Below are 71,408 nucleotides of genomic sequence, written 5' to 3' on the forward strand. Positions count from 1 at the left end.
TTGAATATGTTTGAACCAGTGGTCAGCATCACCAGTCTAAAAAGGATAACAAGGAGGAATCCAGTCTAACATCTCTTGGGAGGGAATTCCACAATATTGGAGCAGACACTACCAACCATGCCTCCGGCTCACCTCACTCGATGACTGGGGGCAGAGCACGTCCAGAATGGTTAGGAGTCAGTGGGCAGCCTTATTCACCATGAATCTGCCTAATCCACTTTGAAAGCCATGCAAGGTGGTGGCGGTCAACCCACCCATGAGGGAAGGTAAGAGAACTGCCTTGGGCAGCAGGATTCACTGGGGCAGCAGATTCAGCCTCCAAGGAATGCAGATATTAGTCCTGATGTAGATCTTCACTCCCCACTTCTTCCCTGGCACAGGGTGGGAGAGGGACACTTGTGGTTTGACTCAGGTGCCAAGATGTCTTTGGGCAAGCCCTGCCATCACTATATTCTGTGGGAGCGAGTCCCATAGGGCAAGGTGCTGCGCGAAGGAGTGGATTTACTGCGGTCTTTTAGTTGTGCATGTGCTGAAGCAAACTGTATATGCACACACATATATATCATAGAATTGGAAGGGATCTCAAGGGTCATCTAGTCCAGGGATCTCAACTAGATCATAAAAGACAGAAGGCAATGATATGCCTTTCCCCACTGCCATGGACTCAAGACTGTTCATAGCCCAGGAACCGAATTGTGGAGCTTAATTAAAAGGCTTGTGATCTAAACAGCATCTACAGTCATACTTCGCGATAAATACGCTTCAGGATAAGTATTTTCGGGTTGCGCTCTGCGGCGACCCGGAAGTAAGGGACCAAGTTTTGCCGCTTGCGCATGCGCAGACGGTCAAAATGACGTCACGTGCATGCGCGGAAGCGGCGAAACGTGACACGCGTAGTCGCGTCTTACGTTCTGTTCAGGATGCAAACAGGGCTCTGGAACGGATCCTGTTCGCATCCCGAGGTACCACTGTACCTCCGAAACAAGTCCCCTTGAACTCAATCAGGCTCACTCTAGGGTCTAGAAGCAAGGCTTTCTGTCGTTTCCTAATTTCCCAAGCAGGAAATTACATACCCTCCAACATTTCACCGATGATAATAGGGACTTTCCATTCCATAATGATATTTATACTATTTATCCCTCCCCCCCCCAATCTTACTGGGTTGCCCCAGCCACTCTGGGCATCTCCCAACATACATAAAAAACATAATAAAACATTACAAAAAAACACAAACACTGATTGCCATCAGTCGTCTGGGGGTCGGATACCTCCATACCCTCCAACATTTCTGCAATGAAAATAGGGACATAAAGCGGGACGTTCCGGGATCCTATCAGAAACCGGGGCGCCTTCTCTAAATCGGGGACGTCCCTGGAAAACGGGGACACTTGGAGGGTCTTCTGGGATTATTTGGAATAATGATCTCCCCCCCCCCCGAGGCCTGCCTGCCTGCCTATGTCTCCCCACCCGCCTCCCGCCCCTAGGTAAAAGCGGGGTAAAAAGAAGAAGCCGCGGAGTCTCGCTTCTGGGCTTTCGAGGCGGGCGGGCGCTTGTGTGGTTGAGGCTCCTCGCACCCCGCACAGCCTCGCCTGAGCTCCTCTCTCCTATTGGCGAGGAGGGAGGGCACCGGGCCGCCTCGCTCCCCCGCTCCCTTGTGCGCAGGCTCGGCTCTCGGCGCAAGATGGCGGCGGCGGATAAACAGAAACATGAGCACGGGCGGGTGAAGATAGGGCACTACATCTTGGGGGACACGCTGGGCGTGGGCACCTTCGGCAAAGTCAAGGGTGAGCGCGGGGCAGGGAGGGCGGAGGCGGCAGCGGAGTGGACCCCCTTCCCGGATCATTTGGGGCCAGGGTGGCGGGGGAAAGGGGCTGTGTCCTTTCCACCCCAAAGGCTGCTGGCGCCTTTTTCTAACGGGGAGAATTTTTTGGGGGGTGGGAGAGGCGATGGTGGGAGGGGGCGTTGCTTAGTAACCTGGGGAGGGGTTGCATCAGTAGTAGCTCCCCCCCCCCAGTTTTGCAAAACGGGACTCTCGTTTTTGGGGGGGTCGGGAGGTAGGGGAAAAGGTAGGTTGATTGCACCTTTCGGTCTTCCAGCTAAATATCAGGATTGGGTGTGAAAAGACCCACCCCCCCAAAAAAAAATCTGCCTGCAAAACCTCCCAGCAACCCATATCTTATGGCTCTGCTAATGCAAGATGGTCTATGTTGCCTATCCGGATGCAAGTTCACTTCTATGGAAGGGAGGGTGTAGGATTGCAAGGCTTAACCCCGCAGGGCAGCCCCAAACCTGTGCATGTTTACTCAGGTGAGAGCTCAGTCAGTTCAGTGAGGCTCTGCTCCCAGAGTTTAGGGTTTGTGTCCTGACAACCTGATCCTTAACAAACTTACTCGCTCAGGACACAAGGTCCCATTGAATTCATTTGGGTTTCTGGGTTGCAGGCAGCCTTGCAGTTGCAATCCACTGCACTTTATAGACGGAAGTAAGCCCAACTGACTCTGATATGACTTACTTCCAAGAAGTGGTATGTTCATTTATGGCTTGGATGACTCACAGGAGTGACAGCTTGTGTTTTTTCCTAATTAGTTGATGTGGAGCAGTTGATGTGTAGTTTTGTGAACTCACCTTGTTATCGGACTTCTTTTCTGTTACTGTCACCTTGCAATCCCTCCTGCTGCTTGCAGCCAGGGCTAAGTTCCTTGTTCTTGCCCTAACCAGTTTCAACCAGTCCAGGGCTGCATGTTGATTTTTTTCTCCTCCCATTCCCCATAAGCAGCTTTTGCTGGGATCTGTCCTGAAAGTGATATGTTAAAATAAGAGTGTTGGTAAATAGGGTCAGGTAGAGAATTGTGCTCTGTCTGGAAAACTTTACAGCAGTAATCAACAGTCTATAAATTCTTTCTAAAAAGAACAGGCTAGTTATGAGTGCTAAAGCCGAGGTGATTGATGTGTATACATGGAATCTCAAGTTCATGGTGTTCTTACTAAAAGCTGGCAAGGGTGGAATTTGTTTCTCTGTTACTTCTTGCCAAAAAAAAAAAATCCCTCTAAAATCACCATTGGAGATATTGCTAATGGGGTCTTGGATCTTACAAGCCTATCTTAATCATGTTTACTTAGATGCAAGTCTCAGGGGTTTCACAAAAGAAATGACTTGGAGGAATAAACAAAACAGATACAGATATCACAGCAATTAACTCAGCATCATAAAATAATTATGCACATTAAAGTAATAAAGACAGGGTAGGTAGTTGTACATTTAAAACTAGCTGAAATAAATAAGGATTTGGTTCATCTTCAGAATCCTAATAGTTTTGTAGCCTGGCAGACTCACTTTGGGAACATAATCTAAAATTATGGTGTTGCCAGAAAGTGTCCGGCCTCATCACCCACTTGTAACAATTAGACAATGATTTGGCCCATGGGATTGTCCTTCAGACTCCTTTGCTCCTTCTTTGCATGCTTCAGTTCCCTCCCTTGCTTCCCGGTTCCTGCTTTTGCATTTCAGCCAAGTGAGCTAGAAGTCATAGTGAGGGTGAGGATCCAGAACATAGGAGTGAGAGTGTGATCCCAAGGAATGGTCCCAACAGCCAGACCATGGTTAGCTGTGCATCAAGCTGATGGATTAACCCAGGCATCACTTTATTTTGATAAAAATTAACTTTGTTGCATCACTTTCCTCTTTCTTCATATTGTGGGTGGAGTGATTTGCTTTCCTCCTCAATGGTGTTTTCAAGTGGAAACATGGAGAGATTCTCCTCCTATAAGGCTAATCAGAGAATGTTTTGTTGTCCCTTGATAGCTTTTCATAACATGTTACCTCTTGAATTTTGACTCTCAAGGTAGCTTTCTGCACTGATTGTTGGCTTGGGCTGGCCCTTATTGAACCTTCCGTTAGGATGATACCTGGAGCAGTGCTCTTCCTGAAGCTCATATGGGGGGGGGGGGAGGAACATTTCCTCAAATATAATGGCCCTGCTAATTTCATGCTCTGAAGGTAATCGGAGCTAGTATCTTGAATTAGTCAGTCAAAGTGTAGGTGATCCAAAGTGGTAAACACCCAGTTCATACATCACTTTAAACCACGGTCAAGCTTAACTACGGCTTAATGCATGCTGGTGTACATAGGAAAAAAATTGCTACCTTTTCATTCCTCCATTGCTCCTGTGCTATCAAGAACTAAGCCATGTCTTGGGTTAATGTATCCAAACCCAGGGTCATGGTTTGTTTGACAGAGACTAACCATGTGCATCGGTTCAGACTTCTAAGCCAAACAGTGGCTTAGCTCTCAGTTGCATGGCAACCATAAGGTTAGCTATATTTAAAAGTGATGTGCTAACAAGAGCAGTGTGCCTTCTTTGCATGATTCCGGCAAGCAATTGGAGGGTAGTATTTTGTATCTGTTTGCACCTTGGCTAGAGAGCACTACCTCTACAGGAATAGATCTAGGAGGTTGCAAGAGCATAAGTGACTGTGGCAAACCATTTTCTTCAGGGACTGGTGGCAGACTATTTGCCAGATGCAACTGAATAAATCTTGCACAATTGCACATTAAAGTTTTGTTTGCATTAGTAAGTAGCTGTGATCTGTTGGCACCTACTATCTGACAAGAAGAGCTTTCCACACAGCAGATGATCACTCTTCATTTGCAGGGACAATGTAGAGGAAGATACTCTTTACTGTTTGTCCAAATGTTCTGTCTTGAAAAAGATAAGGTACAGATACCTTTTCCAACTGCTTGCTAAAATGACTTATTGACCTACTCCGCAGAGGGTTCTGCGTGTATTTGCAAGCAGCGTTAAAAAGCTGTTAATGGATCTTCTTACTGTTGCTAAATTGCACAGAAATATTCAAAACAGTAGTTTGCTCTTTATTATGTTTGGTTTTTGGACTTGACAGTAAACTTTGAACTGGTAGTGTTTTGTCGCTGAGCGCTGACTGGCTTTCTAGGCTGTCTGACAAAGTTCTGTGTCACTTGTTCAGAATGCATTGGCCAAATAAATGGCATTGCCTAATTTGGACCCGTGTACTAGAGTAGAATACTTTGCTAACAGAATAGTAGACATTAAGACTGTATAATGTGTATCAACCAAGTTTAGGAGCTAATGAATTGAGATTTTCTAGAGGACCTTGTAAGGCAATTGCTAAAAGTAATAATTGTGATGGATTAGGTGATTATCGAAGATGAACATAATAAAATCAATGTCCTAACCCAGCTTTCTAATTCAGTACTTGCTGTGTAACTGCAATGTGCTCTAGCTACTCTAGTCAACAAGGCCTTGCAGCTTGAACCTCCCACGTACATTTATGTAGAAATTTGGAGAAGTTTGATGACACTTATTTCCAAGAAGGTGTGCATAGGGTTGCAGACTTCGAATAGTGTTTTGCAACCTATTTTCAGTCTTTTCATGAAGTTACTAAAAGCAGGTATCCATTTGTATTCCGGATATATGCAGGTGGGATTAGTTTGATACCATTAATAAGTCAAATAATTGGCAGACCTGTTTTAAAACAAACAGAGCTGGAACAATGTCTGTAACATGCCCACCTTGTAGCTTTTAAAATTTATTTTAAAGGTGGTATAAGCTGTTAATGCAAACCTCAGTGGAGAAATTATCTCTCTTGCAGCAATTGCTCTGTGGGCAATTCGAAGAAATATATTAAGCATCTGCTGTTTTGCTTACTGCTGTCTGAGACAGGATTTTCAGTCGGATGAATCACTAAATGTACGAATCAAAATGCCAATTTCGAATGCTGTTCCAGCCTCTCTGACTAATACTAGCAGAGCTGAATTGACATAAGAGGGGAGAATGTTGGTGTGGTAATAACTGGGCAAGTTTTTAGTCCTCTTGTGTAAAGGATCACTGAGGGGGCCTTTCCGAAATGTAAGTGTGTGTTGAGGTCACGCATACATGTATGTATTTGTGGAACTTTTTACCCTGTCTTTTCCAGCAGGCTTTCAAGCATTTTTATTTTGGGGCTTGAACAGCTGATGGAATCAGAATCATCATGTGAATATTTGGATAGCATGCGGCAGATGCTTTGTTCTTTTCCTGTGTATCTTCACAGGAAATTGCAGCCCAATTACATCTGGGTGAGGTCTTCCTCCATCTTGCAAAGAAGAAAGCAGTTATCACAAGGAAATAATTTCCTTCCACATTGCACAACCGTTTTAATTCAGGTCTTCCCTAGAATGAGAATTTCACTGTCAACCCAGCCCATGTTAATTAGAGCTTGGCAATTACTTAAGTTCTTTGGCCCCAAACTAAATCTTTAGGAGCATTGAGCACCTTCAGGGAGGTGTTCAGGGAGTTTTTAGTCCTGTTGGGCCTTGCATGACCGTTATATAGCACTACATTTGCTTATAGCCTTAGAAACTTGGATAGAAAATTATTCGCCACATGGCTCCTGGAACCTAGGTTACGGGCGCAAAAACAGAAAGTCTAGTCGCCATTTTGTTCTTTTTACAAGAGTGACTTGCGCTGTGGCAGGGGGATTGGTACTTCACTGTGCTGCAGTGTTCCTACTTTGGAGTTGGACAGGAAGGCTTTTCTCCTCCCATGCCCTCAGTGGCAGCTGTGACAATTTTATTATCGAGTCTCAGTCACCCTACATGGCAGCAAGACTTCTGGAAGTGCTCACATTCTGACAATCCTCCATTGCAAAACGCGCTAGCTAATTTCGAGTGCTGATCATGTTTAGTAGGAGCTGGAGACCTTCAAGAGCTATGTGGTTCGGCAGGAAGGGCCACATTTCAGTGGCAGAACATCTACTTTGCATGCAGAAGGTAGCAGAACGTGGACCCAGCATCTCCAAGTAGGGCTGGGAGAGGCCTCCAGTCTGAAACCCTGGAGAATCTATGCTGATCGCTATAGACAGTATTGAGCTAGCTCAAGCATAGGCAAACTCAGCCCTCCAGATGTTTTGGGACTACAACTCCCATCACCCCTCACCACTGGTCCTCTTAGGTAGGGATGATGGGAGTTGTAGTCCCAATACATCTGGAGGGCCGAGTTTGCCTATGCGTGAGCTTGAATCAGGCATGTCCAAAGTCCGTTTTTGGGGCCTAATCCAGCCCACCAGTTGGTTTAATCCAGCCCCTGCGGCACTTTATTTCCAACTTTGGGGTAAAATCATAAAAAAAGCTCAACAACTTTAATCCTAATCATCAAATCTTGGCTCTCTTTGAAAAAGGTTTGGACACCACTGAGCTAGATGGACAAATAATCTGACTTGCTATGGCAACTTCCTGTGTTTCTAGCAGCCTCAGAACATAACTGGTAATACAGTCTTTCTGTTTTAAAAACAAGATCATCTTCCTCCTGAGTCTATTATTTTCTGTTCTGTACTCCATATTGGAGGTGGCCAGCTTAAAGTCTGCAGGCCATAAAGTGCCTGAAATAACTTTATGAGGCTCCCAGCAGTCCTGCCAAATTTGATTCAAGGTGTGGTTTAAGGTTTTCTCCTCCTTCTCTCTCGCAGAAAAAGGAGCAATGCTCAGTTAAGACAAAGGACAGCAGCAGATCTACTTGGTGAGCAGAGCTTTGGGGAGGGACTTTTGTTCCTTTGCAATCCTGTTGATGATCTCTCAGTAGGGTGTCTGCATTATGTTCCTATGAAGTTACTTCTGGTTGTACCAGTTTTGCTCAAGACCCTTATCATATGCGTGTGGGTTGGCTTGTTTGACCCCTGAGAGTTTGGATGGAAGCTGCCTATCTTTGCTCTGTCCCCTCTGTACTAAAAGCGATTTCAGTTCTCGGAATAATGGTCCACATCCAAGAGGGAAGTGTCATCAGGTTTGGGGAGTCCTGAGATTTGCAGAAGTACATGTCTGGGTTGGGGAAAGGGGCCCTGTATGGTTCGAATGTGCTCAGTGGACATGGATACTGACTAATTATATGGGGCAGGGTGGGGGGGGGAATGGGAGGAAGGGGAATAGAGTGGAATATCCCGGACCGGCATGTTGTGTATGGCAACATTTTGTTGCACATCCCATTTGTCTTCTGTAAAGTGTTTTCCTGGTGGGTAGATACTATCTCCTGCTGGTGCTTTCACACACAGCCTGAACCTGTGCATATTTACCTGGAGGCAAATCCCACATGTGTACATGTGAGTGTAACTTTTTGTAGAAATGTGGAGTCTGTCCTCATCCCAAACTTCCAAACATTGTGAAATAAGCTTAGAACCCACTGGGGCAGAAAAGAAAATAATCTGATTATTTTATTGCCCTGCTAATCCCTCAGCATGTCAGCTTTCGCAGCGGATGAACTGTAGATGTTGTGGAAATAAATGTTTATAGACCTGAAGGTGATGGTCTCTGTTCCATTTGGTGGGAGGCTTGTTCCAGGAGGGTACATGATACTTACCTTTCCTGTTGTATCTCAGTTTCATTGGAACATCCTCCCTAGAGAACTCTACCTTGCCCTTAGGGAAATGACAGAAGCCAATGTGTTTTGCCCGACCTTTGAAATTATTGACATTTTAGCTGCTAGTTTTAGAGTGAGCTGATAGCCTGATGATAATGATCGTTGTTACTGGTTTTATTGTATGTGTTTATAGTCCCTACACTGCCCTGGGCAGTTGCATAACTGGTAAGGTGATCGATAAAATTTAAAAATAATAATAACCTGCTTGAGTTGCTGAAGAACCATAGCTCACATAGAAATCCTGGCTGGCTAATCCATTTTTTCCCCTCCCAAAGGCCTCTTGCTATCATCGTTTATAGCATGCTGTGCTGTATGTTTTATGTTTCATAACAGTGCAAGACCTAGTTTTCTCAAGGCTACTATTTTGACCCGGGACAACGGTACTGCTATGTTTTGTGGTTCTTGAATCATATTCTGCCCACGCTTTGTTATGAGAAACAATACTCATGTTCTAGGATTTCTGTTTTCTCATCTAGTTGTTACGCACAGCTTTTAAACTTTTGTTGAAATTGGGCTTCGTTGTGCAGGCCATGTGCCAGGCTAAACATATTCTCCAGAGCATCATAGAATCGTGGAATTGCAGAGTTGGAAGGGACCACGAGGGTCATCTAGTCAACCCCCTGCAATGCAAAAATCCTTTGCCCAATGTGGGGCTAGAAACCCACAACCGTGAGATGAAGGGTCTTCTGTACCAGCTGAGCCATCCCAGTATCAAATCAGACTTTGTTACTGTGATTTATGTATGGTATGATGAGCTGGGAGTAATGTGAATACAGTATCATGCTAACTTTCCTCCTATGCTTAAACTTGGACACAGTACCTCTGAAAACTGGCTGTCATAATTCAGTCCTCAGAATCTGCAACTCTCTGGTTCAACCCACCTTAATCCAGGTTTAGGCCATTTTAAACCACTTGATTCATGTTTTTAAATAGGTGGTGCCCACGGTGAGCTACTAAAAAAACGCAAAACACCTTCCTGATAAGCAGGCTTCAAAATCTTCCCTGCTTGTCCAAATCTGTTAGACAGCAATCTGAATCCCATTTACCTGGGAGTAAGCCACGGTGAATTCAGTGAGACTGACATCTGAGTGGACATAGTTAGGATTGCAGCCCGTCGGTATACACCAAATGACCAGCACAGGCATTTGAGACCAGGCAGGCTAGTAAAAATAAAAACTAGTAACTTTTTGTGAACTTATTAGGCACGCTAACTAAACTTGCTTCACTTTGATAGTTAGAATTTTGCATCTGAGTATCTTGTGTTCTGATTTTAGAGAAAAGCTGTGTTTTGTGTCCTTGCTTTGTGTGGGAAATAACTTGATGGGATAAGGAAGGAAAGTCTGCTTTGCCTTTTCTTCCTTTCCCACAGAAACCAAGGCAATGCTATGAACTCTTCAAGCTTGCTTTGAACTTTGCAATTCAGTCCCAGAGGTGGAAGCAGCCAACTGTCTGTCGCCAATGAATTTTTCGTCGGGTCCTTTGAACACTTTCTGCTTACCAGAGATTCTTGTTCTCTCTCTTTGTATTAAAAGCATGCAATTTAGCAAATTTAGTTTGGCTGCCTGGCTTTTCTTCAGGTTTTCCAGAAACTGAACAATAAAGCTAAATTGCTTTCTGTTTGAGAAACTGTAAGAAGAAATTGTGAAGGTGAAGAGGGAGGAGATACCAATGATCAAAGAGTGACTAGGCACCAAGAGATGTGTTTTTTCCCCTTCCTTATTAGCAGTTCTCTCCCCCTCCCAATAATATTTTATTAAGGTTTTTTCATAATACAGTACAAGAAAAAGTAACCTAAATAGAAAGATAAAGAGAAAATAAAATGCAGAGTCCTCTTTTAAAGGTCAATCTTAACCCTTGTCTCACATAGAAAGGGGTGAGCTTTCCTTTCTTCTCCCAATCGCCCACCCTGGGAGATCTTCCCTTCTCTGCCCCTCATAAAGGGTCCTTCACCAACCATCCATCACCTTCCTGTGCATATAATCCCAATACAGTGGTGCCTCGCAAGACGAAAAGAATCCATTCTGTGATTCTCTTCGTCTAGCGGTTTTTTCGTCTTGCGAAGCAAGCCCATTGACGGATTAGCAGATTAGCGGCTTTTAGTGGCTTATCTGCTGATCGGATCAGCTGATAAGCGGCTTAGCGGCTTAGCAAAAGGGGGGGGAGGGAAAAAACCAGCAGGAACTCGCAAGACATTGTCGTCTTGCGAAGCAAGCCCATAGGAGATTCGTTTTGCGAAGCACCTCCAAAACGGAAAACTCTTTCATCTAGCGAGTTTTCCGTCTTGCGAGGCATTCGTCTTGCGGGGCACCACTGTAAAACTCCCAGAGTAGAGGACACCAAGAAAAACAAGGGCGGGAGAGAGATGAAGGAATATAAAAAGAATAGAAGCAAAAGGGAAAACAGAAAGAGAGACAAAAAGGACTTCTGATTTTCCATCTGTCAAAGCGTATTAGCAGTTCTGTATAGAAAAAGATATTCCCTTGCAAACGTTTCACAGTCACCCTTGAGAAAAAAGCTGCTTATTGATTTTAAGGCATTCTCTGTTTATCTAAATATTTGGCCATGCTCTGGCAGTTGCAGCTTCATTTACCAGTGCAGATAATCCATGTAGCATATTTTTCATGCGATCACGTCATAACTTCCTCATACATTTTCTCTCTTGGGATAGGGAGGCCAAGTGCAAATGATTTTTTTTTTAATCAGGGGCGTTTGCAGAGGAAATGAGTGACTTATCTCAGGACTTGATAGTAGGTCCTCTAGAGAGTGATCTTGTCTGTAAATTAGGCTGCGCCATACAGCTCCTACGAATAAACTAGAGAGCCCAGCAAGAGATCAAAGTTTGTGGTTGGTTTGCTGCTGTTCATGCTTAAGGGAGAAGCAAAAGGGAAAAATCGGCATTCACAGTAAATGATTGTCCACAGCAAACCAGAGTTTACTGTCCATAGTATACAGTGATGTGCAAATTGGGCATATGAGCTTTGTAGCTCTAAATTTCAGTTAGACAAATGTTTTTAAATCTTGATTGTGATATGCACTGAATTCTAATTGTGGTATACATTTTATGTGAGCCTCTATTATAAGGTGTTGATTAACCTACAAGGCTTTGGGGGGTTTTTGTATTGCAAAAAGGCACACAAAATATACAGTGGTACCTCGGGTTAAGTACTTAATTCGTTCCGGAGGTCCGTACTTAACCTGAAACTGTTCTTAACCTGAAGCACCACTTTAGCTAATGGGGCCTCCTGCTGCTGCCACGCCGCCGGAGCACGATTTCTGTTCTCATCCTGAAGCAAAGTTCTTAACCCGAAGCACTATTTCTGGGTTAGCAGAGTCTGCAACCTGAAGCGTATGTAACCCGAGGTACCACCGTATACCCCTCCATTCCAAACACTTGGATGCGTGCATGTGTTCTCAAATGGGAAAATTGAATCGGTTTTATGTTTGACTTGCTAGCGTTCGTACTCTTTATTAGGGAGGGGCCATAGTACAACCATGGAGCATATGCTGTGCATGCAGAATGTCTCACCTTCAATCCCTAGCATCTTTGGCTAAAAAGGGATCGGGCTGCTCAGCCTCCCAATGTTTTGATGATAGCCTCCATCAGCCCCAGCCAGCATGGTCAAAAGTCAGGGATAATTGGGAGTTTTCATCCAAAACATTTGGAGAATACCATGCTAAGGGTGGCAGAGGCAAGTGTTGATATAAAAAAATCTCTGACTGAGATCCTGGAGGGTTGCTGTCAGTCAGAGAAGGCACATAGCAATCTTACATCAGGTTGTTCAGAATTGATTGTAGCCTTTATTTTCCTATTCTTTTCTAGTAGAATATTTATCAAATAGGTCTTACGATTGAATAGAATCCAGCAATATCTTGGGGTTGGGAGGGAATGCTGCACAGTGGATGTTTTGGGGAGACATCCAACGTGTAGAATAGGTACCGAAAGTTAGGACAACCTTATCTTCCATTGAAATCATCAGGAACCCTATCCCCCGTTTGAAACATTGAATTCAATGGAAAACAAGCGCATCCAAGTACCTTGTTCTGTGTGTCCTTGAAAACCACAGTACTTCAGGTAGAACCTGTTTTTTTCCCTGAGTGTTTGCCAAATGTGGGTAAGCTTTGGAGCATTTGCTTTCCTACATGATACAGGGTTTTATGTAGAGGAAATTTTAATCTGAAAGGCATCAATGCGTCTCTCTCTTTCTCTCTCTCATGCTTGCATACTTATGTCCCTGCTACATTTGCTCCCCAGAACTCCCAGGGCGTGTGTGTGTGTGTGTGTGTGTGTGTGTGTGTATGCAGTAAAACACAACTTTGGGTGTTAATCATTACAGGCAAAGTGCTAAAACCCTAAAAACTATATTAATCATGGGTAATAAGATTTCTCAGAAGTTTCTGGGAATAAAAAGGATTTTCAAAGGGAAAGCAGAGCTAGCTTGATGAATTTATTTAAGAACTTAACACAGCAATGGCGCCACTTGCTGAAAAGACTCTGCTTCCTCACCTTAACTCTCCACACTGAAAGCATATTCTATATAGGCGCTGAATGTATCAACCTGCCTCAGACCATTTTTGCATGTCATGGTAAGCCATAAACCTTAGTTTGCTGTGCACAAACAAATCTTCCTTCCTATTCACTCCAGTAAGAAACAATCCACAATGCCTAGCTTTGCATTTTGCATCTAAATCTTTTGCCACTGGTGACTTTACCAATTGTGGTTCGTTAGAGCAAAACAAACTGTAATCCCTGGTCTGCACATAACACAGTTAGCACAGAGGAGAGAAAAAGTTCCGGTAAGATGGTTCATTACCTCTGCAACATATAATTATGGCTTATTGCGACATGTGAATGAATCTCTCCTTGTAAAAATAAAAAAATTCCTTCCAGTAGCACCTTAAAGACCAACTAAGTTAGTTCTTGGTATGAGCTTTCGTGTGCATGCACACTTCTTCAGATACACTGAAACAGAAGTTGCCAGATCCTTCTATATAGTGAGAAGGTGGGGAGGGGTGTTACTCAGAAGGGTGGTGGGAATGGGAGATAGGCAGACCAACACGGCTACCTATCTACTACTCTCCTTGTAACTCAGCATTGCAGTCTCCTGAGATCTCAGTTGTGGTATCACAGCACCTTCAGGCATCCTCTTGGTCACCTGTCCCTTCAAAAATAAGTAAACTGAAGTTTGGGTTTTTGGTGCATTTTTGAGTTGTTTGTTGGTGGGTTGCCTTCTGTTGGTTTTGGAGTGTGTAGGTTTTGCCATTGTTTGGGGTGTGGGGTGGTGGATTCACAGCATCACCAGTATTGCTTTTGGGAAATGGGTATTTTGTATGCCCACAACAGTATCTTAGATTTCCAAATGTGCCTGAGGCCCCCAAAGTCTGGGGACCCCTCTGATGGGGAGTGGCTCTACTAACTAAGGTATTTTTCATAGTAAATGCCAGGGATTGAACACAGAGCCCTTTTGCATGGAAATCATGTGCTCTTATTACTGGGCCACAACCCTCCAGTGTTGTTGTGATGTGAACGCTTCACAGTTTCCTTCTCATGCTCCATTGCACTTGTTTGCCGCACGAGGCTGTGTCTTAGAGACCCCCTGCGCACACCTGCTGACTCTGTAGCAAAACATATACTGAAGGTAAGCTGAAACCAGGAACAGGCATTAAAACCTCACTGGGAAACCTTGCCTACATATTCCGGGACATAACATAGTTAAACATCTAGATTGTTTGGCTTCCCTCCCTGTGTGAAGATGTGTTAATTGATGGTAAATTATTAACAGAACTACCATCCTAAAAGGGGGGCAGTGTCATCTCTTAATGATCTAAGTGTTTCAAAATGTGCTGGAAGCTTTTTTGTTTCACATAACTCCCGTCTAAGCAAAATAAGTGGTCAAACATTAAATGGAAAAAGCAATAATAGATTTTAATACCTTTGAATAGTGCACGGTTTTCTCTGAGTCATTAAGACCACAGTATCTTTCTCCTTGGTACACTGTGTTTTTCATTTGGCACAGACTTTGGCTTAGCATTATCTACAAACCAAACTATGCCTTAGCACAAGCAAGCAAACAATGGATTTCCAGAGCAAAGATCCTGATTGCTGTGTCTTCCCTTGGTCCTGCTATACTACCCGGGGCTAAACCATGGCTTGGGGTTGTGGTACATCTGAACCCGGGCCTGTGGTTTGCTTGCTGCAGAGAAACCATACAGTTTAACCAAGGTTTGTTACTGGTTTGCCACTCATGGTTTGTCTGCAGCAAGACAAACATCAAATCCTGGTTTGGGCATTAGCTTATGTCAAGCCATAGTTTAGGACTGGGTAGCGCAGCAGGATCAGGACTTAGGGGAGAGCTCGAGTGCTCTGATCTTTGCTCCAAGAACCTGCACGTTGGCACAAGCAAGGAAAGCCATGGTTTGGCTTAGAGTTACATGAGAAGTGGCCAGTGTTCAGCTAGTAATGTGCTTCGTTTAACTACTGTGGATTAAATAACTCCCAGGTTTCTTGAATGGATTTGACCTTTTTAGCATCTACTCCTTTGCTTCCCTTTAACTAAGCTTCACATTTTACAATTCTTTTAAATGTTTCTGTGTTGGGTTTTTCTGGACCGTTTTCCATTTCCCAACTTGTTACTGCCTCCAGACATCTTAACTGTTGTGTTAGTCAGACAGTGCTTTTGATTGGAGCTGGGGGCACTGTTATACAGTGGTTCCTCTCCATTCTCTTCTGCCGTGCCCACAAAGTGGTGGTGGGGGATGAGTGTTCAGACCCCTGGGCTCTCACTTGTGGGGTGCCTCAGGGTTCTGTCCTGTCCCCCATGCTTTTCAACATCTATATGCAGCCGCTGGGAGAGATCATCAGGGGGTTTGGGTTGGGTGTCCATCAATATGCGGATGATACCCTCCTCTACCGCTCTTGCAAATCAGAACCAGTGAAGGCGGTGAATGTCCTGTGTGAGTGTCTGGAGGCAGTTGGAGGATGGATGGCGGCTAACCGATTGCAGTTGAATCCTGACAAGACAGAAGTACTCTTTTGGGGGGACAGGGGGCGGGCAGGTGTGGGAGACTTCCCTTGTCCTGAATGGGGCAACTGTGCAACTATACCGCCTCCAATCACCTCCTTTCACAGCAATGAAATTTACGACCCTCTGCACCTCTCCCATAACAACACAAAACTGTTGCTAGTTTCAACCATAGACTGTCTTGTGACCCTGTTTGCAAGGTACATTCTCTTGCCCTTTTAAAAATTGCTCCTCCGAAACAGTCTTGCGGCCAAGTCTGTGCAAGTTACTGTCCCACAAAAGTCTTTTGTTTTATGATCCCATCTTTTCCCACAGGTGCCTTCTATTTGGTTTTTGGTTTTGTTGTGTTTTTGCATTATCACTCCACCCTCTTGATGTTTACAAAAGCTTCTCTGCTTGATTGATTGGCAGCAATTCTCACTTGCCGGGTCATTTTTCTTCTTCTTTTGTCTGGAAGGCAGTATATAGTAAATAAGCAGAACTGTGTGTGAATGATCAGGAAGTAAGGTGTGTCCTGCTGAATAATTCCTGCAGAAGTAACCAGTGTTGCTTGCCTTTGTTCAGGTGAAGTCATCTGAAAGAAGCCCCCTCCCCCAACCTCTTTTAGGGTAAAGGCACCTGATACAGCATCAATGAAATACAGTGGTACCTCGGGTTACATACGCTTCAGGTTACAGACTCCGCTAACCCAGAAATAGTACCTCAGGTTAAGAACTTTGCTTCAGGATGAGAACAGAAATCGTGCTCCGGCAACACGGCAGCAGCAGGAGGCCCCATTAGCTAAAGTGGTGCTTCAGGTTAAGAACAGTTTCAGGTTAAGAATGGACCTCCGGAACGTATTAAGTACTTAACCCGAGGTACCACTGTAGTCTATGAGAGCCCCTTGATCCCTGGAGTTTTTTGAAGAAATATTTGCCAACCCTGGCTAAACTTTCTTTCTTTCTTTCAGTTGGCAAACACGAGCTGACTGGGCACAAAGTGGCCGTGAAGATCTTGAACAGGCAGAAGATTCGCAGCCTTGATGTGGTGGGGAAAATCCGCAGAGAGATTCAGAACCTGAAGCTTTTCCGGCATCCGCACATAATCAAGCTGTAAGTTCACGGATGTTTCCGTTCAAGAATAATCTCTCTGATGCTGGGTGTTCCTTGAAAAATGGAGCTCTCCCGTTCAATGGGCAAAATGAATGTTGGCAGGTTTTCTGGTGTGATTCTTGTTTCTTCTTTGTGCTATAAACCAGTCATGGCAAGCAACCATTTATAACTCACAGGGAGCCGGAAGGCACTTGGCTAAAACGTCGAGTGAAGGCTTTTTTAGTCGCACAATAACAAGGATGGAAAATAACTCCCTTGGGGAAGTCAGTGGAAACAAGGCTTGAATATGTGTGTGCGGGGGGGGGGTGTATTTTAGTACTAGGTAATGCAGTTGCCCCATGGCAAGCAGTTAAACGTCTACGTATTATGGTGTGTATCGTCTTCTGACTACCTGCTTGTGTTGCAACTGCAGTAGATCTTAGGAGCCAATATCACAATTTTTAATTAAATGTATACCCCCACCTTTCTACAAATGTATACAAGGTGGCTTATGCAAAAATGACACAGTACAAAATAAGACAAAAGTGCAACCAATAAACAAGACAAAGTGCAATCTAAAAAGCAAAACCAGCAAGCAGCAGATCACACCGTAGAAGATCAGGGGCCATAAGACTCTCCTCTTTTCCCTTCCTCTGATTCCAGTTTCTTCCGCAAGCCTTATCCAGGGTTCTCTCTTTACCAGGGTTTGCAACCAAGATCTGAAACAGCTTCCAATGTTAAGAAGGGGTTTCCTTAGCAGTAGCACTCAATGCTGATGTAATGCACCATCACGATTAAGGCAGAGGGAGTCCTGTGAGGTATGGCAAGGGTCAGGGAGATTAATAATAATAATAATAATAATAATAATAATAATAATAATAATAATAAATTTATTATTTATACCCCGCCCATCTGGCTGGGCTTCCCCAGCCACTCTGGGCGGCTTCCAAAAGAATATTAAAATAATACATCAAACATTAAAAGCTTCCCGAAACAGGGCTGCCTTCATATGTCTTCTAAAAGCCTGGTAGTTGTTGTTCTCTTTGACATCTGGTGGGAAGGGCATTCCACAGGGAAGGCGCCACTACCGAGAAGGCCCTCTGCCTGGTTCCCTGTAACTTGGCTTCTCGCAGTGAGGGAACCGCCAGAAGGCCCTCGGTGCTGGACCTCAGTGTCCGGGTAGAACGATGGGGGTGGAGACGCTCCTTCAGAAATACTGGGTTGCATGATCCTGAGTTCCCCTAAAAATCTTGTAACCATGGTTCAAAACACCGGGAGTGGTATATTTGCATTGCTTCTATGTGCCTCATCCTTTTACAACACACAGTCCATCCAAGGTATAACCTAGTTGATCAAGAACCTGCTTTCTCAGAATCTCCTCTCCTTGTTTTGATGCTGTCCCTAGCTGTGGAAGCTTTGGCCATAGTCAAGTCAAGTCAAGTCATACTGCCTCTTGGGTGATGTGTGGTAAAATAGACTTGGTGGTTGAAATGTTTCCCCCAGCTCCAGACAGTAGTACTTCATATTTTCTTTGGTCCAGGATAGTCCAAAGCAGTCCCTGAAGACTTTCAGGAGTCTGGGGCATCAATCAAAGCTACCATGGATTCCCTCCAGGTGCTCTGCATTTTTTACTGACTCAGAAAATCTTGTGATAGCTGCATGTGTAAAGGAAAGGCCTGAGGCAAATCTTTCGCACTCTGAATGTGAAAGTAAGCTCCATTGAACCTGATGAAACTTCACTTCTAGATAAGCACATGTATTATTTGGTTGCTCATCCGTACACACCCTTTAATTGGAAGAGCTGCTCACTTTGTATGGCTCAAGTAAGTGTATACAGTGAGTAAAATAATATATTTTCTTTCTCAGGTACCAAGTTATCAGCACCCCATCTGATATATTCATGGTGATGGAATATGTTTCAGGAGGTGAACTGTTTGATTACATCTGTAAAAATGGAAGGGTAAGTCTACCCAGTTTTTCCAAAGTCCTCCCTATATTTTTCAACCTTGGGTGGACTGCTGTACAGAATTGTGAGTTCGTTGGTTCAGACTAGATATTGAAAGCGAAGTATGCGAAAAGTATACTTCACATTGGAGTAGTCTGCTTATATGAACTTTCTCTGTTCTAGAAAATTGCAGTTTCACAGTTCATGGAACAGAGCAAGTGACTGGACTGTTCTCTAACCCCATGTTACATCATTCCCACAATCACTTTTATGAGCCATGTCTTTGTGCAAAGCAGCCCACCTTGAGTTCTAGGACCCAGTCTCTGGCTTATTTAGAAATGGCATCAACTCTGGTACTGTGTAGATCAGTAGTGGGTGATAGGATGCATAAAATGTACACATACATGTAAAAAAATACCAGTAGTGTCCCCCCCCCCCCATTTCTGTGGTTAACTTTCGAAGAAAGTATCCACAATAAGTATTTCTTATCATTAACACCACTCTTCTAATAGTAGTAGTATTGTATGCCAGTGCTTTTTCATAGAATTGTACAGTTGGAAGGGACCCCATGAGAAAGGCATTTGACCCCCTGCATTGCAGAAATCACAGCTAATCACAGACCGATGACCATCCAATCTCTGTTTAAAAACATCCAGTGAAGGAGAGACCCATCACCTTCCAAAGTATTTTTTTCTCAATTCTCCTGGAAGCAGATGCAGAATAATGGACAATGAACTGGAAAGGAGAATGACTGGCATTCCCAGTGAATACACTTAGTCATGTATCTGTGGCTGCAACTTTTTCCTTCCCTTCGTTATTGATATATTTGTATGACGGATGAATGGTTGCACACTGGTAAGAAGCGGCACGGAAAGGCATTTGGATAGGCTTCAGTCTAGCTTGTAGCTTCAAGGATCAAGGCTGATCTTTGGTCTTGTAACTCACTGGTAAGAGTACATGTTTTGCATGCAGAAGGTCCCAGGTTCAAATCCTGAAATCTCCAGTTAGAAGTGTGAGGCCGCCTTTGCCATGAGACCCTGCTAGCCATATTCAGGCAGATAAAGTCTGGGCAAGATGGGCAGTAGTCTGACCGTATATATGACAGCTTCCATTGTGTTTTCCTTGTGCTTGTTTGAGCTCCTGTGAGAGCAAGAGCTTTTCCATTGGTTTCATGGGGGGTGGCCTTTAAGTATCCGTTGCCATTGAAAACATGGAGCTACATTCAGTCGAGATGCCCGGGTTCATATGAGAACTGCAGGTATGGTCTGATGAAGCTTTGTGTGAACTCTTTGATCTTGGTCTAGTCAGTGACAAAAGGCGTCAATACAGTGGTACCTCGGGTTACAGACGCTTCAGGTTACAGACTCCGCTAACCGAGAAGTAGTACCTTGGGTTAAGCACTTTGCTTCAGGATGAGAACAGAAATCGTGCTCCGCTGGCGCGGTGGCAGCAGGAGGCCCCATTAGCTAAAGTGGTGCTTCAGGTTAAGAACAGTTTCAGGTTAAGAACGGACCTCCAGAACGAATTAAGTACTTAACCCGAGGTACCTCTGTATTTATACTGAACCAGAGTTTTTACCCAAAGGGATGCTTAGTATTGTTTTCAAAACCAAACAATGTTTGGCACTGTTTAGAATGCCACCTTAAGCGGGAACTGGTTTTCTTATCAGAATGATTGATAGCTTTTCATATGTCAAGTTGCATTATTACTTCTTCACTAGGGAAACAGCAAAATCACATATTAGCATTGCTAAAAGTGTGTCGCAGTTTCAAAAGAGTTTGGTTTAGTTGGGAGTCGGAGAGGTTGAGGATTTGTGTGTGTGTGTGTGTGTTGACATTTTAACCCATGTTAGATACCCTTATTAAGTAAAGTCAACGTGACAAAGCATCTAAGAAGCTGTTTTCTGAATCCTGAAACATCGGTTTTGACACAACTAAGCTCTTCAAGGACCAAATGGTTTTTTCCTCTTTTTTGGAGACAGCAAAGTTCTTAATCTAGCTCCTGCCACCACCACTAAGTAAGCAAGACTTATTTAACTTTTCCAACTTCTTTTGTACCCCAGCATTTTTCTCCCCACCCTGTTTTTGAACAAAACAAAACGGAATATATTTGGCATCCTAATGCCACAAAGCTGACATGCTCTGCCATTAATAAATTGGAAATGCTCAAGTGTCTTGCAGTATCTTTGTGTGTTTGTTTGTTTGCTTGTATGTGTGTGTGTTTGTTTAAAAATGTATCCCTTTCCTTGTTTTTCTCTCTCCCTCCCTCTCTTGTTAGCTTGATGAAAAGGAGAGTAGACGTCTGTTCCAGCAAATCCTTTCTGGTGTGGATTATTGCCATAGGCATATGGTAGTGCATAGAGACTTGAAACCTGAAAATGTACTGCTTGATGCACACATGAATGCCAAGATTGCCGATTTTGGTAGGTTTCCTTTGATGAATGTCTTGTATTTTTTGGTATACAATGAACATTTATGTAGTACTGAGTTCCTTGTGCTTGCATTGAACTCTGATACTAAACAGTGCTCTGTGTCTTGTGGTACTAAGGTGTTCCTTTGCCTATTTAGGAAGCAAAAGAAAGAAGGGTTCTTAAGGGCTTCCCCTCAATTTTTTTGTAGTTATTAACTTCTAGAATGCATTGATTATTTTCTTTCTTTGGGGGGCAATTCTTTTTGTTGGAACACTGCAGAAAAATGCTATCAAGGCTCTGCCCATTTAGGAAGCATTTAACTCAGTACTGCTGCTCTTTGCATTATTTTTTAATTAACAGAATACATTGTTTGAAAATTTCAGAAAAAATGGTAACTAGAACAAATAAGAACAAAACAAAAAAATGCCAAATGGTGATTCAACAACTCAATAATTAGTCTCCCTCACCAGGTAAAATTGGTCTGCAGAATGTTTAATTCTATATAGACTAACAGATGTGGAAGATTAGCTCCTACATCCAGATGATGCTCACATTTTGTATCTAAAAACCTCAGTATAATATACTTTAGTGAAAGCCAGTGGCATTAAAAAATAGCACTGCAGTGCATTCTGTATACTTGCCTATTGCCGTTTGAAATCAAATGCAAACTGTTTACTTTGGATTTAAATTCGAACGCTCAACGTGCATCTTGGCGATTAAACCACCCAAGAGGAAAAGCAAATGTCTTACTAAATCCTATTTACTCTGCCTTCTTTTCTGTTTATATGGGATCAAAGCCGGTGCCAAAACTTGCTTTGACCAAGCTTATGTAATGTGAATTTGCAGCCCAATCCTCTGCTTGTTAACTGGGTAGTAAGTCCCACGAGTTCCATGGGGACATTTCAAGCAACCCTTCATAAGCACTGCATCCTTAACAGTGCAGTCCTATGCATGTTTACTCAGAAGTAACCTCCCACAGTGGGGCTTACTCCCAGGTAAGTGTGTAGGATTGCACCCTCCGTCTTCCCTGCTTCACTATGTGAGTTGGCACCTTACTATCAGCTGCCCACTATGTCAGCCTGCAGTTCCTTCTCCCTACTCCATCCTTTTAGCGAAGAACCTGTTTTCTAGACAGAAGAGCCTGCCCCCCTCACCAATCCCTAAATATATCATATATCCATGCTATTTGTATGCTGCCTTGGCTTTTAAAAAACTGAGTCTAGAGAAAGCAAATCCACAAACACCTGCTCTGTGGATTGTCCTTACAAATAATTTGTGGCATATAAATTTGAATATATGGCTGCATAATCCTGGCCTTGGTTTTGTTCCCATGGTGTTTTAGCACCTGCCCTTGCAAACAGCTTTGAGGTCTCTGATGAAAGATGCTAAATATTTAGGTATTTCAAAGGTACGGTATAATTGGAGGTTCACTATCTTGCCACATCTTTCCTCTCTGGTGGACTGCTACATCTCAATGCCCAAAAGCTTTGGGACAGCAAGCAGCTTTGCTTACTTATTTTTAAAGTAGAATATTGTTTTAACTTTCCAATATTAAATATGGTTTAGAACAGCATTAACACAAGGAGCTGCCTTTTCCCAAGCTGGATTGCTGCCCAAGTGGCCAACTGCATCTGCTCTCACTGGCAGTGGCTTTCCCAGGCAGATATCCCACCCCTTTTTTGCTGGAGAGGCTGGAAACTGAACTTGTAGACTTCTGCATGCAAAGCATATTTTCTGTTGCTTGATATATGGCCCTTCCCCTTCTGCCAGCCCTTTGCAAATACAGTGGTACCTCAGGTTACATACGCTTCAGGTTACAGACTCTGCTAACCCAGAAATAGTGCTTCAGGTTAAGAACTTTGCTTCAGGATGAGAACAGTAATCGTGCTCCGGCGGCACGGCAGCAGCAGGAGGCCCCATTAGCTAAAGTGGTACTTCAGGTTAAGAACAGTTTCAGGTTAAGAACGGACCTCCAGAACAAATTAAGTTCTTAACACGAGGTACCACTGTAGAGTAAGTAATTTGCCTGTGGTTGGCTTTAAGGGGAGATGAGCTGTCCCTCTGTGGCTGAGGTGGGGAAACTTTTTGGCTCAGCAGGCCAGATCCTTATCTGGCCACAGCCCTGCAGGCCAACTTTGACCGGTGGGCAGGACAACCCACCCGCCAATCACAGAACAGCATCATGCTGTTGGATGATTGACCTAGGTTGTCCTGCTAACTTGCCAAAACCCCTTGCATAATGGTTCCTAAGGGCCCAACAGCCAGCTGGCTGTGGAGGGCTTGGAGACCCCAGCACAAAGCAGTTTGCATGCCCTTTGCAGCTGATCTGGCAGGCTTCAACTTTACCACGCATCAGCTGCTGCTGGGCAATAGAGCCAAAGCCTGCTTTCCCATGCCACTGTACAACTGGGAACTACACACTTACGAACTGGCGACTGCATCTCTACCTGCCCCATACCTAGTGTCACATATGACGTAAGGTGTGGAATGGGTGACTGCGGTTTGGGGAAATGGCTACAGTGGTACCTCGGGTTACATACGCTTCAGGTTACATACGCTTCAGGTTACAGACTCCGCTAACCCAAAAATATTATCTCGGGTTAGGAACTTTGCTTCAGGATGAGAACAGAAATCATGCAGCAGCGGCGCGGCGGCGGCAGCAGGAGGCCTCATTAGCTAAAGTGGTGTTTCAGGTTAAGAACAGTTTCAGGTTAAGACAGACCTCCAGAACATAGCTGTCAACCTTCCCTTTTTTTGAGGGAAATTCCCTTATTCCAGCGCCATTTCCCGCTGCTATCCCGGATTGTTAGATATCCCGTAGACTGTCCCCAGGACAGGTGAGGCTGCTGATCCCTTATTTTCAAATCTGAAAGTTGACAGCTCTACTCCAGAATGAATTAAGTTCTTAACCCGAGGTACCACTGTACTTTGAAACTCTGGTGAGCCGGGTTTGGCCCGTGGGCCAGAGATTCCCCACTTTGCTGTGCTACACAGATGATTGTGCAAATTTGTGCTGTGCCACCATTGCATGTCATCTCAGCAGAGCTGTACCTTTTCCTCTAACTACGCACACTTGAGAAGCATGATGTTATCTGGGTTGTGGTTGCCGTTGCTGCTTGCTTCCCAGTCTTGTTCCCTTCCTTCCTGCAGAAGCGAAAACAAAAATGAGCTACAACTTGCAGGTGGTTGAGGGGTCATGCTGAAGTGGTGGTGCGTCAACTGAAGGAGACTTAGCAATGAATGATAGCAGCATGCTATCTCTGTTCTTCTTTATGTGAAGGGTACATGAAACAGCATTTCCTCTTTATGGGTCCAATGTTAAGTCATTCTCAGAGTAGGCTCACTGAAATCAGTGGACTTCAGTGGTCTACTCAGGGTTTGCCTTATCAGTGGTCCTCCAGCTGTTTTGGGACTACAATTCCCATCATCCCTGGCCATTGAGCTAGGGATGATGGGAGTTGTTATCCAAAAACAGCTGGAGGGCCAAGTTTGGCCACCACTTAGCTGGATATCATCCTGTGATTTGAAGTTTGGATGTGACATCTATAAAATATGCTTGTCATTGGTTGCCGATTGAGTTCCTTATTAATTATATTAGCAAGTTCTTAAAACTGATGCAGAGGAACATTTCCTCCCTATCTTCTGGGACACAGCTGCTGTTTTGTTTTGTTAAACTCCCTTCAGAATTCTTGGTCTTGCCACATTCTGGTACAAGCCTCAAAATAGCCAATTCAGTTTTTCCTAAAACTTTAGCTTGGGGGGGCAGGGTGGGACTCATTTACCCTGTTGTGTATGATTTCTGTTCAGATTACAACCATAAAACCTATTTCTTTACATTACTGTATGTTTGGTGTCATCACTTAATTTTTTCTGCCTGTAATTTATAAGCCCAGGTAACAGTGTGCAGGTAGGCCAATAATTTTTTTAGCACTGTGAGAGGCTTTAATAAATGTTCTGGGGCTCGTCCTCTTCATTTGAACTTTTGTGCATTTTCAGGCCTCTCAAATATGATGTCAGATGGAGAATTTTTAAGAACAAGCTGTGGTTCTCCTAACTATGCTGCTCCAGAAGTAATTTCAGGAAGGTAGTTTCTCTTCTTGGATAAATGTATAATATGTATTGTCAAAAACAAAGCCCTGCTCTTCAGTGTTAAAGCCGCAAGGTAGATTGCTGAACTTCCAGGTTTGGAAACTTGAAATGTCTGACTTTAGTGACTTCTTTTGGTTCCTTTCAATGCTTGTTATGTATAAGACCTTCTCGGGGGGTGGGGTGGCATTTGGACAGTCATATCATAATAAGCCAAGATCTGAATATGATCCTTTGGCTGCACGTGCAGCCATTCCATTTCTCCCTTTTACACAAACCATTTTGTCCAAACTGGGAAAATACTGTTAACTGCAAGACTTCTGGCTTGTTTATGTGAAAGGAAAATGGAGGGGCTGCATGCATGCTAACTTGTATCCTCCATGGAGTCGTCCTGTAAGCAGTGGCATCACTACAACTTATTAGAATGAAGTAGGAGCAGGATAGCAGTGGTGTTGGAGATGCACAGGTGCATCATGGGAGCCATTCATTGCGCACACTGCTGTACCCAACCATGCCACTGCCCTAGCCGTCCCCTTCATCATGCCATTGTCAGGAGGGCAGTCCAACTGGTGCAGTCCAACAAGATACAGTCATCCTAACGCTGCCTATAACTTGTCCATGTGGTTAAAAAAAAACAAGGTTTGCCAATTTTAGTCATTAAGCTTTGCTGAAAATATGCAAGTGCTTGGCTTTAATGAAGATGATAAACTCATATATTTGAGGAATGCTTGGGAAAATAATTTCAGTGTCTTAAGAACCAAGGTGACTATGATCATAGGAGGGTTTTCAGGCTTTGCCATATGAATTTAAATTATTGTAATGTGGTTTTGGTTTTATCAATTCTGCCTTAGTGGGAAGCGTATTGGGTGATATTCCTAGCACTGTGATACCAGCAGAGGCATCCATTTATAGAAAAAGCAGGGAGACAAATAGTAGCCATGGTTATGAATAACCAGGGCTTGCTTCCAACCAGGTTCTTGACATAGACATGGTGGCTAACTAAAAGTTCACCACACTTTTTTTGGTCCATTTTATAGCAACAGTTAAAAGCATATTGAATTTTACTGCTGTGTGTAGTCTTTTCCATTAATTGCTGAATGACTGACAAACCAGATCAAGAAGTGCTTTGTGTATGTGTTACCTGAACAAAATTTAATTATGAGCCTCATTTTTCAGGTTATACGCAGGTCCTGAAGTGGATATATGGAGCAGTGGCGTTATTCTCTATGCTTTGTTATGTGGAACACTTCCGTTCGATGATGATCATGTGCCAACTCTTTTTAAGAAGATATGTGATGGTATCTTTTATACGCCTCAGTACCTGAATCCAGCAGTAATTAGCCTTTTGAAACACATGCTTCAGGTGGATCCCATGAAGAGAGCTACAATCAGAGACATAAGGTATTTTTCACTTGGAGTAGAAAATAAAATAGAGACCAGGACGCGCCCCTTTTTCTAATTTTTTATGCTAGTGTATTAAAAAATAGATTTAACACAACCTTCATTTTAATTTCCTAGAGGTTTGAATAACTTCCTACCCTGATGCTTCAAAAACAGTATTTGCAGGATTCATTTCTTTGCTTTTGCATTGTTTTTCTTAGTTATAGTAATGTATTAAGTCCCTACCATATATTTAGCTTTATCATATGCTGATTTTTATATTAGATTTCATTGTAATTCAAACGTTTTGCAACCACCATTCAAGTACAGGAGAATAAGCTTTAAATAACAGGAAAATAGACTCATATTATAAAATATGTAGAAAAGACTAAGTCAGTTTTAAATCAAGTTATGAATAGAGTGTTGTATCTTATTCCAGCTTCACTTTTAAATATCTGTCAGAAATTATAAGTTGTATCCTACATCATTCATACTCAAGAGTAGACCCACTGAGATTGCTGGACATGACTAACTTAGGTCCATTAATTTCAATGGGGCTACTCTCAATTTAATCCAATCAGACACAATTCAATATGAGATGAAGGCAACAATGCTGCCCCACTTAGAATGGGGAATAAGCCCCTTTTGAATACACTTGGTTAGGATTGCAGTGTAAGAGAAGTACTCATGTTTAGACTCTGTAAGAAGCATTATCTAGAAGGCGTGTGTTGGGTGGAGAGAATACTAAACAGGCTTACATCCTAGCCTGATGACTACTTTGGCCACAGTTGCAGCAATTATCACAGCGTTCTGCTGTGAGCCACATCAAATTCCACCTGCAAAGTGAGAACTGAAAGTTCTTAAGCTGCTAAAATCCGTATTTGCAATGTTTTGTTGATAAAAGGCTTTCTAGCTAATACACCAATTAGCTTTTGAAATGACTGGCTCGTTTGGCATCTAGGGAACACGAATGGTTCAAGCAAGACCTCCCCAAGTACCTCTTTCCCGAGGACCCGTCTTACAGTTCAACGATGATTGACGACGAAGCCTTAAAAGAGGTCTGCGATAAATTCGAATGCACAGAGGAGGAGGTGCTGGGCTGCCTGTATAACCGGAACCACCAGGATCCTTTAGCGGTCGCCTACCACCTGATTATAGATAACAGGAGAATAATGAATGAAGCGAAAGACTTCTATTTGGCTACGAGCCCACCAGATTCCTTTCTCGATGATCACTTCTCCCGCCCCCACCCCGAAAGAGTGCCATTTTTAGTGGCTGAAACGCCAAGGCAACGCCATACGCTCGACGAGCTAAACCCACAGAAGTCCAAACACCAAGGGGTCAGGAGAGCTAAGTGGCATTTGGGAATCCGGAGCCAGAGTCGACCCAACGACATCATGGCAGAAGTTTGTCGAGCAATCAAACAGCTGGATTACGAGTGGAAGGTGAGATGATTACTTTCTGTTAACAGGCGGTTGTTTGAATAGTAAGTTACAAAAATAGGTTTAGGGTTGAATCCCAACTCAGTGGACTTGTCATGTCTGTCTTCATTGGCATCAACCTATCCATTACTGTTTTGGAAGTACCTTAATTTATTTATTTTTTAAAAGGTGGGATTTTAACTTTCAACTACGTTTCCTATGGGACGCGGGTGGCGCTGTGGGTTAAACCACAGAGCCTAGGACTTGCCGATCAGAAGGTCGGCAGTTCGAATCCCCGTGATGGGGTGAGCTCCCGTTGCTCGGTCCCTGCTCCTGCAGTTGGAAAGCATGTCATAGTGTAAGTAGATAAATAGGTACCGCTCCGGCGGGAAGGTAAACGGCATTTCCGTGCGCTGCTCTGGTTTGCCAGAAGCGGCTTAGTCATGCTGGCCACATGACCCGGAAGCTGTACGCCGGCTCCCTCGGCCAATAAAGCGAGATGAGCGCCGCAACCCCAGAGTTGGCCACAACTGGACCGAATGGTCAGGGGTACCTTTACCATTACCTTTATGTTTCCTAGGTGGTGAATCCATACTACTTGCGTGTTCGAAGGAAGAATCCAGTGACCGGCACGTATTCCAAAATGAGCCTCCAGTTATACCAGGTCGACAGTAGGACTTACCTACTGGATTTTCGTAGCATTGATGGTATGTCATGTCGATCATTTGCCAGCAACCTCTTCCTTACCCAAAGTGCTGCAAAACATTTATTGTGCTTATCCTGCCCTAAATCTGTGAGGCAGACCACTATTATTCCACACGTGGGATCTGAGGATGGCTTAAAAACACGATGAGATTTATTGCAGCGGGTTTAATCTATTAATTCGTTATTATTACAGTGGTACCTTGGTTTTAGAACGGCTTGGCTCCCGAACAAATTGGCTCCCGAACGCCGCAAACCTGGAAGTTAGTGTTCCGGTTTGTGAACGTTTTTCTGAAGACGAACGTCCGATGGGGTTTCCATGGCTTCCGATTGAGTGCAGAAAGCTCCTGCAGCCAATTGGAAGCCGTGCCTTGGTTTTGGAACTGTTCCGGGAATTGAACGGATTAAGTTACAACATCCAAGGTACCACTGTATTATTAATTCAGACTTAATAGTTACTTGTTACCAGGAGGTCTCCAAGCAATTTACAACACATTTAAAATATAAATATAAATACACTATTTCATCAGAAACAGGGGGTGGGACCCATAGGAAGCTTTGGCAGCACACTAGTAACAAAACAACATAATTTTAGTTCTTATTAAAAACCTGGGGAAAGAGATAAATTTTTACCTGCTGCTGAAAAGATATCAACAAAGGTGACCATGCCTGGGGAGAGCATTCCACAGAATGGGAGCCACCACCGAAAAGGCTGTCTCAGTGTCCCTAACCTCTGAGCCACCCTCGGTTTAAGCATCTGGGAGAGGCATTCCAGGAGAAATTGGGGTCCTGAGCTGTAAAGAGCTTTGAGCTTTCGTTTCTTCCTTTTAGTTTTATTGCACTTAGCCAAAGGCTGCCACAATGTACACAGAATAATTCAACAATTAAAAGAAAATATACTGAATTGATACAAAAAAATTAAAACATTTATATTATCAAGACATTACCTACTCTGAACAGAGCTATAAAAGTACCTTAATATATAAGTTAAGACATTAAACAATAAAATTTATAAGCTAAAATTATCACATGGCCACTAATATATTAAAAATAATGTTAATTAATACAGAATTAAAGCAATCTGTTCACCTCAAGCCTGTCAGCAGTTGTGCCGCCACATTCTCTACTGTTGCCACATGTGGAAGTGAATACTGGCCATGACATTTCATGGAGGAAAGGTACCAGGGTATCATAGTGATGATAGTTGTATGAGAGACTCCGGTTTAGAGACGGTATACGTCTAAGGACCAGATACTGGGGGACGAAGGGAATGGCCAGCACCATTGCTTGCGAGCTTCCTGGCTGGCCACTAGTGGAAACAGAATGGTAGGGGGAGATTGAACAGCAAGGCAGTTCTTACAGCCCCATTGAGTTCATAGGGTTACTTCCAGAACCAGATGTCAGCACTTCTTCCACTGAACCACAATGGCTTTGCCTGGTGAGCTGTGACCATAATAATCCACACTGAGAGCCAGTGTGGTGTAGTAGTTAAGAGCGGGAGTCTCGTAATCTGGTGAACCAGGTTCGCGTCTCCGCTCCTCCACATGCAGCTGCTGGGTGACCTTGGGCCAGTCACACTTCTCTGAAGTCTCTCAGCCCCACTCACCTCACAGAGTGTTTGTTGTGGGGGAGGAAGGGAAAGGAGAATGTTAGCCGCTTTGAGACTCCTTAGGGCAGTGATAAAGCGGGGTATCAAATCCAAACTCCTCCTCCTCCTCCTCCTCCTCTTCTTCTTCTTGGTGTTGTAACAGCTTCAGCTACCTCATTTGCCATTGTACAGCCTTGTCACTGCGGCTCTTAAATTGTTTTCTTTTCTTGCACCAGATGAAATTACCGAAGGAAAATCGGGGACTACCACTCCCCAGAGGTCAGGCTCTGTGACGAACTACAGATCTTGTCAGAAGGATTTGGACACTGAAGCTCAAGGAAAATCCTCTGATATGTCTCTTACCTCATCGGTGACCTCTTCCCTTGATTCCTCTGCAACCGAGTTAACCCCAAGATCAGGGAGCCACACGATAGAATTTTTTGAGATGTGTGCAAATCTTATTAAAATACTTGCACAATGATTTGTAAGATTGGCTTTTTTTTTTTACAGCAATAAGCATGCCTAAAAAAAGAGAGAGAAAATCATAGTCTGATGCTTCCAGTTATAATCAAGTTGTAGTTAACTTCGGCGCTGAGAAGACTAGCCACATTGCAATTTGCACAGGAATTGAACATACATTTAAAAGCAGTCTAGACCTCTTAACGTAATGAAGCAAATTATGATTAGACAGTCACTGTTGTGATAACAGGTACAAAAAAAAAAAAATGACAGCCTTTTCCAGCAAGAGTTTATCTTTCATTGTACGCACATTGGGGCTTCATGGAGTATTAACCGTGTGGATCATTTTTGTAGTATGTATTTCTATTGCTGATATTATATACCTGTTACAGTATAAGTGGTCACTTTCTAGATGAGGGGTGACTCTTTGGATCCCAGCTTTCAGCTGCACCCTCCTCTGTCAGTATAAGCGTTCTCTTTGTCAAACAGCTCTTGAAACTTGTGGCACTGGTCTCAGGTTTTTGGCAGCCGGTGGTGCGCTGGGATGAAAAAGGCTAAAGCAACTTCTACTTTTGCTAGTCAGTGTGTTGGCAGATGCAACTAGGTTGTACGCAGAGTAGACACATTAAAATGAAAGGACTGAAGTTAGTCGCATCCATTGATTTAAAAGCGTCTACTCTGAGTAAACCTTAGTTAGAGGCAGCCCAATGTCAGAAACCTTATGCATTTGAATTCTGCATAAAGCATAAGAGTGAAAATTGTAACGCCAAATAGAGTCAATCAAAGCAGTGTTGGGTTAGATATTGTGATAAGAGTGGAAGAAATGGGCCGGGATCTAAGGAATCCTGGAACCTGTTTTTGAGTCTGAGGGCGGTTTTAGGCGTGACTTTTCTTGAGCAGCCACTGCATATGCCACACATGTTTCAGAAGCATTTCAGGGACCTCTGTTTGGTTGGGGGAGCAATTCAGAATTCTCACCACACTTAGTGCAGGCTCTTTCTCTGAGCCTAATCGGATGCTTGGATCTTGCTTGTGGGATTTAGTCAAGAACTGCAGAGAGCAGGGATGGGAAACCTTAGCCCCACGGACTGGATGCAGCTCATAACCAGAGTTCATCCAGCCTGTGGGTCCCCTCTTGACCAGCAGCTGCTCTGTAGGGTGGGAAAAGGCCTTTGGTGTTGTGCAAAGTCTGCAATTCCAGCTCCTTCCTCTGCAAATAGATCTGCTGGAATGTGGCCCCCAACAGCTAATGCGGCCCTCAGCCCCCCCCAAAATATTATCCACCCCTGACTTAGGGAAAGGGGCTCTCCAGCCTCTGGTGCTACCGATCTTTAAAGTCAAGAATAGACTTGGTAGGTTCACAACTGTGTAGATTCAGCAACCCATGTGTCATACCGGTAGCTAGTGAACAGCTTCCTGCATGCTACTTACAGGATGTGGCTCCTGTGCCTGCACCCAATGAGCATGTGGCTCATCAGACAGTCCTAAGCGGATTGGTGCATGCAGTTCTGGAATCTTGCACTGAGAATTCCTTGGCGCCCTGTTTTCATATGGCTTTCATATACAGATTTTTGGCAGATTACTCTTCTGGTAATGGCCTGTGTTGCATAAATCACTTTTTTTACACAACTTTTTAAATACTGAATTCAGATTTCTAAAAAAATAAGTAGCTTTGGTTCAGTTTTGAAATGTACAGGAACCTCTTGATTAAAAAAAATGAGCGAGCAGGTTTGGCTGCTAGAAACGTAAGTGTGCTTTTCAGTAATGAACTGCAAGTGTTGACAGAATGGCCAGCAACAGCAAAAAGCAGCTGGGTGTGCTGTGGGTTTTTTAAATGTTTATTTGATGAATTTACTCCAAAGAACACATTGATTTAAATGTTTTTTTGTGTGCGTTTTTTTTTTTAAAGAATTGCAGAAGGATATGCCAGTGGAAATGCTACATTTTTCCAATCATTGCCCAGTGCAGACATACCAATCATTATCAACACATAGTTTGGTCTGTTGCCTTAATCCTGGTTAGGATTTCAAGCATACCAAACACACAGTGAAGATACATCTTAGCTTGCCAAGCTAAGTCCCACCCCAAATAATAAGGTACAGAAGACTTGCCTTTCACCTTGCAAGCAGGTAGTGGAAACTGCCTTGCCTATGGTGCTTTGCAGATGTAGCACTCTCACCATGGTTAACGCAAACTGTTTTTGCACCTTAGTTTGTAGCCAATCCTTAACCATGATTTAGGTCAGCCTTCCCCAAACTGGTGTCCTTTCAGATGTTATTGTACTATGACTTTATTATCTCTGACCATTGTCTCCTGGCTGGGGGCGATGGGATTTGGAGTCGATAACAACACCCAAAGGGCATCAGGTTGGTTAAGTATGATTTAAGTGTTCAGACAGTTAAGGAAAACACAACCATGTTAAGTGTTATGTTTGCTGCACAGTACCTGCAGATCACAGAAAACGGATCTCTTATTCATTTTGGTGGTAATCTTCCAAATGTATTGCGCCAGCAATAAGTAGAAAATCACCGAAGGGAACAATCCTGTTTGAACTGATATAATATTAATCTGGATCTGCTAATGGGAGAATTTATAACAATAATTTCTCAGCGTAATGAGCTGAGATATGAACAAGCCTTTTATGCTGCCTCTTCATTCCTTACTTTGTGATATGAACAAACCAAACGAGAAGCCTTCAATTAATTATAGTTTCCTGTTTTGTATGAACAGAGAAACCATGGTTAACAGCTTCAGAACAAGGCACCATTTTCAACCAAATTTAAGCAGTGGTTTAATACCTGGCCTGTTGGGTTATCCGTAGTTTTCCAGTTAGGACAAAATGGGAAACTATACTTAATGGAAAGCTTCCTGATTTCCTTGCTAGCTAATGCGAAGGGGCTTTGTAACACTTGTTCACAGCTTGCCTTTAAACCAAGGTAATGATTGTCCCAACATAGTCAATATCTGCGCTTGAATATGCACTGAGTTAGAATAAACATGCAGCTGCTTAAGCTCACATCTGCTGCATGAATTCACGCACTGTCGACGGTCGGTAGTTTAACTAGAAGGGAGTTGGACCATTGCATGGCTTATTATGGTGTCAAAAGCCCATGAACTCCAGCTACTTGGGAATCTTGCCATGCCCTGGTCTTTCAGAGCCAGATACATTGAGTGGTCTTTTCACATCACATTTTCCACCTATTTTCAAACAGTGACATAACTTTCCAGAATGCAGCAATGTCTTTAGAGTGGAACTTGAGCAGCGATCTGTAATTTGTCCTCCCAAAGGAGAGAAAGTGTGTGTGTGTGTGTGTGTGTGTGTGTGTGTGTGTGTGTTGTGTTTGTGTTGTCAGAAGAGAGGGGGCTTTAAAGGAACAAGGGGTATGTACTGCTGCGATGCCGTAAGAGAGAGAGGTTGTCTTGGGGGACCAAGCAACAGTCCTACCTTTTATATAAATACCTTTTATGTCTAGTTCTTTTGCACCTATTCAGTAATGTGATTTTATTTTTGTTGTTGTTAATAGTGCACTTGGCAAAATGATATGAACACGCTCTTCCCTGCCCTTTTATTTGCTGGGTAGCTTTCCTAGGATGTGTTCAGAAACCAACCCGAAAGCTCTCTTTGGCAAACGTCAGACAATAGTGGGCACAAGCCATAAGCATCACTGCTGCACATCGTCTGTCTTATCTCTGTGGGATATGCAGCCCAATTGTATGCATGTTTCTATGGAAGTCCCACTCAGTTCAAAGGGGCTTATTCCTAATTCTGCTTGCGTTAGGACTACAGCTTCAGTGAGACTCCTATACAAGCTCCATTGTGAGGGATGGGACTGGGAAGATATATGCCAGCAACATCTGTCTTTACACTGGGAACAATATATGTCATTTTTCGTTTTGTGCTACCAGGTTGTCTGGGTTGTATCCAGTGTTAATTCTTACATAAAGCAGAACCATTGAAGTTAATGGGCATTAATTTGGGGCCTTTAATTCTAATGGGTCTGTTCCCAAATTTAACTTGGTTGGATACCAGTTTTAATTATTTTTTTAAAAAATAGTTTTTTGCCATGAAACATTCTCTTTCTATTCCATTCTTTTAAAAGTAACTTTCCCCTGCCTCCCCAAAGTGCAGGCTATCCAGTGTGTATTATTCAAGCAAAAAACAACCCTTTTTCATAGTGTGTGGTTTTTTTACACTTACAGTAAAATATTGATGTTGTAATTACTTCTTTTTTGTGTGACCCTGTGAGGTCACCTTACTTTTCTTAGTGGTATGTTAGGATAGGGCAATAGATGGTCATGCAACAAGAGGAACTGCTTTGTAAAAGAGACAGCCATGGAACTGTGAAGGAAAAAAAGGGCTTTCTCAACAGCAACTTCAAAAATAAAGTCAATAGGGAGCATCATGTTAATTGGCCAAGTACCGTCAAATGATTTGTATTTACTGAAATTCATAATCAGTTGCGAGGTGTGTGTGTGTATAAAACTGTCCACGTGCAATGTAATTTAACACTGGTGAGAGGGTAGAAGTCCATCTTTGTGGTGCAATATTTTCAAAAGACCAACTTTCGTATGTGTTCTGACATTTTATGTGTTTCAGTACAAGCTTTTGAGATACTTTCTTTTGTCAATTGATTTTACCATTGTATAGCTTATGACATGGATGACCACCTTCTCTTACAAACAAGATGTGCCTACTTCTATTGCGGATTTCTTTTTTCTTTTTCGGCAATACTGAATGAAACAAAAATGCTTGTGATAGCTGTATATGACTTGTTACTTTTAATAAACATTAAATTGTATGCAAGTAAATCTGTGAAATGTATTTGTTTGCACGGTGTTCTGGCTTTCTTTCTTTTATATATATAATGCTTTATTATGCTTACGCATCAACAAAACATAAAAAAGAAAATCATTTACATCATTTACCACACAAGTACAAAGTCATCAAAAAAGAAAAAATAGGTTCATATACTTGACAGTAAATTTTCTTAAAATACTTCTAACTTTCCGTTTTCTCCATAGTTCATTTCTTGTTCTTTAACTTTTTGCATAAACCTATCCACTCATTCTATAATAAAGTATTATTTCTTCCATATCATTATTTTTTACTTAGTACAGCTACAGAGGTTATTCAAAGCCAGCAACTGAATTCAGACTACCACAGTTCTTCTTAAAAAATGTTTTGCAATAAAGACTTGTTTTGAGTTGTCGGTCAATTTTCCGGTTAATTTGACTAACACTGCATATTCGGCTAATTTCAATAACCATTCTGGCTTTCTTCATCTCTACATTGACATCTTAACCCTTTGGGAAGCTGTTAAACTTGATTTCAGGCTTACAAAAGTGGTAAAAGTATAAAAAGTACACCAGTGGAGTTCCACTTCACTTCTGCTTAATATCCACCATGTGTTTTTCTTTCCCAAAAGCCCAAAGCAACGAATCAGAAATTAGCAGTACAGCAATATCTGAACAGCCCTTACAACAATATAGTTAACAATAAGTAGAATGTGGTAGTTATACTGAGTTCATATAAAAACTATTTTAAAAAATCACAAATGGCTATTAAATAACTGCAACAGTAGCCATTTATTTCAACTGTTCCTGAGAATTTGCTGGGTTTCTAGACATTTGTCAGATTCTTTAATGAGTACATTAATAACGCCAGACAAGCTTCCCTGAAGAATATCCATTATTGCTGTTGCGAACAGTATATTGTAGGGGATGGGTTTATGAAACCAAGTGAGGTGGCGTGAAACATTGTGCAACCAGAAGATGTGCTGCCATTTCAGTCAGGGGTCAGCAAACCTTTTCAGCACTGTCCCTCAGACCTTGTGGTGGGCCGGACTATATTTTGAAAAAAAGAAAAAAAGGAATTCCTATGCTCCACAAATAACCCAGAGATGCATTTTAAATAAAAGCACACATTCTACTCATGTAAAAACACAAGCCAGGCCCCACAAATAACCCAGAGATGCATTTTAAATAATAGGACACATTCTACTCATGTTAAAACACAGTGATTCCCAAACCGTCCACGGGCTGGATTTAGAAGGCGATTGGGTCAGATCCGGCCCCCGGGCCTTAGTTTGCCTACCCATGGTTTAGGTCAGGGGTCAGCAACCTGCGGCTCCGGAGCCGCATGTGGCTCTTTTACACCTTTGCCGCGGCTCCGGGGCGGATAGTAGCGAGGGGAGGAGGCGCATTGTGTGCCCCGACACTCCCCACTGTGGCGGACGCTGTACTGGCTGTGACGTGGCATAGGGGCGGTGCGTGCGTTAGTCACGCACCGTCCTGACGTCACCTTCCCGCCCGCCCGCTACATTGAAAGGGGGCATGTACGCTGGTCACTGCATTGAAAGGGGGCATGTACGCTGGTCACTGCATTGAAAGGGGGCATGTACGCTGGTCACTGTTTTGAAGGGGAGTGAAGAACACACACACAAAAAAAGGTAACTTGTTAATTTAACGTTTATTTCTATGAGGAGGAGTAATTCTGAGGGGTCAAACAGAAATAATAAAAAAGTGACAAAAAAGTTATTTTTATAATGACGAGTTTTGCGGCTCCCATATTTTTTTTCTTCAGAAATGGGTCCAAGTGGCTCTTTTTGTCTTAAAGGTTGCAGACCCCTGGTTTAGGTGCATCCTTTATATTGCCCGCCTTGAGAGCATTTGTGCTGAATCGTGCAGAATATAAATGTATAAATGAATTATTTATTAGTAGCATTTGTAAAAAGTCAATGTAACTCAAAGCAACACAACCTGTTAGAGATAGCATTGCAGTTTAAAATCAGTTGTAAAAAAACCCTTCCCTTTCACAATAAGCGAGTAAAGTTTTTCAGAGAGCACATGATTTAAAAAGTTTAAGATCAGCGTGGTTGCATATATTTATGTGTTTCCACTGTCCCCAGGTCAGATATCTGGTGTGCACATAACCCCTTTTTTGTGGCATCCAGCAAGCCTGTTGTGTTTGTCCATGGAGTTTTCTTGGCAGGGATACTGGAGTGGCTGGCCGGTTCCTGCTCCAGGTGGATCACGTTTAGTCAAAACTCTCCACTATGACCTGTCCGTCTTGGGTGGCCCTGCAGGGCATAGCTCATAGCTTCTCCGAGTTATTCAAACCCCTTCGCCACGACAAGGCAGTGAGACTCTCGAGAGTCCCATGGACTGCAAGATCAAACCTATCCATTCTTTTTTTAAGATGTATTTTTACTAAGGATTTTCTTGGTCTACAAAAGCATGTGCAATGTCTTTCTTTTTAAGTAACATTTTTGGCACATCAGTTTTGTTTGTTGAGACGTTAGGAAGAGAAGGGGGAGAGAGGTGAGTGGGGTTGGGGTTGGGTGGCGATGTTTCTATTTTACTTAATATATGTGGGGTTTTGTGTCAGCCTTGCTTGTACAGGTTCTTTGCTATTCACTTGTGTCATAGCTGTCAACCTTCCCTTTTTTTGCGGGAAATTCCCTTATTCCAGCACCGTTTCCCGCTGCTATCCTGGATTGTTAGATATCCTGTAGACTGTCCCCGGGAAAGGTGAGGCTGCTGATTCCTTATATTTGAGGCTGCTGATCCCTTATTTTCAAATTTGAAAGTTGACAGCTATGACTTGTGTTCCTTTGGTGGTGAGAGAGGTTGGGGTTGGAAACCTATCCATTCTTAAGGAAATCAGCCCTGAGTGCTCACTGGAAGGACAGATCCTGAAGCTGAGGCTCCAATACTTTGGCCACCTCATGAGAAGAGAAGACTCCCTGGAATGTTGGGAAAGATTGAGGGCACAAGGAGAAGGGGACGGCAGAGGACGAGATGGTTGGACTACTGCAATGCACTCTATGTGGGGCTACCTTTGAAGGTGACCCGGAAACTACAACTGAATCCAGAATGCGGCAGCTAGACTGGTGACTTGGAGCGGCCGCCGAGACCATATAACACCAATCTTGAAAGACCTACACTGGCTCCCAGTATGTTTCCAAGCACAATTCAAAGTGTTGGTGCTGACCTTTAAAGCCCTAAACGGCCTTGGTCCAGTACATCTGAAGGAGCGTCTCCACCCCCATTGTTTAGCCCGGACAGAGGTCCAGCGCCGAGGGCCTTCTGGTGGTTCCCTTGCTGCGAGAAGCCAAGTTACAGGGAACCAAGCAGAGGGCCTTCTCGGTAGTGGTGCCCGCCCTGTGGAACGCCTCCCCACCAGATGTCAAAGAGAAAAACAACTACTGGACTTTTAGAAGACATCTAAAGGCAGCCTTGTTTATGGAAGCTTTTAATGTTTAATACGTTATTGTATTTTAGTGTTTTGTTGGAAGCTGCCCAGAGTGGCTTGGGGGACCCAGCCAGATGGGCCGGGTATAAATAATAAATAATAATAATAATAATAATAATAATAATAATAATAATAATAATAATAATAATAATTTATTCTGGTTGGACAGTGTTCTCGAAGCTACTATCGTGAGTTTGACCAAACTGCAGGAGGCAGTGGAAGACAGGAGTGCCTGGCGTGCTCTGGTCCATGGGGTCACGAAGAGTCGGACACGACTAAACAACAACAATCCCATCAAACACCCACTGGCGCATCAGGACGCTGCTGCCTTCCTTGAACTACAACACCCAGCATGCTCTTGGGCGGAAGAGTGGAATTCTCAGTTCCGCCCGCTCCTGTAGAGCTAGGAAGGTAAATAAAACATGCAACGGCGAAGGTCGAGCGGCGCCGCTCTACCATGGAAATCTTTATGGTCTCTCCCGGCCCTGAGAGGGAGGGAGAGAGTCGCGTTAGAAGCCCTTGCGGCAAAAGACCGTCAGGGGAGAGCGAACGCTCTCTAGACCGGAAGTGGACTTCCATAGACACTGGTTTCCCAAACCGGCTGAGCGCGACTACTTCCGGTTCTTCCCTCCCCCGCTTCCGGGGAGCTGAAAAAAAGATGTGACCCGGCTCGGACTGTGACAGAGCTGGAGAGGGGAGGGGGCTCCAGGTAAATATCGCCTCCCCTCTTCAGTTGGGGATTATGCCTCCGCTCCTCCCCCTGTATTATTATATTATTATTATTATTATTTATACCCGCCTTTTTCCTTGACAGGGACTCAAGGCGGCTTACGGATAAGAACCGCTAAAAGCATGGGGGGCGCGCGCGGTTTGGGGGCGAGGCGGGGTGTCATTAAAAAGGCAATTAAACGTGGATAGAATATTCTCAAGGGAGAAATGGCTGCCCGAGGACCTTGTTCTCTGACTCCTGAAGGAGAGAAGCGCCTTCCTAAGTCTTCCACTTTTCGTCTCTGGTTTAGTTTCTGTGAGGGAGGTTGAGGAGGCAGTGGAAGTTTGGAGGTGCAGGCTTCTCTTCCCTCACCCCACCCCATAATAGCCATTGCCATTTACTGATACTTCACTGCCACTGTATTGCTGTATTGTAGGGACGGGGCTGGCCAACCCATGAGGTAAGGTGAGGCGACTGCCTTGGGTGGCAGGACCCCCAGGCAATCCCAGTGTTGGCCTTCCTTTCCCTACCCCCTTGTTCCTGATGTAGATCTTTCCCTCACCCTTTCAGCCTTTGCTTGAAAGGTGGCCCAAATATCCTTGTAATAGTCACAATTATTATTACATTTGATGGAACCTAGCCTTTGGAATTCCCTCCCATTAATTATTAAATGGGGCAATACCTCTGCTGCCATTATTATTATTATTATTATTATTATTATTATTATTATTATCATTATTATCATTATTATCATTATTACAGTGATACCTCTGGTTATGTACTTAATTCGTTCCAGAGGTCCGTTCTTAACCTGAAACTGTTCTGAACCTGAAGCACCACTTTAGCTAATGGGGCCTCCTGCTGCCACAGCGCCTCTGCCAAATGATTTCTGTTGTCATCCTGAAGCAAAGTTCTTAACCCAAGGTACTGTTTCTGGGTTAGCAGAGTCTGTAACCTGAAGCGTATGTAACGTAACCTGAAGCGCATGTAACCTGAGGTACCACTGTATTCCTAATGTTATTATTGATGCCTATTGAAGACCTTCCTCTTTCAACAAGTCTTTAAAGTTTACAAGGCTGATGTGGAAGTCACATCATGGCCAGAATTCATTTGTACAAATCAGTCCCTTTTGAGCAAGTTAACCTCTGTTGCAACTAATTTCAGTTGTCATTTGTTATGGTTTGTGTTAAAACAAAATGGTGCCAATGGTTGAAATTACCTTCTTTTCCAAAAGCTTTCCGAAATGGCTTCCTTTGGGTGGAAGAGGAAGATTGGTGAGAAGGTGTCGAAGGTAACATCTCAGCAATTTGAAGCTCAGGCTGCTGATGAGCAGGATCTTGCTGACAGTGATGAAGCTGAATGGTTCCATGACACTAAAAGAAAAAAGGGGCTTCTCCTGGAAGACTGCATAGCCAAAAGTAAACATCTGAAGGATGAAGGTGCAATTTTGGCTGAGAATGAAAGGTAAAGGTGATGGTTTTTGAAAAATTTAAATCTTATGATGGATTTTTTCAGGTGTATAGGTTGTGTTGGCTGGGCAACAAAACTTCCTCTCTGCTGTGTGCCACCTAAATCTGTTCTGAGGGTCCCCCCCAACCCTCTGGAGCAGATTTCAGGAGAGTGTGGGACCACAACGGGGAGAGGAGAGGGAAGTTCTATTGTCTATGGTCAAAAAAAGAGTACAGATCCAAAAAATATTTTTTTTTGCCATGATCTAGTAGTAGTAGTGTTGACTAGCCACTAGATGGTGGTAAAGACCTCTTTAATACAGTGTTGTCTGAGGATTAGAAATACAGTAGGATCAATTTTAAATCTATTTCTTGATTAACGAGATTTTTGAAAAGAATAGAAAGTCATCGAGATAGGTGGCCTAGAAATAAACAGAGAGATTTATTTTAGCCGCTGTGGATACATTACTGACCTACATTCTAACCTCACTTAATGGAGTTCACACATGTAACCTGAGACTTCTACACAGAAATCATCGCTGCACTTCCCTCTTCAAGGCCTTCCTGGTTCTAGGAGACAGTGGGGTGGGAGATGGTGGGGATTCAACCAACCCACCACTTGGAAGATCACCTTCTTCCTCCACTTCTAACATGTCCTGTGCCCTCGATTATGTCTCTGACTGCTCAGACCCTTCCCCTTCCCCCCATCTTGCTTCCTGCTTCGCGGGCGGCACCAAACTCCATAAATTGCTGGCCTCTCTCCTGGGTCAGCCTTCTGCCCCCTCTGCCTCCATCACACACCCATCAGAGCCCTGCCAGGACTTCTCTCTAACACCCATGGGCAGGGAATTCCAACGTGTATGTGTGGCCATGCTGAAAGATTGATTTCTTGCAAATGTGGAATTAATATTGTGCGGCATTTGTAAAATGCCAGATCCTTAAATCTATGTGGTCAGGTGGGCACAGATGGGGTGAGGCAGCCCTAAGCCGTTGAGGGCTTTATATATCTATAGGAACACTTTAAATTTGTCCCAATAACATATAGTGTACATCTCTGAGCAAGACCATCTTGTCAGTTATCATGCTGCAGCATGGTGTGCTAACCATGGCTTTCAGACTAAGCTCAATGGAAGCCCCACATATAGTGTGTTGCAGTAATTGTTGGGCTATTGATAGACATAAACGCTGTTAACAGCTTTGCTTCCTGTGTACTTTATTGCTGCTCAGGTTATTAAAAAATTATCATGGAGGTCAGAGCTGTTTAACATTATGCAATCAGTTTGTATTTGATATAGGAACAGCGTAAAGAATTTCATTTTTCTTGAGATCTGAAGCCATTATGGTTGCTAATTCCAAGCACGTGTTTCCTTCCGTAGAATGTTATGATACCAATAAAACATTATCTCTTGGCTTAAAGGTACATTAGATGCCGGATCATTTGAGAGTAACGAAATTATGTTCTTTCCTGGATACCAATTACTTTTAAATGTGGGGAACATTGACAGAGTACAAAGTTGTTAGAGTTGCTTAATCAGTTGAGGAAGCTGACACTTCTTGCACAAGTGTAATATGAAAATGTGATATGAACCAAATAATCTCGGGAGAAACGTACTTGCTGTTTAATAGCACATAATAATGTTATGCAGTTAAGAATATGGCATGCAGTTGCATGCAGGCTTAAGCGTAGCTTAAGTTGCAATTTCAGTAGGATACTGTGACTTGGATCCCAAGTGGTTAAATCAATCTGGGGAAGCCACTCATTAGAAGAAATGTTACTCTGCTTCGGAAAACACCGCCCTTGTGTCAAGTTTTGCTCCTATCTACTCCACTATATGTTGGAGAACTTTCTGTCCTGTCCAACCCCACTTCATTGGCTGCTCTTTGAAAGAAAACGTTGATGATATCTGGAGAAGAGAATGCCATACTACTTTCTACAGAAGATGGGAGTAGATTTAAGATGGAGTGCCATTTTGAGTGATTATTCAGACCTTGTGATCTGCAGAAGCAGGGAGAACAGGCCTGTTAGATTGTTGTATGCAAAGAATACCAAACTGGGCCAGCCCACAAGGATAAGATTGGAGCAGTACTGTAGTCATACATTTGCCTAGAAGGAAACCCATTGAACATATTGGGCTTTGCTTTTGAATACACATAATTCTGGAGATTCTACAGGCCGTACAAGAAATCTCATTTCACTGTAATTTGTAGAGCATACAAAGGTTTCCATCAGAATAATTTATGGATTTATCTTTTCTGATTTTAATAGCTTTCATTATCAGAATGAAACTTGAGTTCAAAATATCAGGCTTTGGACATTAAGAAAAGTTTTTATTTAGTGTGCTTACAGGAAAACATGGAGCACTTTTAGAAACAACTTGAACATCCTCCACACATCAGCATTTAGGTTTGCACAGATTGTTGCAATGGTAACATATATTTATATACATTTTTTTATTTTGCTTAGTTACCAAAATATTTTCTTTTATCCCCCAGTGTGTATGTAAATCTCTCACACACAAAAAGTGCCTTGTGTCTTGTAGAGATTTCTGTGCTTGGAGACTGAAAAGGTATGGCCCAGGAAAAACTTTACTATGTGATTTTTACCAATTGTGTAGACTCTTTCTTTCTTTCTTTCTTTCTTTCTTTCTTTCTTTCTTTCTTTCTTTCTTTCCTGTTCATTTACATCTCATTCCATAAAAACACAGCATTAGCAATACCAACAAAGAGCAGTGATGTACAGATTTTTGCATATGTTCTAAATCAGCTGTACAGTATCCATATTAATCATAATGCTTTTGGACCCTTGTTTCTTTTGAATAGAAGCCCACCTTCTACCTCATGGCAAACATGGGGAGTTGCTGTTGTTGTTGTGTGAGTGATATGGCCTAAGGATGGTAGTTTCAGGCATTAAAAATCTGTAAGCCTGTAAACTGTAAAACCTGCAAATTCTTTCTATTGCATAAAATGGGGAGACTGCACAACCTTTGGAGCTAACTTCAATGGAGCCCACTAAGCTAGTACATTATTTCTGAAGACAAACCTGGATATTATACGTGGCCTGTTACATGTCCAGAGAATGCTTGTAAGTGTTTGGGAATTGTTTCCTATACTAGATGATGAGGGATCCCGTCACCTAAGATGTTTCAGAGCAGCACTTGATTAATGAACAGTAATTGTTCCTTAGGATACTCAACCCCCTGATTATTATGGTGATAACAAGTCTTGGTTGTTTCCAGCTTCCGTGATTCCAAGGAAGAGTAAGAATGAGCTCATGCAATGGGTCCCCAAAGAGCATTTGTCCAGGGTAATAAAGCACAAATGCAACAATTGCTTCTAAGGAGAAATGAAATGCACTTGCAGTGCTACTGGTTACCATGGCAGTAGTAGAATATAGTTGGGGGGAAATACCTTCTGGGAACTAAACTATTAAACGTATACAAAAGAGATGAAGGGTGGGACATTTATTTGCGGCTCATCTTTGCAAAGCAGCTTTCCCTGCCCCCAGCTATTAAAAGTTCTTGAAATCAAGAATGAGCCATCTCTCTTTTCAGGAGAAATTAAATGGCCAAATCCTCTGTACAGAAGTAGAAGTCATTGAATCGCACACAGCTTTAAATTGCATGATGATGCCCAAGAGAACCATCGTTACTGAACAGGAAATGAGCTAAGTGGGAGTGGGGGCATATGCATCTTTCAGAAAGAAGTGAGTGTCATTGTCCAGAGGAAACCGAGTCCCCCCCGCCCCACAACACACTACGCTTTAGTCTAAACCAGTATAAGTTTCACAGCTTTTCTGCAGGGCCCTGGGGATAGAATTCAGGGTCTAGGGCAGAGGCTCTCAAATTATAGTCCACAGACCCCTGGTGGTCTGCCAGCTCCATTCAAGTGATCTGTGGAAAGATTGTGGAGCAATCAGGAGTGTCTGTCCCCATAGTTGGAAGGGGACCTTAGTGTACCTTAGTGGAAGAGCATCTGCTTTGCATGCAGAAGGTCTCAGGTTCAGTTCCTGGCACCTTATCTGGGTGGGGAGAAACACCTTTCTGAAACCTTGGAGACCCTCTACTAATCAGTGCGAATCATCCTGCGCCAGATGGACCCAGTAATCTGACTCTGGATGAGAAAGCATCCTATCTGTGTTGGGCATTTGAATCTTCTTCCTTTTTCAGACAATAGAGGCCATTGTTGTGACTGTGGCCAGAGTTACGCCATCAACATTGGGTTCAAAGACGTGGATTATTTGGGATATAAATTCATCTTTTCAGAATTTTCTCATTTTTCTTTGTTTCTGTTTTGATCCAGCCCAGTTCAGCAGTTACTATGATATCTCTGGACTTGTTCTTACAAGGTTCTCTCATGCATAAGGCTGGTTTTCATGTGACAAGTGCCTCCTCTCATAATATGTTTGATAGTGTTGTTTTCTGCACAGACTCCATTTGTGAGTTGCAGCTCTTGTCTTCTGATAGATGGGTTCATTGTCATTGTGATTCAGTAATAAATAGGAGAAACTAGGTTTTGAACCCTCCCTTTGACCATGGGTCTATATCCTTGATTTCCCTACTCCTCTCTAACATCTGCCAGTGACATGAAAACTTCTTTAAAACACCAAATATTATAGATTCCCGATGTCTTAATGCATGTGTAGACAGTAGCCTTTTAAAATATGGAGCAGTTTCCATTCAGATTAAAATACTGTTCAGGATAGACTAATGACATTCAGTGAAAGACAGTTTTTATTTATTTAGAATGCTTACATTCTGCTGTATAGCTCCATGAGACTCCATATAGTTGAGCATCATTGATTTAATTGTAACTTGCTTTCCAAACAAGTGCGTTTAGGATTGTTGTGTGCCTGTTGCCATATTGTAGCATCGTTGCATCATTAGATTTAATGCAACTTATTGTCCATTGTGTATTATAACAGACCTGCAAAAGTGGTGACATCATTTGTGATATAATCTAGCTATGCTGTATCACAATCTGTTTCTGAAATACATGTTTATATATTTCTAATTTTTGTACTACTTTTGTATATGCTTTATGGGGTTTTTTCTTGTTCCTTAAACAAAAAAACATTGCCAGGCCATTTTTAATCAACTGCCACCAACAGCTTAGAAATGGAAGGTGCAGGAAGGATATCAAATCAAAGCAATAAAACTGCCTTTCCTTAGTCCACACAATGTGGGTTGAAACCCCATTTCCACCCATAAACATGCACTGAAAAGATTAGTCTCCATCCCTTTACTTCTTCTTTTTTACCCTCCTCATTTGTGAGGTCAAAAAACACATACCCTGATGTGTTAAATGATCTTGAGTTCACACCCTTTAAGAGAGACCTTTTTCCTGCCCACAACTGAATATGAACAAAGTACCAAGACTTAAAAGGTAAAGGGACCCCTGACTGTTAAGTCCAGTTGTGGACAACTGGGGGTTGCAACGCTTATTACTCTTTACTGGCCGAGGGAGCCAGTGTTTGTCCGCAGGCAGCTTCCGGGTCATGTGGCCAACATGACAAAGCCGCTTCTGGCTAACCAGAGCAGTGCATGGAAATGCAGTTTACCTTCCCGCTGGAGCGGTACCTATTTATCTACTTAAACTTTGATGTGTTTTCGAACTGTGAGGTTGGCAGGAGCTGGGAACCGAATAATGGGAGCTCACCCCGTCGCGGGGGTTCGAACCGCCGACCTTCTGATCAGCAAGCCCTAGGCTCTGTGGTTTAGACCACAGCGCCACCCGCGTCCCAAGACTTAGCTGTCCATTATTTCAGCCAAGAGATGCCTCCAACAGCACTGTGTTTCTCAGAATCACAGTTCACCCACGCTGTAATAAGTAATTGTGATTCAGATGGAAGAATGCTGACAGCTAAATCAGCAGTACCACGTCCTGTCACTTTTGGAACCATTTTTTTTGCTGGTGTTTTGTTTTTGTGGTGTGGCCACAGGCCATTCATTCACATGTATATAATCAATGGCCAATTAAAAAGATAAGCCCCTTCAGTAAAAAAAATCTTTTCTCCAAGTCCTGCAGTGTCTCTGTGTTTTATAGAAGGAAATCTGGCTAGATCATTCTCAGAGGTCCTTTTAAAAAAAGAAATGAGTAACAAAAAGGCGAACCTCTCATTTGTGAGAGATAAAAGGAAGAAAACAGCTTCCTTTTCACGGGGGTCTTTTATCCTGTTCTCTTTCAACCTTTGACATGCTAACTATGAATGTCTTGGTCTGGTTTTGCCAGGAAACCTCATTCCCCGCCCCCACCGCCCACAGACATTGTCAGGTCGGACATCTGCAGTTTGATATCTCCTGAGATCTCCTTGTTTATAAATGTTCTGAGAGTAGATTTGACTTGTATGGAAATAATATTGCTCTTCTTATCGACCTGGGAAGGTTGTACCAGGATATTCTTATCGGATAGCAGATACTATGACGAGTTCAAGAGTGATAAACTTCACACAATGTTCTTTGACCCGGCTTTTCATTAATTTATTGTGTGCCTATACATGAGAGTATTGGACATGGAGATTATACTGCAGTTTCTTTGTCAGATAGAAATATAGCAGCACTAGTTTGAAACAGAAAAACAATAGTTCCCTTTAACAAGCGGGACAGGGCAAGCTAATTACTTTGGAGGCTGTTGACACAAGCCCTACAGTGCTGTAAGGATTGGCTTTGGATTTGCAGACTCGAAAGAGGAGGAGGGGGAAAAAACAGAAGGCGGGGCCTGAATAGTTGGAACCTTACTGGCTCCTCCCCCCAACTTTCCTATGTGTGGAGCAGAGAGCCCAGTGGAATCTGGTAAAGGTTTGAAGCAGCTATGGGGCGGCAGGGAGGAACCGGAGGTGTCAATAACTTAACAGGAGCCCAAACAAGGGGGTGCAGTCTTGTCGCCTAGAATCAGGTGCCACCTTTGCAGATGGGGCAGACTACGTGAAGGAACATGGATTTGTTATTCCAACATTCCCACAAGGGGAGCGAGTGCGCCACACCTTGGTGGGTGGGGCATGGGAAACTTATTGGGACAGCTTCGTTGTCTCTGTCCAGTTCTGAACTTCTTGCCCTGCTCCTGAACTCCTGAAGCATGGCTCCTGAGCCTTGTCCCTGTTGCTGAGCCTATACCATTATTTGCTTGCATAAAGATCTCTTTCTTACTTACAAGAGCTTTTATGTGTGTATTTGGGGGCGTGAGACAGGGCACTATGACTGGCCAACTTCTTAACAATGTGGTACAGAGCCAAGATCGCCACCTACAGTTGTTTGAGTTCTCTCAGAGGTGGCTGTTGTGCCTATTGAGTTTCCTCCCATCTGCGGAGCATCAGACCAGGTGTTCAAAGCAGGTATACTAAATGTCTGAAACGGGGAGTGTATCTCTTTTTCTGCTGGATTTTTGCTGTTTTGTTGCTCTACTACTATTATTTTACTTTTTTTGTTTTATAACTTGGCAGTTTCAGTTTGGAAAACAAAAGCAGATTACAAATTTTCTAAATAAATAAAGCAAACCTTTGTGCCTACAGTGGCTCCCAACATCTTAAGGCTCACCAAAGCCTGAACTTTGGAAGAGTGGAAGAAATGTTTTCAGTTCTTAGTGATACAGTGGTACCTCTGGTTATGTACTTAATTCATTCCGGAGGTCCGTTCTTAACCTGAAACTGTTCTTAACCTGAGGTACCACCTTAGCTAATGGGGCCTTCTGCTGCTGCACCGCCGCTGCACGATTTCTGTTCTCATCCTGAAGCAAAGTTCTTAACCCGAGGTACTATTTCTGGGTTAGCGGAGTCTGTAACCTGAAGCGTATGTAACCCGAGGTACCACTGTAATAGCATAATATTTTAGATATTTGGTCTACTTTATTTTAGTTTACTTTAGAAGTTCTTTGTAATAAAAAAGTGGCATAAAAACAAAATATTCAAAGTGGTTTGAAAGAAATCTTCAAAATTCCAGCAGTACCAAAGACTACCAGGCAACTATGATTTTTAAAGTCTACTTGGAGTGTGTTTCACCCCCCACCCCACCAAGGGAATATATCAGAGATCATTGTTATGTTTATCACAGTTGTTGCTATAAACATAAAGTGTTATGTAGATGAATCATAATTATATAAGGCAATATATCAGCTACATCAATAAAACTGACTAAAACATAATATGTAGTCCAGTGTGCGCTCATGGAATTCTTACTGCAATATTAGGTCCATGGAATTATGTGTAAATGGTTTGAAATGTTTGACGCCGCTGGAGTTAAGTAGATTGCCTGTATATTTATAAGCATGAGAACTTCAGGCATTCCAGATATAGTCTCCAGAGATGTCTGTTTATCTGCTACCTTACTTTAAAGAAAGAAGATTAATATTGTGTATCTTAAAATTTAGCAAAAATGCTGTCTGATCTGTGTTTTTTAGTCTGCTTGCTGTTGGCAGTGTTCCACCATGAATGCTGATGTGTGCACTGAAGGCTCCAAATTCCCTCAAACATTTTCCAACAATAGGTATGAGTATGTTTCAGAACTGCAGTCTGCATTGGTTTTTCAAGATTTGGGTTATCTGGTGAGCTGAGAAGAAGTGGGAGTTGCTTTTGCTATGTTCTTTGTCATCCATCCATGACTGTCAGTTGTGATGGCATCACACTGTTTCTCATACCAGACCAGCGTTCGAAATTCACCAGGCGCAAGGCTTGTGACTAAGTGATGGTACCCGGGTGCCAGGATGCCACTTGATGTCTCTACCATCTGGAGGTGCATGCCTGATGGTGCATGCCCAGCAACACATCTTGTAGAATTCTATCTGTTATATTTTATCTGCGCACTCAGAATGAATTTCAGGAACCAAAAAATAGTATTGAAAAATATAGCTTTTGAGCCATCTAGTCCAAAAATGGCAACTAGACATTCTGTTTAGTTGACTACAACCCTGGTTAAAGCAGCCATTTGACTCCTATGTATCTGAGTTTATAACACTATGTCAAACACAGTATGCCTCTAAATACCAGTAGCTGGGGATCATGAGTGGGAGAGTGTTGTTCTTGTGTCCTGCTTGTGGCCTACCGACAAGCATATGGCTGGCTACTGTGAGAACAAACTGCTAGAGTAGCCAGGCCTGTGACTGGATCCAGCAAAGCTATGTTTTCATGCATCCACAAATCTTAATGGACAAGTTGCGGTTTGTGTGTGTGTGTGTGTGTGAGAGAGAGAAATTGGCCTTTAGAGAGAGTTTTTCAGGCTTCTAATTTTCCAGCTTGCTGGTAGAGGTGGTAATTGGTTCTTATTCACAAGGAAATGTTATTTAATGTTTCCTTTTATGTAAGAGCAAAGCCAATTAATGCCCTTTTCATAACCTTCTCATACTACTTCCTTTCAAAGGAGTCTGAATTCATCTGTGCACATCACAGAGGTAACATTAAAAAACTCAGTGCAGATGGAAGGACCTGTTTCTGGATGAGATGAGGCTGGCGTGGAGAGGAGCTTCATGTGTCCTTTGGCTTCTGATATTATCTTTGTGGCCTGGGAAGCAGCAGCACTTCATAGATGACTTGAGTTGCTTCCATACATAGCAGGAGATAACTGGCACAGTTCCCCCCCTTGCTGCCTTCTCTTTTCATGTGGGGCTAGAACAGTGTTGACATGAGGTTCGCTTCAGTCGCACAGTTTCTCCTTGTGTATGTGTGAGGTCCCTCAGCCTGTTTCCTTGATCTTAAGCAACAAAATGGAGACATAACCCACTTGCATTTCTCTGCTGCAATGTGGTGATTTCTGGATCTGGTAGTGAGCAGATGGTAATGTTACAGAGGCATGGAGATGGTACAGTGGTACCTCTGGTTGTGAACGAGATCCGTTCCGGAGGCCCATTTGCAACATGAAAAGAGCACAACCCGCAGCGGTGAATCTGCGCACATGCGGGTTGCGATTCGCTGCTTCTGTGCATGCACATGACGTCATTTTGCACTTCTGCGCATGTGCGAGCAGCGAAACCCGGAAGTAACCCTCTCCAGTACTTCGGGTCGCCGCGCGACGTAACCTGAAAGAACGTAACATGAAGTGGACGTAACATGAGGTATGACTGTATTGTGGAACCTAAAGGGTCTTTTCCCTGAACATTTCCACCATTGTGATCAGGAGATGTTCCATTAGAAAGCAGAAATAAAGCGAACCCGCCAACTTTTCTTGGTAAAGTGTGCCTTTAGCACCCCGGGAACAAGCATAAGGGAAAATGCTATTGTATTATAGATTTAAAGGCCATTGTGATATCATCGGCAAATAAACCAATCCTCTCCCATCACCCTCTTCCTCTAAATAACAAGTTGGGCAATGATGTAGGTCTCGCAAACCTCTCTGCTAGTTCTACATAATGGCTGAGATGTGAAGAGTCATTGTGTGCATATGCAGCAAAATAGTTGCATTCACCATTAGACATGTTTGTCCCATTATGGGCGAACCATGCTTGAAATTTAGGGTTAGAAAAGATAGCTTAAACCTTTCCTTACTTTTTGATGCCAGTCTTTCTCATATACATCTCTCAGTGGCAGCATGTGAATTTTTTTATTTTTCGCAGTGTTTGATATGCTTTGGAATTGCAAAATATGTGGGGACAGGGCTGAGCCCCCCCCCCAATCTTCAGAGCCTCCCTGCAGTGGCAGCAGGCCTCCTCCCAATGCTCATGATATCACATGTGTGATGTCATGCACACGCGATGAGCCCCTCCAATGTTGGGCAGAACTCGGTGCCTCGCTGAGGCGCCAAGGGTTTTCAAAACCCTATTTTTATCATATGATTGGGAGGCGGCAGGGAAAGGATGAGATGCTATGTCAAATTCCTTTCACAGTCCTAAGTTCCACATCATTTGTGTTGGCAAAATGTTTGAGGCCTCTGTAGTAGCCTCTAGACCCAAAAGTTTCAGATTCTGACCTGGAAGAGCAGCACTTCATTCATTGTGCTGAACTTGTCCTTGTTAAAAAGTGTATGCAAATATCCCCCCCCCCCCTATTCATGGAAAAATATGTTGTCTTCTTGCTTGGCATGGATTATGGCCTGCATTTTTTCATTCATTTTGCTGACTATATAAGCCCCCAAAGAGTTTAACTTTTATTACAGCTCAAAAGTCATGGTTTTAATCAGCCATTGCCCTGACAATTTTGCAGCCTTGTGGTGTTTGTTTGTTCTCCAGATATTTTCAGTAGCACGTCCAACATTCAGTTCTCTACATGTTCTGTCTTAAAAAAAAAAAGAATATCTGTTTTTCCTGTGGTTTTTTCTTTCTTTAAAAATAATAATTGCATGTTTTACATTTGAATGTGAGATATGATTGTGAGGCAGCTGTTAATAAAAAATGTAAAAGTTGTACAATTCTGTAAAAAAAAAACCCACTTTCAAAATGGAAAAATCAATTTATAATGCATTGTATACTTCTCATGAAACTGTATAATTATTCATTTTGTAAGGTTTTTCCTTCCATTTAAAGTAAACAGCACTTGTGGAATGTTAAGATGGGCTATAAATTAGTTTTTATTTATACAGTTGCTACAGCAAAAAGTTGTATAGGATGCCTTCATAATTTTAAAGGTGGTGCAGTACCACACTAGCACACTTTCGTTGCCAAGTTTCGAAAAGAACTGCCTCATCAAAATCTTGTTTCACCATTCTGACTAAACATCAGGAAGAACTTTCTGACAGTAAGAGCTGCTTGACAGTGGAACAGACTCCCTCGGAAGGTGGTAGACTCTCCTTCCTTGGACATTTTTAAGCAGAGGTTTGATGGCGATTTGTCACGGATGCTTTAGTTGAGATTCCTGTGTTGCAGGGGTTGGACTAGATGACTCTCAGAGTTCTCTCTGCGATTCTGTGATGACAGCTTGAAGCTAACAAAATGCAGTTAAACAATTGCTCACTATTTTTCTCTAGTGCGTATTTCCCTCAGGCATAGTCATCCGGATTCTGCTGCCCCTTCTGAGGATGGGGTTTCCAAGGTCCAAAAGAAAGTTTTATTCATCCATTAGGGCTTCTCTGTGCACTTTATCATGTGCATATCTCCACAGGTTCAGATTTTCACACATGAACTAGTTGCTTCATAGAATCATAGAGTTAGAAGAGACCACAAGGGCCATCGAGTCCAACCCCCTGCCAAGGAAGACATGAGCATAGTTGCACGGGGATTCTGTGCATACACATGAGCAGGGGAACAGTCTGTTATTTTCTGCAACGGACATAGGAGAACTTGCTATTGCATTGACCCCAGGAATGGCTAAAACATGTAGAGTAAGCTCCAGATTTGGCTGAGAGGTCACATGCGGAGGCCTACTTTATTCCCACCAATTACGTGCATCTGTTCAAATGCATACTAAACCATGTTTGGCAAAATACACAATAAGAAATTGAAATTGCGCTGTCTTTTTTTTTTAACCCCCTGTGTCTCATGGGGTGGTGGGATGGAACATTAATTTATATTTGTGAGATGCTTGGAATGAATATCTAGTCAAAGCAATGTTGGTCCCTTAATGAAAAGGTAAGAATACCAGGCCTTTGAAACACCCATAAATCTAGTAAGAATGAACTATTGTTTTAACAACTTGCAGGTACCGGGAGGCTATTCAGAAGTGGGATGAAGCACTTCAGTTAACTCCAGAAGATGCTACCCTCTATGAGATGAAATCACAGGTAATGCATGACAGAGCCTCAGCAGAGTAAGAATTTGTGCGTTTATTTATTCTGACCATAGGCCGTGATGCAAGCAAAACACAGAGCAGATAGACTTTTAAAAGTACCCCGCATAGTCTGTATGCATTTTTATGGGTTAATTGCACATGCAGCACCCTCTCTACCCATAGTGTGTGTAGGGCAGGAGGGTGACAGGGACTGGTATGCTGCCAATGTTTCCCTTAGGAGCCAGCTGGATGCATGGCACATGGTAGTGGCAGGCAGTTGGTTTCTGTGCTTAGAGGCGATGGTGGGGCAAGGGGACAGTGGTTAATCAGAATATGATGGCACTGAGCTGCCTCTTCCTACCTTATTTGCATGGCTGTTTTATCTACAAATGACTCCTCTTGCTACTCACAAACTTGGAATAGATCCCTGAGTACACAGGCAGCTTCTTCAATTAATAGCTGGTACCAGCATTGAAGAAACATAGAGTCCAAGATCTTTAAATCTATGTATGAGTGCTTTCACAGCCACCTCAACGGAAGCCATGAGACCCTTTTTAACTCCCTGACCACATCTCTTGATGTCTGACCACATCTCGATTGCTCAGGCGATGCTGTATCAACTTTCTGAATCAAACCAGTGCTCAGCCATAAACATTCTGGCTGCCTCTGTGTCTGCACTGCTTTGGCTCCCACTCTGTTTTAGTAAACCTGCCAGATGGTGTCATCCTAACCTACTTGTTTGCCCTGCCTGCAGTTTTAATTTATGAAGCATTTGTAATGCGGCAAGTGCTTTTATTGTGCTATCTTTCACCATAACCATGGGAGGCATGTAGCTTTGTCCAAGGGCGCACATATCCAAGTGCAACTCCACACCCACTGAAGTGCATTTTCAGTGCCTGCATCCACACATTATCGTATTCACTGCCTTCTCACTTACCAATCTCGTCTTGGGGGGAAATAGGTTCCTCGCTCCTGACTTAACAAGACTGTTGGCAACTGCATTAGCATCAATAGAATTTTGAATCAACAGGATAAATATGAATGAGTTGTTTCTCCCAAGCAATATGCCACAATAACATTATTTGTTACTGACAACATTAAGGTGACTGCTTGGTGTGCAGAAGATCAGATATAGAATTGTTGTGTCCAAGGCTGCATCTGTCTCATGGGAGATATAATCGGAAGGCAAAGGTGAAGAATCAGCAAAAAAATTATTGTTGCAGACGGCGAAAGTTTTATTGTAGCTGTCGGTTTCCAATTTTGGCTTTAATGTAGAAGGACTCTGATTCTGAGCTCATTGTTCTGACCTAGATGATGAACAAACAAGTCCTGGGAAGAGCTTCCCACATTCCAGTTTTTACAACCGGCAGTATCCTGCAATTGTTCCCATTTGTTCCCATTTCCCAATGTTTTGTGGGAAGAATTAATACTTGGCAGAGACTTGGATCTACCATACGCTCTGCAAACATCCAAATGAAATAGAAGCTTCTGTTAAGTCTTTTCTACTTGACAGCTGGTACAACGTTCCTGCGCAAGTCCTCTTTGGACAAGATGAGCAAACAAAATGAGCCTGAGTGAAAGCGACAGGGAATCTGATAGGGTTCGCTTCTTTCCTCATTGCTGAATGAGACCAGAACTTTCCAGAAACAAATGGTTGAACCCAATTAGGACATTGTGGTCCCTCATTGAATTTCCTGTTCCTCTCCTCCCCCTGTACACCTATATTTGCTCCAGAGGGTATGGGGAATGACTTAATTGGATAGAACTCAAGGTCTGGTAGTTACTGGGGAGATATAGTGTTTTTGTGTGAGATGGAAATTATATATCCATGTTGATAACAATCCTAAATATTCAAAAATTTAAAAGCTGGGCATATTGTAGAACTTGAGTAATGGAGTAGTTTGTCTAAAATTAGGACTATGAGTTCAACCAATCAATCCTGATGAAACAGAGGATGTTGTCTTGTAGACCCAGGAGCTTAATCCTAATACTTGTGAGGACTAGCTAATTCTCGGACCACGGTATCAACCATAACATTATATATAATCTACAGTGATACCTCCAGTTACGAACTTAATTCATTCCGGAGGTCCATTCTTAAGACGAAACCATTCTTAACATGAGGCACGCTTTCGCTAATGGGGCCTCCCGCTGCTGCGTGACTGGTGTGCGACTTCGCTTGCATCCTGGGGCAAAGTTTGCAACTAGGGGCATCTACTTCTGGGTTAGCGGAGCTCGTTACCCAAAGCATTCGTAAGGCGGACAGTACGTAACGCGAGGTTCCACTGTATTGTACAATACTGGTGATCATTCTTGACCTCAGCATGCAGATTTCTTTGGCCAGCATTCTTAAGCTCAGTGAGTTTGATTGAAGATTCCAGATTCGATTTTGAGAGAAATCGTTAAGATAGGCAGTAAGCAACCAGCTTCCTCAGGGGCAAAAGTAGCCCTTAGATCCATTTGATCTTCAAGTTGCTAACTTAGAGGCAGGAGAGATATGTGTAAGGTTGTGGTGGTTGTGGCAACAGGACTTGCGCTCAGATTTAAGGGCTGGGGACTGAGGGGCTGACCCTCCGCCTCCTTTGTTTTTGTTGACTGTGATGTAGATTTCCGTATGGTTGTCTTGCATTCAAATTTCGTTTTAACTGAGCATATCTTTAAGATGTACAGTATAATGATTTTTTTTTTAAAAAAAGAACTCCTGGGACCCATTTAATATCTGCTTTATTCCACTTTAGTCTTCATTAACCATTCATATGCTGTCAGCCATGTGTTCAGTGCAAGAGAAGCAAGGGTTGAGATTGCCCTGTTAATTATCTTGAATATACTGATAATTTTTGGTTCTTTCCTCCAGGCTTTATCCAATTTTCTCTGGGTAGGTGGTTCATTCTGGTAGTCCCTTGTTCAGGCTAAATACAGAGTTCTCTGTGAGTGGTGGTCATTGGAATCCCAACTGGTATTTGCATGGGAATGAGTTTGGGTTTACGTTGTTTACAAAACTGGTTGATGAAGCAGATCGTCAAACTGACTACCGTGTTGCTGTTTAAGAGAGCATTTAGAACAAGAGCAAATTGCATAAGTATGACTCCATTTATGTTCTTTTAAAAATCAGTGCAGTTCAGAGTCAACCCCTTTCCCTGTGGCGCAGTGGGCCAGTGCATCTTACTGAACTTGGTGGTTCAAGCCCACTCAGGGATGGCTGGGAGCAGGATTCCTGCATTGCAGGAGGTTGGGCTAGATGAGCCTTGGGGTACCTTCAAACTCTAAAATTCTAGGATTCTGTGACAGTTCTTTTGGAGGTAACTACCTAGCTCATAAGGGACACGGGTGGCGCTGTGGGTTAAACCACAGAGCCTAGGGCTTGCCGATCAGAAGGTCGGCGGTTCGAATCCCCGCGATGGGGTGAGCTCCCGTTGCTCGGTCCCTGCTCCTGCCAACCTAGCAGTTCGAAAGCATGTCAAAGTGCAAGTAGATAAATAGGTACTGCTCCAGCGGGAAGGTAAACGGTGTTTCCGTGCGCTGCTCTGGTTCGCCAGAAGCGGCTTAGTCATGCTGGCCACATGACCCGGAAGCTGTACGCCAGCTCCCTTGGCCAATAAAGTGAGATGATCGCCGCAACCCTAGAGTCGGTCACGACTGGACCTAATGGTCAGGGGTCCCTTTACCTTTTACCTAGCTCATAACTGACTCCAGAACCATCTGCATTGCAAGCCCTCTGCATACTCGCCTTTTGAACTCTTTTTGCGTTTTTGCAATATAATTGGTTAGTTTATGGTTTGTTCTGTTGTGTATCCCCTTATTAGGTGCTGATGTCTCTGCATGAAATGTTCCCTGCGGTGAATGCTGCAGAAATGGCTGTCCAAAGAGATCCCCATTCTTGGGAGGCATGGCAAACTTTGGGACGTGCCCAGCTTGGATTAGGAGAAATCACACTGGTAAGTATGAAAAAGGAGAAAGGCTCATCTTCCACTCCAAATTCTTTACAGACATACAGCTATATCTTGCTGTGGCCTTCACAGTGCATGAAATCATCTTTAAACTTCCTTAGATCAGAATGCCAGATATCCCAAAGAGAACAATTAAAAACTTTAAAAGCAAGCAAGTTGAGAACTATAGATAGATGATTCCACTAATCAGCCTTGGGCGACAATGGAGAGGGCTTTTGATGTTTTTGATGAAATGTAGCAATTTTTCTCATTTTTATAAATAGCCAAAAGCTTTTGGGACAAAGGCTGCCTTTATGGGAGAATTCAAAAAACAATCCCAGAGTTCTCTGCTGATCATCTATTTGAAAAGTAATAAGAAAATATCCCTTGTGTTTCAAAGAAGCACTTTGCTTCAGTGTAATTTATGCATTATTCGAAGAAATGGATGCTATTTGTTCTGCCATTTGTCAGGCAAGCAGAACAAAGGAAATTTTATTCGTTTCAGCAACTTGGAAATTATCCGAAATAAAAATGCTTTCTCAAAATACGTCAGACCTGTTCTTGGAACAGATAGAGATCAGCTTCAGCATCTTGTGATTTTTATACTAATATCGTTGATGAACCCTTTTGGATGTTTTTGTTTGGGGGGGGGGAGCTACTCAGGTTAGAAAGAAAGAGATGTAAAGGCAGTCCTTTTATTTGCATTGGCTCTGCTGTAGTAGAGCTAAAGGAAGAAGTGTGAAAATGTAGGCCAAAAGAAAAAGTCAGCATAAACCAGGAAGTTGAATAGCATCTTCATATCAGTTTGAGTGCAGTTCCCTAGCAGCAAATTTGGAACATGATAACATGAGGGATTCCTAGTCAAGTTATGATTTCCAACTATTATCGTTATTAATATATATTGGATGTTAAGTATCGTTTTCTGGTCCCGCACTGGATCTCACTGAGAAGGAGGAGGCAAGGCAAGGCAAGGATGGTCAAAAGTTGCAGTACCATGGATAGCTCCAAGTGAGCCACTCGCTCAGGTTGAGACTAAACTGAGACCCTTTAAACCACATTATCTGCACTGCCTCATTTGAGCTCCACCCTTTAAAGGGCCAACCCTCAGGTCTGAAGACTGACCATCCTGCTTCTTTCCATAGCTTCCCTCCCAGTGTGTTCCCTGCCCTGCAGGGACTAGTGAAGTGTGATGAAGAGGCATGTGGTGGCGTGGGAAAGTTCCTATTTGGGTCTAAACCCTAGCCCTGCAGCCCCTGTTGGTCCAGGAGTTTCCTCTGGGGGCTCCTGCCTGATAGTCTTAGGTGCAGTGCTCTCCTGATCTCCAGCAGCTGGTTCAGAGTCTTGAACTTGATCCATTTGCCTGGCTAGTGTCTCTGGATTCAGAAACCTTTAATTTCCCATGCCATCCAATATTTCACAGTTGAAAATAGGCACACAGGCATAACAGTCAAATTCGATGCCCTGGATTAATGTCCAAACTACACATGCACATTACATGTTGCAAAGATACCGCAGGAAAACATAATTGCCTTAAAATCTGTTGTCTGTGCACAAAAGGGACTGTCTTACTATCTATAAGCAAGCTGGATAGCTCAGTTGGTTGGAGTGTGGTGCTGATAATGCCAAGGTTGCGAGTTTGATCGCTGTATGGCACAAGTTGCATACTCCTGCATTGCAGGGGGTTGAACTAAGATGATCCTCAGGGTTCCTTCCAGCTCTACAATTCTGTGGTTCTGTATTTGTAAATATAAATGAAAACTCTGAAGGGTGTGTGTGTGTGCGTGCGTAAAAATAATAATGATTCAGATCAAATGTGCATGTTGTCAAGTTTTGCTAATCTGACAGCATGATAAAACCAATCATACTGATTGGGGGATGAGAGATTACGACAAAGATAGAGTAAGATAGTAAGATAGAGAACAGAAAAATTGCTTGGCCGTATTACCATTGTATTGCAGGGAGCTATTTACTGATAGATCTATAGCCACTGTACAGGTTATTCAGGGTCCTGCAGAAGAAATAGTTTACTAAGGTGGGACATAAACATAATAAATGAACAATAATAAACAGTACATTAAATAATCTGAGTTGCAGATGCAAGTAAACATATTGTTGTAAGTGATGCATACAAAGCCATTTAGTAATCAGTCTCCTAGCTCTGTTTACCCTGTGCGAAAGACACTCCCTATTGAATACATTCTATGAGGTATCTCTCATGTAGAGAGGTGTGGCCCTTTGTGTGGAGCCCATCCTCTGACCCAGCCATGCGGGTCACGCACATTTGGAACTGTTGGGGAAATGGTGAGTTGATAGCAGTTCAGCAGAAAGCAGGGGGAGATAGAGCTGCAAGGAGATCGTCTTTCTCCCTATGAAATAGGTGACTAGTGTGACTTCCAATGGATTAGTAGTGCCAAGTGGAGTCCTGAGTGCTCAAACACAGATGTTGCATCAGGCCATGTTATATAGCTTTTCCCTTCCTATATTATTCCTGAAACTGAAAGTGGGTGGTGTGTGTGAGAGAGAGAATTGGCCATTTATTTTTAAGGATTCTAAATTCCATTAAATTATGGCAGGAATGAATTCTGGAACAGATAGCAATTTTACCATTCACATAGCCAACTGTACTTTGTCTCCCCACCAAATTTGTCTCTCCATTTTCAACCTTTGGCAAGGATTGCTTTTGCTGATAAATTTGCAATAAAGCACCTGGCTCTTCTAATTCATTCTTGTAGATACCCTATCAATATAATTTCAGGATTTCTCTCAAAATGATGCCCAGTTTTGATTTTGCAATCAGCCCTTCTCTGTGATGTATCTTAGCTTTCAGGCATTGCCCTGAAACAAAGTTTCTTCATTCTGAAAATTCAGATTTTTACAGGATGTTTTTGGCAGGGGCTAGAGTTAATTGACTCGTGGGAGTCAGGTTGTTTAATGCTATGCTAATCCTGTTACATTTTAGCATCCTTGGCAGACTTATATCTGACTATGGAAATGACCATTTATCCAAAGCAGGCATTAGTCTAGAATGTGCTGTTAGAACAAAGGTGCTTAGTAATACAATTTATAGCCTCATAAAAGCAAATGGTACTTTACTGACCAAGTTATACAGTGACAAACCTATGCCCTGAGGAACTTTAAAAAAGAAAGAAATCAAAGCGTTCTTGAGTTGTTTTGTAATACTTCGGATATTTTCATATTTACTCACAGTTCCGCAGCCTCTTGATGCTAACAGCTGTTGACTGGTGCTACATTGAAATAATTAAGCTACACTGTTTCAAACATTTGGCGTGTCAAGCATGTTCAGGAACATGAGTGCTGGCAAGTAGCCTTCAAATGCAAATCCCTGCCGCCCACTTTTCTTCCTTTCTCCCTTGGAAACCAAAGGCAGTTGATCAAGACGAAAAACAAACATGCCATAGTTATTATCTGGGATTCAGCATTTCTTTCACAGAAGTCACAAGGTTCACAGCTCTTTTCTGCTGGGACCAATCCATCTCCATATGGAATGCATATGTTGCAATGACAACTGGGGCAGGAATTAGTTGGCTCTGTTTTTTTTTTTTTTTGCCTTTGGAGTGACAGAAGGAAAGCTCTGTTATAAGCAGTTCCAATAGCTTTAACAGAGGCCTGTACAATGAAATACCTTCTGTCAATGTCTATGCGTGGAAGCTTCTGAGTCACCAAACAGTATAAATCTGCTGAATGTCAGTGTACCAACACGCAAAACAATGCCTTCTTTATTTTGCGTTGTAAGGAAGTATCCAAAACAGCTGGTGCTTATACCCTAAAACTGGAAGAAGCGGATGCATGTGCAAGATGTGTTTATTTTTGTAATGCATTTTTTAATTTTTCATTCACCCTTGCTGCTTTATTCAGCTTTTACAGGTAAGAAGTGCAGGTCGTGGTTTCCCTTCTATGATCTGGGAAGATAGCAGATTTCAGAATAACAGTCTCACATGAATTCGCATCTCTCCCGTTATTTGCAGCTGACCTTGGGCATCAGCCCTAAGACTTGAATTGCTCTTTATAAATGTGAAGAATTGTTATTACACTTATCCAAAGCCCCCAGTGAGTTTGTGGCAAGGATTTGGCCACATCCCATAAGTTCAGCAGTCAGTTCTGTGGACCCTTACTCTTTGAAAATAATCAGGTTCTGTAACGACTGCTGTTGGCATTTATGAAACATCACCTGTGTTTTACTCAATGATGTGACTTAATCTCTTGAGCCCAGTGTGTCTGTTTCATGTGGGCAAATTCTCACTGTGCTGTGTCCCTGCTCATCATTACAGGCCATCCGAAGTTTCCAGGTTGCCTTGCATATCTGTCCACTAAGCCCTGAACTGTGGAATGAAGATCTGTCTTGGGCGAGGAAATTACAGCAGCAGAAGAAAGCAACCAAAGCTGAGACAGGGACGCAAAGCACAGCATCTCATGGAGAGACTTCAGAGGAAACAATCCCGGATTACGATTTTGAAAGTGACGAGATATTAGCGGTGTGTGCAGCCATTGCCGAGAAAGAGAAAGCCACATTGGCCTCTAAAACTGTTGTCATCGTCTCTGCTTCCGGCGAGGTTGAGACCGTAACTGAAAAGAAGGAATGTGCAACAACAACCCCTGACGGTACCGTTTTTATAAAAGCACGGTAAAGGGCACAGACTCTGCTGATTGACAGCCGTGCCTTTGAAATCCTGATTTCCAACTTTCCCCCCCATGCTGTAGCCTGTTTTTGGATCATCTTGCACTGGAGTTCATCTGCCCCCAACAAGCTACAGTAGCTGCAGTTGCTTCACTTTACTTCCTGAACCCCTTGCTACCGATATCTCAAGGAAGGAGAGAAAGGGCCTAAGGGCCACAGCAGTGCCCTGGAAATATGACAGAGCACTATGGAGACAGAGGTGGCTTCTCCTGGACATGTTGGGTTTCCTGAGATGGAGATGATGGTTTTGAGCTGGAAGCTAGGAAAATGTGCATTCCTCGTCCCATAAACAGCCCTTGGTTAGGTTTTCCTCCTCTGCCTTACTTTATTCTTGTCATGAGCAGGAGGGAAAAGGAGGCAGCACCAAAGGGACAGGAACACAAAACAAAGAAAGGGGAAAGGGTGGAGGCCGAGCCTCAAAATGATGCTTAGGGAAAAAACCTATCGCAGTACGTGGTATGCCAAACATGTTTCAACTTAAAGCCTCTGGCGACAAGATCTGATTTAATCAGATTCCACTGTTACTGCAGCAGTTTATGGTATCAGATGTTGCTTCTGATACAAGATGCTTCAATTCTTTTCTTTTGCAAAAAATCCAGTTACAAAAGAATTCCCTATTTGCAGTTGAATGGCTACACGTGAGGAGTACAGGGTGCAAATTGTTCCCTTCCAAGAAACAGGTCTTGTTTCTTCACAAAAAGTAATGCACTATAAAGTAACGGTCAACAGAAGTTTGGAGTACATATATTGTAGTTATGGCTACCCAAATATGTTCAGAAACTGGATTGTCCTGCCCACCTTGTTTCCAGGGTGTGGAACAAGTTGGGCACTAGGTTGTGGAAACAACTAGCTTTTACTACTGTAATTTTAAAATGAAATGAAATAGAATCTGCAAAGAAACAAGATAAAATGCAATGCCCTCCATAATATTTCCCCTTGTGTTCATGCCATTTGTCCAAGTTGTTGGCTCAGGGTTTATGAAATTCTAGTATATTGAATAAGGTGTGTGTGTAAGTGTGCTCTTTTCTGTAAATTTCCTTGTAACTGGGAACCAAATTTCTTTGTAAAGAGATCTGCACCACAGTAGCACTTCTCAGGTCATCCCATGAAATCTTGGTAGCCACGCTTAATTTAAAATTCTTTAAAAAAGCCATTATTAAGAAATTGTTTGACAGTAAAATTTGGAATAAACTCAGTTATACAAACCTGAATTAATAATCTTTTGAATAAGTGCATAACAGGTTGAAAAAAATTGCTTTTGTAAGGTCCATTGATTGTCATAAGATTCATATGAAAGGTTTTTCATATAGTTTCCCACAGATCAATGAAGTCTTCGACTCAAATCACCTTGTTCCCATAATAGTTCCACATTTCTAATTTACCTAGCCATCACTTTAATCCACCTATTCCTGTGCATGATCACTCAGAGTAAGTCACAATGAGTTTAAAGGGACCTATTTCCAAATAAAGATGCATAGGATTGTACCCTATGAGAGATTGGGAACCTGGGAGCTACAGTGACATTTTGCATAAACGACCTCAGGAGAATCTAAGCTGCTGGTGGTGTCCTTGTTCCTGCCAGCTTGAACATGGAAAGTGTCATCCTGAGTTAATTTAAACTTACCAGAACTTTTTTGTTTCAGTGTTGTGACTTTCATATATGCACCACAGTATGATAGCAAATGAATTAAAGAGGACAGAAGATCAAGACTTCCCTCTCAGATATGAAACTTCATCAGATAGTCTCATGAAGAAGTAGCCGTTGGTCACTGTTCTTTAGCTACTGATATTTTATCCATTCTACTGGCTTTATTCGTTTTATCCTAATTTCATATCCCTGATTATGTTTTGCATGCCTAGGTTTGTCACTGAATATTCCTGTGTTGTAATTAAAGTTGGCTTACTATGAGAACGAAGTCTTTGCTTAAAATCTGAGTTGTCATTCAGTAGTCACTGAGTGTTGTGCCCAGGGGTGTGTGTGCTCCACACTAAATAAATTATGTACCCAGGCAGTTCTGAACCATGAAGAGCTGAGTTCTATGATGTAAATATGCAAAACTACTTACGTTTTGCCTGCTTAGTTTGTCAGTGTTTAGCGTTTTGCATAACTCATTTTGGTTTTCTAGGCTGGGAGCAGGGAAGGGACAATGAAGAGCACTGGGGTTCTTGTTTACCCGACTGTTGTGCCTTGAAAGATGGCCAAGCATGCAGATGTTCGATGCACCAAGGAGGAGGACTCTGTTCCCAGCACTGCCAGGTCCTGGCCAGACAGGCTGTGCCTTCCCCTTCTGGTTCCTTCATTCCTCTCAGTGGGCTGCTGCCGTTTCCTTATTGCTTTGCTGTGCAACTTCCCCAAGAGGGAAGAAGGGAGCTAGAAGTCCTGTTTCACCAGCCAGATCTGAAGAGGTATAAATACCTGCCTTCTTCAACCTCTGTTCCCTGGTCTCAGCCGTATGTCATCCTCCTGTCCCCCATCCTTGTTTGGCTTAGCCTGCCCCTCCACACCTGAGCCTAGATTTATGACAATTCTTTGGGGCAATAAATTTACATGAAAACTTTGGAGTATCAAGAAAAGGACTGCTTAGCTATGTCTTGCATTGGCTGTCTGGACATAGCTAAATCCCTTAAAGCAGGAATGGGGAACCTGTGTGCCTTCAGTAGTTTCAAAGACTCCAACTCCCATCAGCCCTCCTCTCACCCCACCAGCCAGCCAAGTGTGGCCAATGATCAGGGGTGATGGGAGTTGTAGTCTGGAGGGTCACAAGTCACCCACCTGACTTAGATGTGTGCATTTATACTTGTTGAATGTGGTGTTTGTGTTATAAAAGGCAAGATAATAAAAGACTTGAGTAGACAGACACAGACTTCTGTACTCCAGTGGCATGCCTGCATTTAATGGTGATTGCCAGAAGAGATTTTGTGCCAGTACAAACAGTTTTGTAAAACATATCGCTGACATTCAGGCTCAGAATTCTAATTCCAACAGAAAGCAATGCACATGAAAACATGTTGAGCAACATAACATGCTTAATAAATTTCATCCTTGACGAAAACCAGGCCTCCCAACTAGCTGTACAGGATAACACCAGGAGGCAAAGTGTAACCCTTTGAACATGGCACACAGACATAAAATCCCCTCTAGCTTTACCTGTTATTTCTAGTGAAGTGAAATCTTAAGGCTAATAGTCCCCCTAGTATTTTACTGGTCATTACTTCGTGTCTCCCTTTTTTTGTTGAGGTCTAAAAACCAGTTTATTGGTTTTTAAATGTGAGGCACTCTTCTTTCCCCCATGTATTAGTGCAAACTTACTTTCTCCCATATAACAAGTGGAGTGTATAAGGCCAAACTGAGCAGTCTAACTTCAGATGAGCTGAAACTTCTTTTCTTACATTCTTCTTCAATCATGGAACCCAAGGCGGTAGACTATGGTTCCCAGGCACTCACCCATCCAGACACCAACCAAACGGAGACCTAGACCTGCTTAGCTTCTGCAAGGTAGTGGCCTTATGTGCCTTTAGACCAGCGTTTCCCAAACCTGGGTCTCCAGCTGTTTGGGGGCTATAATTCCCATCATCCCTGACCCATGGTCCTGTTGTCTAGGGATGGTGGGAGTTGTAGTCCAAAAACAGCTGGAGACCCAAGTTTGGGAAAGACTGCTTTAGACCCACACCTGAGCAGGGGGAGGGTGGTGTTGAGCAGGGATGGAGAACCACAAGCCTGCAAGCCTCCCTTGTCTGGTCCTCGGGACTCTCCTCAGGCCACACTTCTCACTAGTCCTGCTTCACATCCTCCTTCACTTGTCAGAAACATGCCCTTGAATTAGGACGATGCCCCTCACTCGCTTGCGTGCTTGTTTGCTTGCCTCCCTGCCAGATGGAGAAATGTGTATGGATATCAGAAGCCTCTCACTTTCCCATGGGTGGAATATAAAAGTACTGTACAACAAAGGTAAGATTTGCATCTGTTGCTCCTGCTACTTTTGCCCCTAACCCCACCCACCTCTAGCATGCAGCCCCCACACCAGGCTGCCCATGGTGGAATACTGATCACCTCTAGGTTCAATCCTAAAACATGCACATGGACACAATATGGCACCCGGTCCTGTGCTTCCTTGCTGCTCCACATCTCGTACAGTGGTCCAACCCTTAATACAGAAAGCAATGGTAACTAGAACGGTGGAATTGGAAGGGGCCGTTTACTGACAATCGAAAAGGTATTCTGTGCAGGCAACTGGCAATAGTACACTCCTGTAAGCCAAGGGCACTGTACAATGGTAAAACATTTAACAAGTCAAAATATTTTAGCAGCTTTTTTCAAGGCTATGCATTCCTTCATGCACTTGGTCACCTCTAACTGATGATGTGTTCATGGCACGGCTGTATGAACTTCCATGGTAGGATTTACTGCTCCCAAATACCTGCAGCCCAAAAATATATGCAATGGCAGTGGCCTTTTTTTTTAAGCTGCCACAAGCACACACACACAGCAGCAGCTGCATATACATATCCCAAGTGGAAGCAGCACTTGCCACAATACTTGCCACTGTACAATGCTTGTTAGACCACTGACAGCCCTGCAACCTCCGGCAAAGGAGCAGCTAACTACATGAGCTGGTCCTATGATTACAACCCTAAACATATTTGCTTGGGCTCCACTCAGAAGTTGCTTCCGAGGAAAGAAGTTTGAAGTTGGGCAAAAAGGGCACGGGCCAGAGATGGATGTTTTGAGCCATGATCCGGGAAACGTTTTCCAGATTGCAAGAATTCCCACTATCATAATTAAGGCTGCAAAAGCTTCTTCCTGTTTGCCTGAGACTAAGCTCCGCTGAACACAGCGGGACTTACTTCTGAGTAAACCTGAGTAGGATTGTGCCGAAAGTTTGGATAAAATGTTTAGGGGACTGGATTGTTGGCCTACATTGAAGCCACTGCATTTTGAGAAGACATTCACAACACATAAACTGCTTTCTTGCTCGCTTTCTTTCTTAGTACACGCACGCACACATACAATACAAGGAACATTTTTAAAAACATAAAAGCCTTTTTCTTTATTTCCCCCAGTGGTTTCATAACATTTTCCTCATTTGATTCCAAATCCCTCCACTCCTGCCTTAGGAATTCGCTCTGCTATGGCCTGCTGAGTTTGCATATCTGAAAAATAAATTTAACGTAAAACTATCAGCAGGCGTAAGGAGGAAGAGAGGGCTGGCAATATTTCTTTTTATATACTTTGTATTAATAACGAACCTTCTCACAGAGAAGAATACAGCATTTTTTAAATACATTCAGTCACACTATACACAGCCAGAGAAATTCACATTTTTTTTTCACGCCACAGGAGAGATTCTCAATTCCACCATTGACTGGAGCAGTTTACACTGCTTGAACTGCAGTTCTCTCGAAACCTTATTAAGTAATAAGGGAGGGGAGAGGAATAGGGGGTAAGTATGCTTCGGTCATGTCTGGGTGGGGAAAATCAGCAACTCTTTCCAAACCCTGGATTTTCTGCAAAACAGTCCTGTGTCACAGGGCAAGGAAAGGCAACAAGCAGCAGCCTGCACACCTGCCACCGCCATACATTCACCTGTTACATCGACAGAGTCTGATGCATTTGTGGGGTGATCCTTAGTCACCTGCAAGAACTGTGCTTATCACACTCAAATGCACATCCGGTCAAAGTTACAGCTCCACCGCCCAGCTTTTCAGGAAAGATGGCGTACCATCTTTTGCAGCCAGGATGTTTAATTCCACCCCATTGCCATTTCATACCCCAAAGGAGCTCTCTTACTAGATGCCCATTTACAGCTCACCTTGCCCTAAATGGCTACACAGTCCCATTAGATCAGCAAGGCGGCCTTGTTCGGCCTCTGATGTGCCTTAACCACAATGGGCAGAGCAGACCGGATGGCAAAGGCCAGACATTTGCTATGTCCGCTGTACGAGTTCCTTTCTGGTCCTCTTCCAAAGGACCTTCTGCACCTCACAAACGTCCTCCGTTCCTTTATATACACTTCTCCGACAAGTTCAGCGTCTCACTGGGGAAGGTGACCTGAAGAGAACTGCCCTTTTGAGCAGCGCCGGGCCTGAGTTCGTTCACCAAAAACACCGTCTCCGACTCGTGGCCCTGGGACGACTCCGAGGTGTTTGAGCTCCTCAGTGTCCTTATGGACGTAGTGTCTGACTGGGCCGGGCGGCTGCTGGCCCCTGGCAACAGCATCCGGTCCCCAGTGGCCCCCTCGCTCGGCTCCAGTGGGTACAGAAGTGTCTGTGAGGTGCTGCTGACTTCCCTCAGCTCCCGGGAAATGAAGGAGGGCGAATGGGTGGCCGTGGCAGAGGAAGCCCGGCGGCCGTCCGCACAGTTGAAGTTGCTTCCCGAGTGCTGGCGGTGGCCTCCGCCGATACGGCAGAAAAGGCACTTGACCTTCTCGATGGCTTTGCTCAGCACCGTCTTGCGAAGCAGGATGTACACCCAGGGGTCCAGAATGGGGTTGACCGATGCGATGCGGATGGCTTGCAAGTCAGGGTTTTGCTGAATGTCCTTCACCAAAGGCGGCTGGTACAACTGGTTCACAAAGACACGCACCTGAAGAGAGATTGCGGGGAGGGAGGGAGGGAGGGAGAGAAATATAAAGTTGATGAGCGAAAGCCAAGCTGACATTTCAAAGTTAACAGCTGGCTTAGCAACCGCATATTAAGCAGGCAGGGTGATGGGCAGAGTGAAGGTTTGTGTCATGTCAAAAGAGAGCTGTTTTCAGAACCAGGGTCGGGGGGAGAGATTTCCAGTGCAGAGAGAAAAAGACCTTTGTGCCACGCCTTCCACGCCATCTAAAATACTGGCATATAAGCAGGCCAATGAAACATGTTATAAGAAAAACTGCTTTCCCTTATGGGGTATTCCAGAGCCTGTACAGTGGTACCTCAGGTTACAGACGCTTCAGGTTACAGACTCCGCTAACCCAGAAATAGTACCTCAGGTTAAGAACTTTGCTTCAGGATGAGAACAGAAATCGTGTGGCGGCAGCGGGAGGCCCCATTACCTAAAGTGGTACCTCAGGTTAAGAACAGTTTCAGGTTAAGAACGGACCTCCAAAACGAATTAAGTTTTTAACCCGAAGTACCACTGTACAGAGTCTTTAAGTGGGTTCCCTATCAGTAGGAGAAAGTAAGAGGCCAACCAGAGTATATTGAGAAGCAAAGCGGCTAGTAAGCCTGATCTTTATGTTGCAACAGGGTCCCCACTTATCGCACGCAGGAGGGAGGCGAATCCTGAACAATGGTGTGCAAGCCCTTATATAGACTTTTGAAATTGCCCACCCTGTAGCCCACGACCACCCCCCTAAAACATCATACATACATCACAGAAGAAGGCGGTCTACAGGAGAAATCCTGCCTGCCAGGATACCTGATAATGGTCACTGATTGCATTACCTAGGTAGCCTGGCCATTCTTTTGTGATGGTTAATACTTTAGTTCCTGAATCCAGGTCACAGGCTCACCCTATTCATACAAAAATACACCCTTAAGACAGGATTTGCAAGCAAAAAGACAATCGGAAGGCTTTCCCTCATTTGCCTCCCTTACTGCAGAGGAATATTTGAGGTCATTTGGAGAGTCAAAATGGCTTCAGAATTGCTCTCCATTACTATTTCAGACACATGGTTCATATATTTAGATATGTGTGCATTTATGAATATTTATTCTATATCTGAGACCTTAAAATTCTTATATCAAATATTTTGTGAATTATTTCTGATGTGCCTGCTCTCTGCATTCCCTGGCGTTTCGTCTCTCTTCCCTAATTTAGAGCTCACAATTAAGCCTCTTCCCAGTTTTGTTTTTGTTATTTCAGCCACCTTCTTTTTCTCTCCCTTCTACAACCAACTCTGCTATTAACTGTTCTGGGTGCGTAAGAGCTGCAGAATGTGGCCTTGAGTCATTTCGGGAGATCCAGCCAATCACCCTAATCCAGCCAGCCTCCTCATAAATATATGTTTCCAAAAACAAAACAAAAATTGGACCCAAACTTCCACCTCACAGGCAAATTCTCTTTCAGGGACAAGCCTGGAACTGTATGCTCTTTGAGGTTAGAAGTAACTTTTGCTAGTATCTTCCAAGGCTTGAGTATTCCAGGATTTTTATAGGTATATACCCTCCAAATTTTGCCTGTAGAAGCTTGTCGGAGGATATTCTGCTTTAAAGACAGCTTGCCTGGAATGAACCTTTTCTTTTAATAAAAAAGAAAGAAATGTACAACACTTAAAATGATGAACTGCATCAAATTATGCAGCTGACATCTTCCCATGTCCTATTTATAATGTTTTACACAAATCCTGGCTGCAATTGGGACAGATAGTTTAAAGTTGAACAACAATGGCATAGGATGATGGCCAAATACTTAAAAGGTGTTCATAGGTCTTAAAGACTATGGGCTGTACTTCACACAGAGCTAAGCAAAATGTTCTGTCAGTGCAAGGATTTCTCCTTGTGCAATGTGATGTTCTCCCTCTGGGTGCCCCCCCCAAATCTGTTCTGGGGTTTCCCCAACCCTTTGGAGCAGATCTGGGGGATACCCCGAAGGTGGGGAGGAAAGGGGGAATATCCCATTGTGCCTGTGCTAATCCATATGCAAGCACAACCTTTCTGTTGAATATCTCCCTAAGGGCGTGAACCAGCCAAAGTTAATCACTTTGTAAAGACCTGCTTGGCTTTAACTGTGAAGTGCCGTATTTTTCACTCTCTAAGACGTACCAGACCACAAGTTTTTGGAGGAGGAAAACAAGAAAAAAAATATTCTGAATCTCAGAAGCCAGAACAACAAGAGGGATCGCTGCGCAGTGAAAGCAGCAATCCCTCTTGCTGTTCTGGCTTCTGGGATAGCTGTGCAGCCTGCATTCGCTCCATAAGATGCACACATATTTCCCCTTACTTTTTAGGAGGGAAAAAGTGAGTCTTATAGAGCAAAAAATACGGTAATTATGCATGTGCTGAAAGCTTTTATTCAAGTCAACAAGACCTGAAAGCGCTGAACTTTGGGCTTGGGCTACACCCTAAGCCAGGCATGTCCAAAGTCCATTTCAGGGACAAATCTGGCCCGCCGGTCGATTTAATCCGGCCCCTGTGGCAGTATATGCCCTGGAGGGGAAACCCTTAAAAAAGCTGAACAATTTCAATCCTAAAAAAAGCTGAAGAACTTTGGTTGGCCCTCATGCATGTTCACTTCATCAAATCTGGCTCTCTTTGAAAAAAGTTT

General features: G+C 43.1%; 3 protein-coding genes across 4 annotated transcripts in view; 2 read left to right on the forward strand and 1 right to left on the reverse strand.

Annotated features, from left to right (window-relative positions):
* The first annotated feature begins 1,637 nt into the window (after positions 1-1,637).
* On the forward strand, positions 1,638-35,315 carry PRKAA1 (protein kinase AMP-activated catalytic subunit alpha 1). 2 transcript variants are annotated; one of them, XR_014012874.1, is made up of 10 exons: positions 1,638-1,784; positions 16,395-16,536; positions 18,382-18,475; positions 20,738-20,882; positions 24,867-24,954; positions 26,133-26,357; positions 27,298-27,781; positions 28,338-28,464; positions 30,284-33,828; positions 33,860-35,315. XR_014012874.1 is itself a non-coding variant. In XM_081212959.1 (9 exons), exons 1-9 carry the CDS (start codon positions 1,682-1,684, stop codon positions 30,526-30,528), a joined length of 1,653 nt encoding a protein of 550 aa, XP_081069085.1. In that variant the 5' UTR covers positions 1,638-1,681; the 3' UTR covers positions 30,529-35,315. The 2 variants fall into 2 exon arrangements, 1 of the variants encoding a protein (XP_081069085.1); XM_081212959.1 differs by having other exon boundaries at positions 30,284-35,315.
* Positions 35,316-39,317: 4,002 nt separating this feature from the next.
* TTC33 (tetratricopeptide repeat domain 33) lies at positions 39,318-64,070 on the forward strand. The gene is made up of 5 exons (XM_081213213.1): positions 39,318-39,469; positions 40,704-40,933; positions 53,468-53,549; positions 57,340-57,471; positions 61,752-64,070. Exons 2-5 carry the CDS (start codon positions 40,713-40,715, stop codon positions 62,106-62,108), a joined length of 792 nt encoding a protein of 263 aa, XP_081069339.1. The 5' UTR covers positions 39,318-39,469; positions 40,704-40,712; the 3' UTR covers positions 62,109-64,070.
* A 953-nt stretch (positions 64,071-65,023) lies between these two features.
* Positions 65,024-71,408, reverse strand: part of PTGER4 (prostaglandin E receptor 4) — an 18,107-nt gene continuing 11,722 nt past the window's right edge. Inside the window, exon 2 of the mRNA XM_081213016.1 lies at positions 65,024-68,741. Within this exon, the coding sequence (XP_081069142.1) occupies positions 68,160-68,741 (582 nt within the window). The 3' untranslated portion in view covers positions 65,024-68,159. The remainder of the gene's footprint in view (positions 68,742-71,408) is intronic.

The sequence above is a fragment of the Podarcis bocagei genome (assembly GCF_964188305.1).
Source record: "Podarcis bocagei genome assembly, chromosome: 11".
NCBI classification, from domain to species: Eukaryota; Metazoa; Chordata; class Lepidosauria; order Squamata; family Lacertidae; genus Podarcis; species Podarcis bocagei.

Coding starts and splice junctions, on each gene's coding strand:
- TTC33 (XM_081213213.1), top strand. CDS start 40,713: ATGGCTTCCTTTGGGTGGAAGAGGAAGATTGGTGAGAAGGTGTCGAAG. Junction 53,550..57,339: donor TCTATGAGATGAAATCACAG/GTAATGCATGAC, acceptor TCCCCTTATTAG/GTGCTGATGTCTCTGCATGA. Junction 57,472..61,751: donor GATTAGGAGAAATCACACTG/GTAAGTATGAAA, acceptor TCATCATTACAG/GCCATCCGAAGTTTCCAGGT.
- PRKAA1 (XM_081212959.1), top strand. CDS start 1,682: ATGGCGGCGGCGGATAAACAGAAACATGAGCACGGGCGGGTGAAGATA. Junction 20,883..24,866: donor TGCCAAGATTGCCGATTTTG/GTAGGTTTCCTT, acceptor GTGCATTTTCAG/GCCTCTCAAATATGATGTCA. Junction 27,782..28,337: donor AGCTGGATTACGAGTGGAAG/GTGAGATGATTA, acceptor TATGTTTCCTAG/GTGGTGAATCCATACTACTT.